General features: G+C 36.3%; 2 protein-coding genes across 3 annotated transcripts; one reads left to right on the top strand and one right to left on the bottom strand.

The window, feature by feature from the left end:
* Window positions 1-770: 770 nt before the first annotated feature.
* Window positions 771-32775, bottom strand: LOC135605181 (mitochondrial Rho GTPase 1-like). Of its 2 annotated transcripts, none has more exons than XM_065094965.1 (14): window positions 32380-32775; window positions 32168-32300; window positions 31915-32061; window positions 30849-31025; window positions 30501-30752; window positions 29805-29873; window positions 28129-28184; window positions 15054-15135; window positions 12839-13050; window positions 12656-12725; window positions 8771-8883; window positions 2769-2919; window positions 2175-2361; window positions 771-1151 (listed from the first exon to the last, which is right to left on the bottom strand). In XM_065094965.1, exons 1-14 carry the CDS (start codon window positions 32601-32603, stop codon window positions 1075-1077), a joined length of 1950 nt encoding a protein of 649 aa, XP_064951037.1. In that variant the 5' UTR covers window positions 32604-32775; the 3' UTR covers window positions 771-1074. The 2 variants fall into 2 exon arrangements, with proteins under 2 accessions (XP_064951037.1, XP_064951038.1); XM_065094966.1 differs by having other exon boundaries at window positions 771-1148; window positions 32380-32774.
* Window positions 32776-46024: 13249 nt separating this feature from the next.
* On the top strand, window positions 46025-47864 carry LOC135605180 (adenylate isopentenyltransferase 5, chloroplastic-like). Its single transcript, XM_065094964.1, has one exon. The coding sequence runs from the start codon at window positions 46562-46564 to the stop codon at window positions 47540-47542; it is 981 nt and encodes a 326-aa protein (XP_064951036.1). The 5' UTR covers window positions 46025-46561; the 3' UTR covers window positions 47543-47864.
* The last annotated feature ends 13411 nt before the right edge of the window (window positions 47865-61275 follow it).

The following is a 61275-nucleotide window of genomic DNA, read 5'->3' as shown; positions in this document are numbered from 1 at the left end:
TAAAACAATTTTGGCATATCTATATTTTATAAACTTAACCTTGGCATACGCTTCCATCAGCACGGAAAAGACAGCATTGAACGAGAAGAGAACTAGGCAAGGCTGGTGCCACTGTATGGAGGGCTCAGAGAGAGTCTAAGACCGGATACACGAGAGAATAGGCCCATGAACCAAAAAAGAATTAGCGATTCCACCACCGGAGATAGAGCTAAACAACTATAAACCAGGGGCCTAGGTACTCCTATAACATTTGGTATGATTTTGCCATGTTGGACTCTACAAAAAGATTAGCCTAATCATAGTTTTGTTCAGAAATAATGCAACTACATCTTTTGAGATTATCAAGTACTGGAACTCGATAGATTCAACACACTTACAAGCATATAACTATATTTTATGTCATAACTAGGTTAAATGCAACGTGGAAATCCACACGCCTACAGTAGTTCTGAAAGAGCAAAGAAAACGATTTATCCTAGACTGCATAGGTTTTAGTTCCTGATAAAGTCCCGTGGCATTGCATAACCCAGGCAGAGACCGCTCACGTCAAGAAAACACCACAAAATTCAAGCATGCTGCAGCAGCTGCAACTCTCCACACAATATCATCAGATGCAACATCTCATGGGATCAAAGTCCATATCCATGGGAGCAGGACCTGGAATCCTACTTCCAGAGGGACCTCAATCTGAAAAAACTGACAACCTAAGCAAAGAATATGAACAGACATTTAATGGCTAAGAATGCTGAGTCATCTGAAGAAACTCAATATACTGTAATCTGAAAGTGGCATTATAATATAGAATGCTGGGGATTAAAGCATCATATCGGGAAACTCGGTTGGGCCTTCATAAAAAAAAACACACACACACACACACTTAAAAAGGCACAAAACTCAGTAGAAAACTACAAGGGAGCACAATAACCATAACTTTTTGCCAAGGCCACCAAGAGTAGCAATGTCCCTGTACAACTAGACCAAAAGGATGGCAAAGAGAAAAGCTCCAGAAGACACCCAAGGCACTACTGCCTTTCTCCATTATTTCCAAGTTTTTTAAAACAATAACCGGTGACCTCAAGCTGATGTGTTCTTTCTTGCTGCATAAATTCGATAAGCACCAAGTCCTACAACTGCTACAGCAGCTCCAACTGCTAGGCAAGAAGCAAGGAGCCTTTAATTAATACTCAATTAAGACAACAGATTGTGTCAGTCAACAACCTATGCTTTTAAGGCTTTAAAAGATACACAAAGTCACTATCGGTAATTCATGTAACTGCAGGCATGCATGTATACATGTAAATCATGAAGATAATCCATGTTGGTATAAATGCTGATGAAGGCAGGCATGAATGTCACTATAACGCAGGCATGCAGATAGTCAGTCAACAACCTAGGGTTATTGGTATTTTGTCTCCAACACAAATTCTGACAGTTTTTTTGTCACCATATCTTCTAATTCTCACAATGTTTTATTTTAAATCCTTACATACCATAATGCCAATCTCGTTAATGTCAGACTTATACCAAATATACATTCTATCTACTTAATAATTTTCTATATTTTCAACTACCACTTAATTTATTGTAACAGATTAGATGAATTATCATTTTAATCATAATAGCATCCAATACTTCTAACAAAATATTCCTATGTTTAGCTATTCTAACCCTATGACCCTTGTTCTACATAGCATCCATGTTAAGATTCCATTGAGCACTACCTATATAGGTTAAGTGAGAATACATTTTATGTTTAATCTGAAAAGTTCTACACTGATAATCAACTAAAGAGAACTCTACTTTTCCTTGGGCATGAACTGACTACAAAAATACATCAACATAGGGTAGCAAAATGGCTCTATAAATAGCAACTGAGTTACAAAACAAATTGATCTGCTTTAGGACAAGATAGGCATACATATTTCAGCAAGATATTCAGTAAATGAACTTTACAAGTGCATTAAAGGAAAGATTGGAATCATTATAAAAAGAACAAGGAGTATCCAACTAATTCATATGGAGAACCAACTCTAACAAGTAAAAGTTCTTGCATGTGATATGTTATTTGAGAAAAATAAAATACAAAAGAGCATGAACAGGCTTATGCCACCGGACATATAAACACAAAATTCCAGAAAATGCAGTTTATTTTATTTAGAGGTTCCAAATAGTACCTGAGACAAACATAAGAGAACGATTAACAAGACGGCGATAATGCTTGCGGCTTTTGCCAGCTTCAGTTTCAGGAATGCTCAGATGGGGCTGTTGTGCAGCACTAACTATCCGGCAGAATACATCATTGTGATCTCTTAATTTCACACTGATGGGTATAGGTGTCTCAATCCCCATATCCTGGCTTACCTGAAGGAACAATGATAGAAAATTAGGGGCATCAGTCATAGCAAGCATATCAAAACAAATTTTAATCAGTTACACAATAGGGTCAAGGAAATAATCAACAAAGAAGATTGACTATAATGTATCTTTTTTTCTTTTTTTGAGAATGTATCAACAGTTGCAGATACATACAAAACAGAAACAGATTCATCATTAACATGGTAGCACTGAAACCTGTATAAACATACAGTAATAACTGGAGGGCCAGGCAACCCTCGCTATTCATGGTAAGATCAGTTCAAATAAAGGTTAAAATATGCAAATTATCATGTAGTAAGTACTACCTAATAATTAAATACTTGAATAATCTAATTAATAAATTAAATTGGAAAATGCAAATGAGTGTCAATAAAGATTATCCACAAAAATACCCTTGTTGAATCTTGTACAGCCAAGGGATATGGATCAAGGTCATCCTTGGCAGAAATAATAAGGCAAGGAACTTCAAAGCCAGTATTTTCCCCATGAGAAGCAACTTGCACAAGCAACTCCTTTGTCCTCTTCCACGATTCTTCATCAGAACTACAACAAAGACAAGGATGATTATGTGTAATTCTAAAACTAAAAAAACCAAAACAGTACAGTCGCATGATGAACTGAAGATAATTGCATAAAATTAAGGAAACCAAAGTTATTCAGTATTTACTAAGCTTGAATCAATATATAAGAACGTCACCGAGGAAACAGGAACAAATTCAAATTTTCAAAGAGTCATTGATGAAGAAGAACAATTAGAAGCTTGTTCCCCACTTGCTTATTTACCAATTGAAAAGTAGAGATCTGATGCATGAAGCAAACGGCAACAGAAATATAAGTCATGGCAGAAAGCAATAAACTAAAAGTTGAATGAAATACTAATAAAAACGAAAAAGATAACAAAGTTTACTCAGCCCATAGATTGCCATGCCAATTGGCACATTTCAGCATGTATTAATAGTAAACTTGCGAGAAAGGAATCTGCAAGTTGGTCCGCTCAATTGATTCCTTAAGTTTGGAGATACAGATATCACTTTCAGTTTATGGAATTCCTCTGCACCCTCTAGAAGTCGGTCTTCATAACACCATGAAACAAGTGAGAATGGACTTACTGGAAAAGATGGTCCATGACCCAGTGTTACTCTAAATTGTATCTACATCCAAATCCGTCATAGACATGCAATGACTGTGCACCAATGTGCACTGGATTGCTGTTAGTGTTGTCATTGTTGTGCCTTGTTGCTACTAATTAATTCAGGAGAGGGGATCATGAGATCTCAATGAAAACTACAAAGTTCACAATTTCATGTACCAGTACTGGTCCAACCCATGTTCTGCTACTGTACCAGTCGTGGCTTGGACCAGTCATGTGCTGATACTGTACCAATGATTGTGCATCAATGTGCACTGGATTGCTGTCGGTGTTGCTATTGTTGTGCCTTGTTGCCACTAATTAGTTCAGGATAGGGGATCATGAGATCTCAATGAGCAAAAAGTCAAAAATTTCGTGTGCAGGCACTGGTCCGAGCCATGTGCTGGTACTGTACCAGTCATGGCTCAGACCAGTACAATAACAGTCTGCTCTGATGTACCGAGTGTTGGTTTGCCGGTACATACCGAATCCCATAAAAGCCTAAAACAGGTTGAAAGAAAAAACAGAAACTGCTCGGTACAGAGCCTGTACCTCTCTGTACCAGGCATACCATAGTACCATAACATATCCATCTTGCAAACCTTGCCACATGTACCTCTAAACCTGAGACAAACCATTATATAAGTTAATGGTTTTGCCAATTTGGTCCAGTTCACTGCCAATTTTGATATAACTTCTTTTTTGACAAAATACCATGCTGAAAAATAATTTTTAATTGAATTTCCTGATTCAGGTTTGCATATAACCAAATTAGTTTCTCCCACAAATTAAATTGAATATGGTGCAAGTTGAACTAAGCATAATTAGACTAAATTTTTAAATATATATCTGTAATAGCCAGTAATTTCAATAGGCGCTTGGGCGAGGCGAGGCAAGGCTCGAGCGCCTCGCTTCATTTCCAGGTGGCGCGCTTGAAAGAGGCCAGGCGTCGGGCACTTTGGGCGAGCGCCCGGGTTAAACCAGGCGACCGAACCAGTGTTTTAGGTCTGGTTCGGTCTCCGGTGCTTTAGTTGGTTCAATCGAACTAACTAAAGCACCGATATCCTTCCTCTTGCGACTTCCCTAACCCTAACCCTCTTGTTTGAGTCCTTCGATTGGTGGATAATAAAAATAAGCCTGTAATGGGATATATTTATGAGGCTATGGATATAGCAAACGAGACGATTAAAAGGTCTTTCAATGAAAACGAAGAAAAATATAAGAAAATTTTTACAATCATTGACGAAAGATGGAATTGTCAACTTCATCGTCCCTTACATGCAACAGGATATTATTTGAACCCTAAATTCTTTTATAAGATTAAATCTATTGAGTTTGATGTAAAAATTTTGGATGGGTTATATCAATGCATTGCAAAATTAGTTTTAAACTTGAGGTGCAAGATAAGATTATTCGTGAATTATCTCTATATAAAAATGTCGAAGGTCTTTTTGGAATTCCAATTACAGTTCGATCTAGGACAACTACATCTCCAGGTATTAATAATTTGATATAATTAATTTCATCTATAGTATGTTACTATGTTATTGCTAATAATAACATAAATTTTGCAACTAAATGATGGAGTCTATTTGGAAATTCCACCCCAAACTTGCAGCAATTTGCTATCAAAGTACTTAGTTTGACATGTAGTGCTTCGGGTTGTGAGCGAAACTGGAGTGCCTTTGAGTATGTAAGGATCACTAAATATTTTTATTTCAATTAATTTATTTATTTAGATATATATTAATATATTTTTAAATTATATGACATAATAAATTCACTCAAAAAGAAGAAATTGGTTAGAACATCAACGATTACACGATCTTGATTACATAAAGTATAACCAAGCTTTGAAGGCTCGTCATGATTTGCAAAATAGAATTGATCCAATCTCATTACAAGATATTGATGATCCAAATAAATGGTTGGTGGGAGAAATGGGTGCCAACTTGCAAGATGTCAAAGACGAGCTTGTATTTGAAAATGATAGATTGACATGGGGAAATATGGCAAGAGCTTCAAGTGCTGGAAAATTATAAACATATACAAGACAGATGACAAAAAGAAAAATGAATCCAAAAGCATCAAGCTTGGCTCCTGCTATGGTTGAAAACATAGAGAATGAAACATATTTTGATGAAGAGGAAGAGGACGAATTCAATGAAGATGATTTGTATAAAAATGACAATAATATTGATTATGATGAATGACTTTGATGTAAAATTTTATTGTTTTGAATTTTGAGACTTTTTGTTAATGTGACATTATGATTTTGTACCTTAGATTTTCTTAATTTAATAGTATATTTTTATTTAAATAATTATATTTATTAATTATATTATATTTTTTATATTTTAGCATCTCGCTTCGCTCGAGTGAGCACCTAGCACCTCAGGCGTTTTGAGACCTTGACGCCTAATGCATTTTAAATCACTGGTAATAGCATATACTTTTAGCAAACTACAGAACTTATTTTTTTTTCCTCTTGTTGAGTTGTCAATTGGATATGCAACACTACTAGAACCACAAATGATAACTTTTATCAAATGATATCAGTTCCTTACTCCCCAATGATGTCAGGTGGTATGGGTCAATATACCGCACAATATTCCGATACAATACGGTCCAATTAGTCACCAAGCATGTGTGAAACCGAGATGATATACATGGTTTGGACATTTTGCAAGCTTTATAATACCAGCTGCCTCATGAAATATCCCGAAAGAATTAAGAAGAATCTTCAAATCTAACTGTTCAAGTCTTACCAACAGTGTTGTTGTTGGCTGTCCTTCCACAATCTAAGTGACTCGATGTACCGATAATAGTGCTACATGGTATCTCACAACTAGTGTCAATGCTAGTAAAAATTATCAATACCTATTCAAGTGTCAATGACTATAGCACTTATTAAACTCTTAATTGTACTATTCTAGTATGAAAGACATTATAATTTAGAATTTGCATCTTTAATGTTTCTAAGTTATTCTACAAACTTAATTTCCATTATTTCATATTTTCATAACATTAAAATAATAAGTACATATTGTTTTCCATTATTCTTCTTTATTGAACAACCGACATGCAATTACATCAGATTCTCATGTTTCTGTCTAATAATAATTAGGACAGAACCAACAATTGAGCATTTACTCAAAATTTTACCATAACATTTGGTATCTAATCTTAAAAACATAAAAAACCAGAACATAAGTTAAAATATTATTATAACAACAACAAAAAATAATATATTTAAGTCACTAACCCTAAAAAGAATTGGTCCTTAATGAGTCCAGTTTAAACCTGTGAAAGTCCGGTTCACGTCTTACCGCCCAATAAGCATTGTACCAAAACAGGATGGTCCAAGCATCAGTTCACAATCTGAATGGTAAATACCAGCTAGTACATACCAGTTTGAGTGAAATGAAGAACATTGGTACTATCTTCTTATTTAGTTAAATATTCATCAACTGTACTCCAACTTTTTTAACTGTTTATTACTTATTATTTAGTTAAAAAATTGAAAGAATTTTTAATTACATCAAGTGGCGTATATGACACTCACACGTGGGCTCGAACCTAATACCTATCACTTGTGCAATAATGCACTAACCAATCCAAATGTCTCAACGGAAACATAGCTTGAATTTTTTACTTTATAATGTTCATATATGTCTTTGGACTTTCTTGTGAGCATCTGCTACTAATGTACAGGTCTTGCGCTTCTTATACATATCACAAGTAATCATAACAGAATTTCTAAATTTTATGAATAATAAAAATATGCTACATCAGGCCCAAGATTATTGAACCTAGCAATGAAATAGAACGATGAATTGCAAATGAGCCCATTACAATGGTCATCATACTATCCAGTGATTAAAAAAGACGCTCAGGCGCTCGCCTAGGCGCTCGGGCGAGGCGAGGCGAGGCCCGAGCGCCTGGGTAAACCAAGGCGACCGAACCAGGATTTTAGGTCTGGTTCGGTCCTGGTTCGGTTGGTTAGTTGGTTCAATCAAACCAACTAAACCGATATAACCCTTACCCAACCCTAACCCGCTGCCGCTACCACTCCCGATCCCGATCTCGCTACTCGCCTCTATCGCTGCTCGCAAACGCTGCCTCTGTCGCCGCTCGTGCCTCCCGCTGCTCGCCACTGTCGCTGCTCGCAAACGCTACCTCTGTCACCGCTCGCGCCTCCAGTTGCTCGCAAACGCTGTCGCTGTCGCCGCTCGCGCCTCCCGCTGCTTGTCGCTCCCGCTCCCTTTCCCACTGCCGCTGCTGCTGCCGTTGCTCGCCGCTGCCGCTGCCGCCGCTGCTTCCTCGTTTCTCAGTCAGCAGGCTCAATATACAGTATACTGTTAATATTAAGTTTCTTTGAAATGATTAATTTTCAATACTGTTAATAGATTTTTCTTAATTTAATAGCATATTTTTATTTAAAATTTTAAATAATTATATTTATTAATTATATTTTATATTTTTATATTTTAGCGCCTCGTTTTGCTCGGGCGAGCGCCTAGCGCCTCGGGCATTTTTGGACCTTAGCGCCTAGCGCTTTTTAAATCACTAATACTATCCTTAAAAATTATGCAAATAGATATGACCATCCACATAGCTCATGTTGGCAGAAAATCAGAAGCTATGAATAGACTGAAGTGCAAAGCATAACTCACATGACAGAACCCTCACATGTATCAGGGAGCTTGCTCACTGATAAGGTAGAAATGTGAAAAAAGGAAATAAAATGTAAAGCCAAGATAATTTGTACGAAAAACAACTATATGCATGATATGAACAAATGGTGGACTTAAATAATCAAGGCAGATTATGACGTTATGTAATGAAATTTTACAATTGATTTTTATTTGCTAGATGTCCAAAAAACACTTGAATTTATGCAACTGAAGATGCAAAAAATGTAGATAAACATTCTACATGTATGTGCAAAATATAAAGTAATGATTGGCTCAATTTATGCAACTGAAGATGCAAAAAATGTAGATAAACATTCTACCAACACGTGCTACAGATACCAAAGAACAAACACTCATTTCATCAATCAGACTGAAACTATCTTTCTAAATCTAAGTGATCAATTATTTTTGAAAAATACAAGGATATTAAGAATTCATCTGCCGAAGTTAAATGAATTCTCAAGTCTTAAGAAGGTTCACTCTGTATAATTCAAAAATTGTTGGAATGCACACTTATAAACAAATGAAAATATAAAAAGTTCATTAACTACAGCCAACAATTTAATACCTGTCATGAACAAATACAGCTATGTCGCAGGCTGCTAAAGACTCCTTATTAGAAAGGAGGTTCTTGACTTCAGTTTCTGGAATCTCTCGCATCACGAGTGTCTTTTTCTCACCCTTCATAAGCACAACACTAGAAATCAGAGATGGAAAAAAGAAACACGGAACTTGTTCTAGAAAACAAACAAGAAAATATACAGTTTCAAGATTCAGTTTGTTTTTTGCAGTTTATGGTTGTTTTTACAACCAAGTGAATTATCAGGTAGTGAAAACTGAAAAGACTATATCACTTCACAAAGAAACTATGGTTTAAAGTTTCAGCAATACTGGTCCGATAGGTGATTGCTACATAAACCAGGCAATCTCACATGGTCTGATCCAAAACAGAGCTTATTGCATGGTAAGCTTACTGTACCAACCTTATCGGGCGATAAGCTGACCAATGCAAAGCTATATTTGGTGAAAAGCCTAACGTTTGATATACTGGAACATTTTGTTTATTTTAATAAGATGTTGACAGCTGTTTCATCTTTTTTCTTTCCCCCTCCATCTGTGTAACCTCCTATTCTCCTCATCTTCTGCCAACTAGTACTAATCTGTACCGATACTCGGTAAGCTATATGGTACTAGTACTCATGGTTCGCCTTACTAGTCCATACCAGTATACCGACCAGCCATCAATATGATATGTACCAAGTCATACCAACGTACCAACACATGGTATGATAGGGTATGCTGATATACCAGCATGTACCACCCATACCAGTCCCCTATCAGACTGGTACATACTGCTCCGTATGATACATACCACCCGTACCAAGTGATATACTGCATTACAGTGAACCTTGCTAGTACTATGCCAGTCCAGCTGCTGACCAACGTTGGCACTGGACGGAAATTTTATTCAATGAGGGCGACACAATAAGCTGTACCAGAATATAATTTAATACAAGCTCATCTAAGGGCACAAATATCATACAAACAATTCTCAATTGATGCACCATATCAGACAACTGGTCGTATTGTGAATGTGAAACAGTCTAGTAGAGAACACAGGTCTAGAAAGATAGGCAAACACATATGAAAGATGCAAACAAAGGAAGAAAATGATGAATTGGCAAGAAACTTGTAATTCTTGAGTCTCGAAAGATGTAATTTTCTAATAGCCAACCTATACAAAAATATAAGCAAAATCTATCAAGTATGAGAGACAAGATATCAAACAATTGCTAAGAATGTGTAGTTAGCAGAGAACACAGGTGTGGAAGATAGGTAAATGCATGCAGAAAATGCAAATAAATGAAAATTAGAAATGTTTTGGCAAGAAACTCTAGAAAATATGCAAATTTTTAACAGCCTACCTATCAAACGATATAGTCAAGATTGTACAAAGTAAAATAAATTTTAGACAGAGATAAGCTAAGTTATTGTTCAGGTCCAAGCTAAAACCTAGACCAAATTCATTTCCAGATGGTTTCTGCTGGATCAGCAGTTCGGCTTTCAGTCTAGTTTCAGCTGAAAAGATCTAGTACTGTCATTTGGTGTAACAACATAATACAACCTCATATGCTACCAATATTTGAAAAATTGCTTGAAGTTATAACTCTACTACACATAAACACACGTCTTGTGTAAACCAGCATAAAAAATGAGCAACAGGCCAACACTAGTCTACATTAAGCCTCATATGCCACACACTAAGATCATGTTGAATCCAGGTTAGCATGAAATATGACGTGTGTCACGCCTTGCACACCACGTGGCAATCACACTCCCGACGATGTGTATGGTTTGGTATATGGGCACATACCTATTCACTGTGCTCTGTTAGAACCGTTTCGACAATAAAATGGGGGGTTGAATTAGTGCTTTTGTAAAAATTACGACGTTCTAGAAAATTTTCGTTCGATAAAGGCCGTATCAGAAAGATGTTTAACTTGAAAACATTCGTAAGAGTAATAAGCATAGTAAGCAAGTAAATCAGTTAGCAATATGAAAAAAAATCATAACAAAAATGCAAACCGATTTATAGTGGCTCGATCGTCTCGACCTACGTCCACTCCCAATTCCTCTTCACTCGAGGCTGCCGGCTTTCACTACCGAGCTACTTTCAACAGGCGAAGATCAACTATCCTCTTGTAACTATTTCTCGTTTTCACAAGTTTAGGAGACAACCTTTACAAGCCTCACACCTCTCTTAGACTAAGCCCAAAACTTAAAGAGGAGGACACTTGGCACTTTTCAAACTTTTTCAACTTAGAATCACAACCCCTTTCTACTCCATTTCTTGCTTACCCAAGCAGGAAAGAGTGGGGTATTTATAGATCCCAAATTGCTTCAAAAATGAAGTCAAAAAAGATCCCATCCCAGGTCCTGATGGTACCATCGCCTGTCAGACTGACACTGGGTGGTACCACCGCCTGACCTGGTGGTACCATCGCCTGGGCCAGCTATGGGTCATTGAATGGGCCTTCCACTTGGCCCAAAATAGTCCCAACTCAGGCCCAATGGGCCCCTAATTGAGTTAGCCTGGTTACACCCGAAACTAACTCAATTAAACCTAAACTACGTCGATCTAGACACAACCGATTGCAAACACAAATCCTATGTTATCTGGCATGTCATTGATTCATTCGGCACTTCATCCGAACCTTCGACACATTGTCCTCTCCTTCGGTGTATTGCCTGATCCTTCGACATGTTAACTCCCGCAACATCCGATCTTGGCGCAATGTCCGATTCTTCCAGCCCGATGCTCGAACTCACGACATGAAGTCCTTCTGCCGGCACATGGACCGATCCTTCGACCCGACGTCCAATCTTCTGATTGGCCCAACATATGATTCTTCTGCTTCAATCGATTTATCTTTCCATGATCGAAGTTAGTCCTCCGTCACTCAAACGTTAATTAGATCATAACTTCATCAATTGATTTCATCATCAAAATCCGAGATTCAACATACTCTGCTAAGTTCTTAATAATAAGCCTAAAACAAACAAAGGATCATTGCAATCTAAAATAGAATCTTGCAAAATAAATTAGAATAAAGTTCTACAATTGCAAAAAGAAAAAAGGTATCTTCCTAATATGCTTATGTTACATTGCATATGCATGGTTTAGTTTTCTTAAGACAACCACATGCATAAATTCAACTTGTATCTTAGTTGTATGTAGTCACTCTTTCATAAACAACAAATTAGAACTTTCTAGACCTAATAAATCACAAAAATAAACTTGATTTATGAAAAAATAATGATTAGGAAAAGAATTCCTAGCTTTCTACATCTGTACATAATTGATAAGTTCTGGGTATAAATGCTATTGGTTAGAATCATCAATCTTCACATATTGAGACCAAGCTAAACATTCAATATTCCATAATGTTTGAGACATGGTCTCGGTAATGTTTTGATATTAGATTGGACTGCTATTTAAGACTAAACCACCTTTAAATTTCTTTAGTATATCTTGACAACCTAGCCAACTTCAAACCAATCTAGAAAATTCTTGTTAATATAGCTAAATTTTTACTGATACCACTATTCTTGATTCATCTTTTAATGTTTCAAAAAGGATAACATGATCCCAGATTGTATTTGACAAATCCAAATTGATCAAGAACCTAAATACTAAAACATACCAAAACCTTGCCTGCAACTACGGAAAGAGGCAAAGAAATTAACATATGGTGCTTAAAAACTTGCGAACAATATAGCAACCAACCAGACCTGGAAACTTCTTATTTTTAATTGGCAATATATAAAATAAACTTCAACTAGAACAATTAAACATACATTACAAAGATTATAAAATCAGAAACAAAGGATTGATGCTTGTACAAGGCTACAAGCAATGAAGAAAATCCATTCTTTGTTAAGTTGCACTTACATTATGAAGTTCAACAACATTTGTGGCAAACCGGTCAGACATTGTGGGAGTATACTTCTCGGAGAATGTTCTGCACAAAAAATGGACAAATAAATTAAAACAAATGCCATACATATCAACTCATGTTCAAAGTGGACTTAGCTGTATGAAAGGACAGATAAGAAAAAATGACAAAAGGCTTACCTTCCAATAAATGAATTTAACAATGTGGTCTTCCCTGCATTTCTAGGACCAAAGACAAGACACTGGAAAACATTTCTCTGGGTTTGCTGCTTTTTGCGATCTAACCTCCTTTTTCTTGTTATATGAAATGCTGATGCAGGATCACCAGTGTATCCAATGTATATCAGATTAGCCAGACTAGCTGCTGGATCTTGAAGCGTCATGAGAGCCCACTGCAATGAAGAATATTCTTCCCATTAATAGAGCATATTAGATAATAGGTGCATCAAGGATTCCCTTTTGACAACCTTTCTGAAGCCAATCAAAAGATTGGGGGAAACATAAGGTCCATCAAGGATTCCCTTTTGACAACCTTATTTTAGTAATACAACGAGAAAGTCTGAAGCCAATCAAAAGATGGGAGGAAACATCATAAAACTTTAGAAACCTTCCACCAAACAGCAGCCGAATAGAACTAATCAGATAACAAGGAAAGGCCAGATTTAGAATATGTCAAAGGCATTTAGTAATCTGCAAAAAGGTTCATCAGCTTAAATACAAAATTATATTTAGCAGTGTTGGACCTCATGAGTCCAGCGGTTGTCAACAGATTAGCAACATCAACTTTGAACACACAGAAAACAGGATCCAGACAAATTAAGAAATAGGTGTTTCAGAAAAGTTATAAAAACACATGTGATTTAATGTCAATCAGATTAGCAACCGAACAGTGGACAGTAGTATGGTTGGACTGGCATTTAAATTTTTGCATGTAAGATCTGTTAAATTTAACAGTCACGATTTAGACAACACATACTATTAAGTTGAATAGAGTCTTCTATTCACATGTTGAGCAAAGCCAAGTTAACTCCCATCTCATAGAAGAAAAAGAAAAGTGGGGGCCTGCAGTCAGCCAGATGAAATCAATCCATTACAGTAAAACCAAATCGAGCATCAACTAAATCCTCATCTCCTCTTCTCTCTTGATCCCTCTTGACTCCTTCCAGTTGGAGAAAAGCTTCTCTTAGTTAAAAAATTCTTGAAAAACTCGATAGCAAAACCAGGATTTTAATTTGATTGCAGGAATTGCTAAACATATCAAACTAACAGAACATGCAAGAAATAGGCACCATGCTTTATATATTACTAAAAGTGTCTTCTTACAAAATAATGACCCAAAAAATTTGCTTGGTTAGTCATAAAAGAACCACCAACTATAAGCAAATATGCAAGTTTCAGTTCCCACATGAAACTTGAGCAGTTAATCTGTGGTTCCTTCATCCCATCAGGTACCTGATGCTTCCTCTGCCTACTTCTTTCCTTCCCCTTTGCAGTGCTCTCAGCAAAGGGTTTCACTGAAAAGATTGGCATCTTTGGTTTATTTTACATGTTAATCATGTTCAAAAGACAACTGGTTTTCCTAGTTGTGGTACAAAGCAGTCGAGTTGATTCACACTTTAAATTATAAATTAATACTGGGCGGTCCATAGACATCTGGTCAAACCAATATGTATTGCCATGAACAGACAGTATCCCACAATTTGGCAATCCTTGATCTTTGTGGATGCACAAATCATACAGATCATTGTTACAAATATATAATATATGTAGATGTACAATAATACATATCACCGTTACACTTATAACACAAGTAAAGAACAAGTGTACTGTATTTCTCACAAGGCTACAAAGCTGATAGAGTGGAATATATTTGTACACATGAATTTATGTAAAAAGAAAAAGTCATGTCCATAAATATGCACAACCCTTAGTTACCAAATTACTATAAAAATATACAAAACATGAGCACATGAGTGGATGTGTTTTTCATACCTAAGCATATATCCATAGGTGTTAAATATGAACAAAAAACTTACTCGATTACCTTCGAGTCAGTGACATATTTAAACGCATTTTCATATGAAATGCCAAATATGCAAAAGTGTGTAAAAAAATGATGCATAATTATTACAGAAGGACAAAGCATTAATTTTGAATCAACAATTCCTACTCTAGCCTTCACTATCTTCTGAAAAATTAATGTCATTATTCTACAGAAAACAACAACAGAGAAAGAGAAATATATCTTTTAACCTAACTAAAAACAGGCAAAAAAATAAGTAATTAAGTACAACTTACACAGAACCTTCAAACAAGTCCATACATATCATAAACTTTCAAGTAAAAGAATCCTTGAAGTGTAGACAAAACATAAAAGTATCATGATTGGAAAGACCTCTGAAAGAAATCCTTCAAGTGACAATCCTCCTAAAACATTCTTCTCGGCAGCATCTTTGTAAGGAGCTTCAGACCAAGGGCTGTAGAAAACAGAACACACTAAAGGGAAGGAACACAAAAATATAAAAAGGAAACAACATTTGGATTAAATATAAAGGAAACAGTAGTTTGCGGCTATAAGAAAAAAAGAAGTGAATGAAGGGAAGTTCAAGCTCATAGGATGATTGTAGCATTAAAGTTTTTTTTTTTCCATCATGCCCTAGTTTCAAACAGCATGGTAGATTTCGTCGAGCAACAACGAAGCAAGAGAGATTCTATAATATTAGTACAGGATTGACTCTGCCACAATGGCTACCTTCTTGATTATCAAGGAAGCCAGATCATATCTTCATGGACAAATAGCTTATTTTTTAAAACCACAAGCACCTGCTAGACCACAATTTATGTGGAATGAGTGGCATGATGAAGCAAAAGCTGGCTTAATGTAGTTTATTTCATTTACCGCTGAAGAAGCAGATGAATCTTGCACGTCATATTTGCTAAATACTTTATCCTATCTTCTCTTTATTCCTCTTTTATTCCCACCCATACTTTCCTTGTTCTACTGTATCTACTGAACAATAAGCTGTTGTTGCTGAAAAATAGGGAGAAATCACATATACGTACAACATTTCTACAGCACATATACATTTGAGTACAAGGCTTCGTGATACAACAGCAAGAACAACAAAAACATAACATCTCAACTATCTACAGTCAGCCACATAAATATTGTCATCACTGTGCTCTGTAAAAAATCATATCCTTAATCAAATTAAGTATTTAAATTTTTATTTATAGTTTCTAGTAAGGGCTTTTAAATTCTTCCTCTACTTGTACTCATACCACTAATTGTAATTCACCAATCTAATTACACATGCAGGTCTTGTTAATCCATGTTCATATCATGATTCTCAAAGCTTCACTTAGATGTTTATGAAAACAAAACATCTTCCATTTTTTTAAAAAACTCCATAGAGACACTTCAACATTCTCATCCCAGCGACACCAACTTTCAACGTAGTGATACCAACTTTCGATATAAGTTATTTTCTAACTGCTCAACACTCAGATCCATAAAGCATCATCGGTCTAAATATCTTATAGATTTTTTCTTCCAATCAAAATGGTTCCCAATGATCTCGTAAAACTCCTAAAAACCATTCTCTACATTAAGTTATTAACTATCCATTTTTTACTTTATGAATAATATATATGTAAATAACATCACCAATGTTGATCCCAGCGAGGATGACAAATGTGACGCAAAGCTACTTACAGCCCAATGTTTATCCAGTTTTTACTTACAACCAGTGTAAAACTACATCAAATCTCATGAACATGAATTTCAACTGATTTCAACACAATGTTGATCCCAAGCGAAGATTAAAAATGTGACGCAAAGCTACTTACATCCCAATGTTGATCCAATTTTTACTTGCATCCACCATAAAACTACATCAGATCTTATGAACATGAATTTTAACTGATTTCAACACAAAGCTAGATTGTCACCGGGAAGTGACGGGAAGCACCTTCACCACCAGGTGTCAGTGGACTAGAAGGTCAGTCAGAAATGGTCCATCACATCGACGCTCGGATGTGGTGCAAAGTAGGCAAGGATTCTCTCATTGCTTTGGACCAATGCGAGTAAAGAAGTTAGTTCAAGAACAAATGATTCAGTTAGCAACTTAGAATATAAGAACACTTTTAGAAAAGGGATTAGAATTATTAGACACTGATCAGAAGAATAATAAATACTATTTGTTTACAAGAGACTAAGAAGGTTGAAGAAAAATCTAGAGAGATTGATAGTATTTGATTTAACATTTAGAGAGATTGTTTACAACGCCAATGCCAATCCCAAGACCGAATAAAAATGATGGAAGGTTACGTTGGGTCATTGACAACCAACATAAAACTATGTCAGATCTCATGAACATTGATCTTAACCAATTTTAATATAGAGCTAGGTCGTCAACAGAAAATGACGCGAGGCACCTTCACAACCTAGATATCCCGAATTACAAACGATGAGCTAGGAGGTCGCCTATAAGCTGCCCATCACATCGACACCCGAATATGGTGCCTAGTAGGCAAGAGTTCTCTTATTGTTTTGGACCAATGGGAGTAAAGAGTTAGTCCAAGAACAAAGGGCTAAGTTAGCAACTTGGAATATAAGAACACTTTGAGGAAAGGGATTAGAAATGACAGACACTATGATCAAAAAAAGAATAAATATTATTTGCTTACAAAAGACTAAGTGGGGAGGGGAAAAATCTAGAGAAATTGATAGTACTAGATTTAAAATTTGGTATACAAAAAAAGTTAAACACAGAAATAGTATAAGAATTGTTGTTGATAAGGATCTTAAGAACAATGTTATAGATGTGAAAAGATTTGAAGATAGAATTATAATTCTAAAATTTATGAAAGGACAAGATGTTTTGAATATCATTAGTGCTTATGCCCCTCAAATTTAGAGCTAGGTCATCAACAGAAAATGACGCGAGGCACCTTCACAACCTAGGTATCCCGAATTACAAACGATGAGCTAGGAGGTTGCCTGTAAGCTACCCATCACATCGACGCCCGAATATGATGCCTAGTAGGCAAGAGTTCTCTTATTGTTTTGGACCACTGGGAGTAAAGAGTTAGTCCAAGAACAAAGGGCTAAGTTAGCAACTTGGAATATAAGAACACTTTGAGGAAAAGGATTAGAAATGACAAACACTATGATCAAAAAAAGAATAAATATTATTTGCTTACAAAAGACTAGGGACTTACGGTTTGGTTGTTGTTGTTGTATTGATAGTATTGGATTTAAGATTTAGTATACAAAAAGTTAAACATATGAATTGTTGTTGATATAGATCTTCAGAACAATGTTGTAGCAAGTGCCAAGGTCCTAAAATGTTTGAGGAGCTAAGCGCTCGCCTAGTCGCTTGACTGAGCAAAGCGAGACACTCTAAAATATCAAAATATAAAAAAATATAATATAATTGATAAATATGATTATATAAATAAAAATATGATCTTAAATTAAAAAGATCTAAAGTACCAAGTCATATTATCCATCTTCTAATAACAAAAATATCAAAAGACTCAAAATAATAAAGTTTTGCATCAAATTCAATCAACATCATCATTCTCAAACGTATCATCATCTTTCTCTTCCTCTCGTCCATCTTCACCAAAATATGTTTACTCCTCTTCGACAATAACAGGAGATAAGCTCGAGACTTTTACACTCATTTTTTCCTTCATCATTTTTCTTGTATATACATATAATTCTCCAACACCAAAGGGGTCTTGCCACATCTCCTTATGTCAAGCTGTCATCTTTAAATGCACGCTGATACTCGGCATCTTGCAAGTTCGCAACCATTTCTCCCTCAACCACTCATTTAAATCATCAATGTCTTGTAATGAAATTGAATTAATATTATTTCGCAAATCATAATGAGTCTTCAATGCTTGATTATACGTTATATAAACAAGATCATGTAATCGTTAATGCTCTAATCAATTTCTTCTCTTTATGTAATTTAAAAAAATTTAATACATATATCCAAAAAAGATTAATTGAAATAAAAATATTATGTTATCCCTACATGCTCAAAGGCACTCCAATTTCACTCATAACACACAGCACTACATGTGAAACTAAAAATTTTAATAGCCAATTGTTATAAGTTCGAAGTGGAATTTCCAAATAGACTTCATTCAATTGCAAAATTTACTTTATTATTAACAATAACATACTATTCATGAAATTAGTTATATAAATTTATTAATACCTAGGGATGTTGTCCTCAAGGTTTGTATCATTATTAGTTATAAAAATTTACTTTATTATTAGTTATATAAATTTATCATATATAAAGATAATTCACGTATAATCTTATCTTGCACCTCAAGGCTTAAAATCAATCTTACAATGCACTAATATAACCCATTTACAACTTCTGCATCAAACTGAATTGAAGTGTTCTTATAAAAGAATTTGGGTTCAAATAACATCCTGCTGCATGTAATAGACGATAAAATTAACAATTTCATCTTTCGTCAATCATTACAAGTATTTTCTTATACTTTTCTTCTCTTTCATCAAAAGACTTTTGAATTCTCCTTTGCTCTAATCATGGTCTCATAAATATATCCTATTGTAGGCTTCTTTTCATTATCTAACAACCGAATGACTCGAACAAGAATGCCAATTACCTTTAATGTATAAACTATAAGATTCCAAAAAGACGACATTAAGATAATATCACCGGCCCTCTTACCTTCCGCTTCTTTTGCCTATTTGTTTGTCACCAATTTCTCCGAGGTAAGCATGTTTCTCAAATTATGTTTTTGACGATGCATGCTCTCTAATGTCAAAAATGAAATAGCAAATCGAGGAAACCATATCTCACCAATTCATTATTGCCGATGAATTCTCTCATCATATTCAAATCCCCAATATGATTATAAAGAAATCCATCGACAAATATTGCTCTTTCTAAGGTCTTTTTAATGTTAGGAATCTTTCTAATATCCTCCAATATTAAATCAATATAATGTTTTGCACATGAAATCCAATATAAGTGTTATTGTTTTTGCTTTAAATAATTTACCTAAGACAAAGGATAACAAAATTGATAAGACTTAGAAGTCACATAGTTCTTTCATTCAAATTGGAGATATAAAGCAATTAAAATATTAAAAAATTCAAAAGAAATCTTACCAACTAACATATAGTTGCTTACATTATTGGTTATAACTTCAACGATATTTTATTCACCAATTTTTTCTATAAACCTGTCAAGCAACTCATATATCTTTTCTCCAGATTTCATAAAAGATAATGCATCTATTGACTTCACAAACATAGTTCTTAAAGAACAATTGATCATAAAATTAATTATATTCCTATATCTCCTATCGATCCAAGCATCTGACATAATAGAGCAACCATGCTTTACCCATGATTTTTTATGGCCCTTTAATAAGTCATTTGTTTAATCCAGCTCTTTTTTCAGTAATAGAACTCCTCTCTCTCCCCATCCCCCTCCCCTCTACCCCTCGCCTTCAACACCCTCACAACTCATAATAACTTGAAGGTTTTAATCTCCCACCATATCTTTCAATATCTTCAATCATCTCTTTAAAAATGTCTAAACGACAAGTACTAAAAGGAAGGCCAACCTGATAGAAGAAGCGAGCAATGTGTTGAATTGTTCTTCCCCTTAGTTCCTTATCATAAGCATCATTTATATTTGTTTGTCTTAATTTTGCTCCTACTTGCCCTTGTTGCTATTGTGATCCTCGATACATATAAAAATCCATCAATCCCTTTTTACCCTTTTTAACAACCATGATTTATTTTTCTTTTTTGTCATATACTCTTTTTCCACTTGGATTGATACTTACAAAATAATCTTCTTCATCATCTCTAATATGTTCAACATTATCTTCGGGTAAAATCTCATCAGATTCATTCTTTTACATCTTTTTTTCAGTCATATAAGCCAGCAGCTCTTCTTTTACATCGAGTGGACACTTCTTGCAAGTGAATACATTCTTGAAATTCCCTACTAGATACTACTTTACACGAAAAATACCACCTCTAATAGTCTTATCACAAAAGATACAAGTACCTGCATTAGTATCTTTAGGATCCTTTAGATAATTGTATTTCCAAACAGGATCCTTTCTTGACATTTTTTAAGAATCTTCTGAATTGCTTTGCACACTTGTCATTAATCCTGAAACCCTAATAATAGTTCTACATAAATATAGATTAGCAATGTTAAAATCTAAATAGAGATTGCTTTGTACAGTAGTTAACAATCTATTGTTAACAATATATTATTTACTATTAACAATAGTTCGAGGGGAAGAAAAAAGTCACCAACAATGGAAAGTGAGGAAAGAGAGGGCAATGATGATAGAGAAACTTCCAGACAACGACAGTGATGATGGAGGAAGCTACGAACGACAGCAGCAACGACGAAGGAAGTTTCAAATGACAGAAGCGGTGGTGGAGGAACCGACGTACGACAGCAGCAAAAGCTACAGACGACGTCGTGGGAGGAGGAAGCTTCAGCGATGTTTGTCGATGGCGGAGAAAGCTGCAGTCCTCTTCCCTTGATGGTGGAAGGAGTTGCACATGAAAGCATCGACAATGGAAGGAACTGTGCACGAAGGCTAAGTTGTCGGACCCGTCCATCGACGATAAAGGAAGCCTCGATCCTCTACGTCGACAATGGAGGTAGTGATAGAGGAAACATCAACGACGGAAGCAGAAGCAAAAGCTGCACTAGGGTTTATGGTTATAGGTCCCATGGAGGTGCGAGGAGTGGGTTTTGTAAGTATAGTAAAAAAAAGTAGCTAGTTGGTTCAATCGAACCAACTAGCTATTGTTTAATCGAACCAGATTTAAAAGTCTACTTCGGTTGCTTCGTTTGAATCAGGCTCTCGCCCAAGGTGCCCGGCACCTGGGTTCAGGCGAGCTCCCAGGTGGTGCTTCACTAAAACGCATCGCCGAGTCGAAACTTGAGGCGCTCAAGCCTCACCTCGCCTCACCCGAGTGCCTAAGCAAGCGCCTAAGCGCCTATTTAAACCACCATACTGTAGATGTGAAAAGATTTAAAGACAGAATTATAATTCTAAAATTTATCTTAGGAAAAGATGCTTTGCATGTCATAAGTACTTATGTCTCTCAAGTTGGACTAAATAATCAAATCAAAAGAGAATTTTAGGAAAATATGATATCATTCAAGTAATCTCTATAACAAGAAAACTTATAATTGTAGGAGATTTAAATTGTTATGTAGGAATAGCATACGATGAATTTAAAGGGGTGAATGGGAGCTTTGGTTATAGAGAGAAAAACGAAGAGAGTGGTGTAATTTTGGATTTTGTCGCTTCATAAGATCTCATAATTATAAATCCTCACTTTGAAGAGAATGAACATTTGATTACTTATAAATAAGAGTGGTCACAACTAGGGTCAAATAGACTTTTTCTCACAAAAAAGGTTATTAAAGTTATATGTAAAAATTATAAAGTTATACATGGCAAATGCTTGACGAATCAATATAGGTTGATGGTATCAGATATCTGTTATTGAAAATGAAAAGAAAAAGATAGTAAAAAAATTTATTAGGATTAGATACTACAATTTTAAAGAAGATAATGTGAGGTTTTATAAGAATAGGGTAGAAAGAGAGGCACCTTGGAACTTAGACGACGATAATATTATTTGGACTATGATGGTCAATAAGATTAAAAGCTTAACAAAAAAATATCCTTAGTAAAACTAAAGATATAGGTGTTGCCTTAAAGAGAGAGTTGACCGTGGTGTGAAAAAGTATAAAAAGCACTTATTACTAAATTTCATATTTTAAAGATTAAAAAAATAAAAATGAAGAGAAATTTAAAAGACAAAAAATACTAAAAAATAGTTTAAAAGAGCTAGTAGTATGATGAGATATAAAACTTAGGATAATTTTTACAACAAATTAGGTACTAAGATGGAAAAAAAGATATATATCAAATTGCATAAGCTAAAGAAATAAAGTATAATGATTTAGATAATATTAGATGCATTAAAGATTTAGATCAAAGAATGCTTGTTAATGATAGCAAAATTAAGAAAAGATGAAAAAATAATTTTATAAATTATTTAATGAACATTCCATAAATGACTTTGCTTTAATGTTAGAGGCATATTTAATAATCATAGATTTGTCTATAAATTAGAGCTAGTGAAATAGAAGGCACCTTAAAAAAATAAAAATATCTAAGAATATGGACCTGATAATATCCCTGTTGAGGTTTGAAAAAGTTTAGGAGTCTAGGGAGTACCTTAATTAATTCGCTTATTTAACAAAACTATGAGATTCAGAAAGATATCTGATGAATGAAGAAATAACTTCTTAGTGTCAATTTACAAAAATAACGATGACATATAAACAAAACTAGTCTAGTTAAAGTAATAAAAATCATCAATCATACTATAAATTTAACACACCGATTGGTCCCACATTAAAAGTGGGCAATACCAAGATTGACTTATAAGAATTTGATGAGTATACTACTATCAACTTTAACTTAAGCATTTTAACTAGTGGTTTAAGTCAAAAAAAAGTTGATGGGTCAGTTAGCCTATCAAGCTCAAGTCGTGACATTTGGTATCAGAGCTGACCTAGTATTTAAGCATGGTGAAAGAGACTCGAGTAGGAAAAGACTACCCATGGATGGAGTCAAAAGACTCATCATGATGTGGAGCCACCATTGAGCTATACCTCACATGCTAGGGTTTAATCTGAGCTATGGTGGGCCTTGACGAGGACATCAAGCCCTTGAGTAGGGAAAATTATAACACCCCGATTAGTCCCACATCGGAAGTGGGCAAGACTAAGATTGGCTTTTAAAGGACTGATGAATGTACTACTATCAACTTCAACTTAAGCATTTTGACCAGTGGTTTAGGTCAAACGAAATTGATGGGTCCTATCAAGCCCAGCTTGTGACAATGAAACCTTTAGAAAAAAAGTTATTGAAAGTAGGATAAGAGTTTAAATAAATGTCTCTGAAGATCAAATATCTCTGAAGATCACTAATAGATGTTATCTATTTATTAAGGTAATTAATTAAAAAGTATAAGGAGAAAAAGAAAAGTTTACATATTATTTTTATTGATTTAGAGGAAGCCTATAATAAAGTTCCTAGAGATTTATTATGGTGGAATTTAGAAAAGAATAGTGTATCAACTAATTGTATTGATGTTATCAAGGATATGCATGATAAAGTAGTGACTAGTGTTAGAACTAATAAGTAGTATGATTCAATGATTTAAAAAGGCACTCGGGCACTCGCCTAGGCGCTCGGGCGAGAGGCGAGGCGAGGCCCGAGCACCTCGCTTCATTTCCACGTGACGCACTTTAAATAGGCACCGCCTGGGCGCTGGCCCGAGCCCAGGCGTTCGGCGCTTCGGGCGAGCGCCTGGGTTAAAACCAGGCGACAGAACCAACGTTTTAGGTCTGGTTCGATCTCCGATGCTTTAGTTGGTTCGATCGAACCAACTAAAGTACCGATATAAGCGCGACTTCCTCAACCCTAAACTTGCTCGTCGTTCACGCTAGCGTTGTTGCTGCTCGCTGTCGTTGTCGCCGCTCACGCTGCCGCTGCCACTGTCGCCGCTCCCGCTGCCACTGTCGTCGCTCGCCGTTGCCGCTGCCACTATCGCTTTTCTCAGTCAGCACCCTCGATCTTCCCTTACACTCTTCTCTTCTCTTTCGCTTCTCCTCTTTCGAAAGTATATTGTTAACAGTATACAGTATACTATTAACTATATACTAGTAACAAAATTTGTATTTATTAGATTAATAATATATTATTTTGATTTTAATACTATTAATTTTTATTTATTTGAAATTATTATTAAGTTTCAGAATAAATGACAAGTGTACAAAGCAACTCAATAGAGTCTCCAATGGCATCAAAAAAAGATCCTGCATGGAAGTATAGTTATCTAAAGGATCCGAAAGATCCTAATGCAGTGACTTGCATGTTCTGCGATAAGACTACTATAGGTTGTATATTTCATGCAAAATAACATCTGGTAGAAAATTTCAAGAATGCAGCAGCTTGCAAAAAGTGTCCACCTGAGTTAAAAGAAGAGTTGCTGAGTTATATGAATGAAAAGAAGACGTAAATGAATGAATCTTACGGGAATTTACTAGAAGACAATGTTAAACATCTCAGGGATGAAGAAGAAAATTATTCTATAAGTATTAACCCAAGTGGGAAAAAAGTATACAACAGAAAAAAAAAAAAAAAAAAAGTTACGAGTACTAAGAAGGGTAAAAAAAGACCGATGGATCTATATATGTTTCAAGGATCATAGAAGCAATAAGGGCAAGCAGAAGGCTCAAAATTTAGACAAACAAATATAAATGATACTTGTGATAAAAAAAAAAGATGAAGAACAATTCAGCACATTGCTCGCTTCTTCTATCAGGCTGGTCTTCCCCTTAGTACAACTCGTTTAGACAGTTTTAAGAAAATGATTGAAGCTATTGGAATATATGGTGCAGGATTAAAACCTCCAAATTATTATGAGATGCGAGTTCCATTGTTGTAAAAAGAGTTGAATTATACAAATGACATACTAAAGGGTCATAAAGAATCATGGGCAATACATGGTTGCTCTATTATGTCAGATGTTTGGACTGACAGGAGGCGCAGAAGTATAATTCATTTTATAGTTAACTTTTCTTTAGAGACTATATTTGTGAAGTCAATAGATGTTTCATCTTTTGTAAAATCTGGAGACAAGATATATGATTTACTTGACAAGTTCGTGGAAGAAATTGGAGAACAAAATGTAGTTCAAATCATAACCGAAAATGGAAACAACTATGTATTAGCTAGTAATATTCATCTTTTGATTTTTTTAATTATTTTATCTTCAATTAAATGTATTAAACTCCTAAGTCTTATCATTTTTGTTATTATTTATCTCAGGTAAATTGCTTGAATCAAAAAGACAACACTTATATTGGACTCTATGTGCGGCACATTGTTTTGATTTAATGTTGGAGGATATTGGAAAGATCTTAGATATCAAGAAAACCTTAGAAAGGGTAATTTTTGTTATTGGATTTTTTTATAATCATATTGGGGCTTTGAATATGTTGAGAGAATTCACAAGGAACAAAGAATTAGTGAGATATGGTGTCACCCGATTTGCTACTTCATTCCTAACATTACAGAGCGTGCATCGTTAAAAACATAATCTGAGAAACATGTTTACCTCTAAGAAATGAGTGACAAGCAAATGGGCAAAAGAAGCAAAAGGCATGAGGGCTACTAATATCATCTTAATGTCATCCTTTTGGAATCATGTAGTTTATATATTAAAGGTAATGGGCCCTCTTATTCGAGTCCTTCGGTTGGTGGATAATGAAAATAAGCCTGCAATGGGATATATTTATGAGGCTATGGGTAGAGTAAAGGAAACAATTAAAAGGTCTTTTAATGAAAATAAAGAAAAATATGAAGAAAAAAAATTACAATTATTGACGAAAGATAGAATTGTCAACTTCATCGTCCCTTACATGCAGCAGGATATTATTTGAAGCATGAATTCTTTTATAAGATTAAATCGATTGGGTTTGATACAGAAGTTTTGGATGGGTTATATCAATGCGTTGCAAGATTAGTTTCAAGCCTTGAGGTGCAAGATAAGATTATTCGTGAATTATCTTTATATAAAAATACCGAATGTCTTTTTGGAATTCCAATAGTCGTTCAAACCAGGACAACTACGTCTCCAGGTATTAATAATTTGATATAATTAATTTCATTTATAGTATGCCACTATGTTATTGCTAATAATAACATAAATTTTGCAGCTGAATGGTGGAGTCTATTTGAAAATTCCACCGCAAACTTACAGTAATTTGCTATCAAAGTACTTAGTTTGACATGTAGTGCTTCGGGTTGTGAGCGAAACTAGAGTGTCTTTGAGCATGTAAGGATCACTAAATATTTTTGTTTTAATTAATTTATTTATTTAGATAGATGTATTAATATATTTTCAAATTATATGACATGACAGATTCACTCAAAGAGAAGAAATCGGGTGGAACATCAACGATTACACGATCTTATTTACATAAAGTATAATCGAGCTTTGAAAGCTCGTCATAAATTGCAAAATAGAATTAATTCAATCTCATTGCAAGATATTAATGATTCAAATGAGTGGTTGGTGGGAGAAATAGGTGCTAACTTGCAAGATGCCAAAGACGAGCTTGTATTTGAAGATGATAAATTGATATGGGGAGATGTGGCAAGAGCTTCAGGTGCGAGAGAATTATAAACATATACAAGACATATGATAAAAAGAAAAATGAGTGTCAAAGCATCAAGCTCGGCTCCTGCTATTGTTGAAGACATAAACAATGAAACATATTTTGATGAAGAGGAAAGAGTCGAAGGACAAGAAAAAGAGGACGAATTCAATAAAGATGATTTGTGTGAAAATGACGATAATATTAATTATGATAAATGACTTTGATGTAAAATTTTATTGTTTTGAATTTTAAAACTTTTTGTTAATGTGACATTATGATTTTGTATCTTAGATTTTTTTAATTTAATAGCATATTTTTATTTAAAATTTTAAATATTTATATTTATTAATTATATTATATATTTTTATATTTTAGCGCCTCACTTCGTTTGGACGAGCGCCTAGCGCCTCGGGCATTTTTGGACCGTGGCACCTGTTGGCGCCTAGCGCTTTTTAAATCACTGGTATGTTTAGTGAATTTTTTCGATCTATATAGGATTAACATAAGGGTTCACATTAAGTCCCTACCTTTTCACATTGATTGTAGATAAATATAATAGTTATTTATCGATGATATTATCTTATTTGACGGGAAGTTAAATAAAATTAATTATAAACTTGAGTTATGGAGTTAACACTTAGAAATTAAAGGTTTTAGATTAAATAGAACTAAGACTCAACATATGAGATGCAATTTTAGTATACTAGAAATAGACATAAGGATATAGTTAAGTTAGATGGATAAGAAGTTCCATTGGGTAAAAGCTTTAAGTATGTTGAATCAATTATTCAATACAATGAAGAGATTGATAAAGATATTATTAATAAAATAAAAACAATGTGATTAAAATGACAAGGACCATTAGGAGCCTATTTGATAATCGAGTACCTTTGAGATTAAAAGAAAAAATTTATAAAACAATTATTACACTAACAATACTTTATGACTACGAGTGTTGGAAAGTTACAAAAAAACATATATATAAAAAGTTTACATTGTTGGGATGAGAATATTGAGATGGATGTGTGGAGTTATTGGGAAAAATAGAAATAATTATTTTTATTCATGAACAAAAATATGTACATACCGTTGGCAATGTAGGTAGCTACTACTAGACAGAAAGAGGCTTGTGCCAATAAGGAAATGAGTAAAAAATTATCCACTTTTAGAAAAGAATACCTTTCAGGTGCAGTCGAAAAAAGATCATCAAGTTCAGCAGGTCGTAGAGCTCCATCCTAGTAACAAAAAATATACATGATGTTAGGCTTCGTAAAGAAACATCACATCTGGTTCTCTCATCACTCCAACCATGACAAGCTAATGTTAGTGAATTGAATCAATCATATTCAACAATCAAAGGCATAAGAAAGAAGAATCACAAAGGGCTCGTTCAACAAACCCCAATAATTTCATTTAGGAATCTAATTTAAGACCAATATATGGAACATTTGAAACTTTTAAAATTATGTTACTAGTTTTTAGATATTTGTGGAAACAAAATTTGCTAAGACATTTGTGTATTAGCACATCAACTGCATGCAAAACAAATGGTACGATTGACATATTACCTAGAACATAGATGAACATAGATAACTACCATCTAAAATAATGACCACTCCAATGTAAAGTATCTTGAATTCATGAGATGCCATGGAATCAATGTTTTAACAATGGGAAAAGGCAGCAGATCCGCTGATTTTTCTACAAGTTAAAAGACAAAAATACAAGTATTTCCAACAAAAGGACTATATCGGATAAGAATTTTGAGAAGAAAACAATGATAAGACTTAGCCAAGCCTTCTTTGTGATACCTATCAAAATAAGTAAATAAGAAGAGGATCAAAGTCTAATTTCTATTAACATTGTTGGTGTTAATAGAAAGGCCATAGCCCCATGTCTTAGAAATATGCAAAATTATTTGGTGAGTGATAAAAGTGGCACCTGGTAATCAGAAGTTCCTGAATAAAATTCTAAAAGAATAAGGTAGGCTAGCAACCAGTTGAGTTTGACAAAAACAGTTAAAGAACTCAAAGAGAGGAATGATATACATATCATAATTATTTTCAACAGGTTGCTGCTTTGCCACCTGGATGAACAGGGTTCAAATCACGGAAACAACCTCTCTCTATATTTAAAGTAAGATTGCATAGATTAGCCCTCCCAAAACCCCACATATTTTCAACAGGTTGAAATGGAACTAATTTATATCATATTTGCCTCCTTGAAAATATTATCTTATTCCTGTTAGCATAAGCCTAGTCTTGAATTAATTTAACTTTACGAATTGTTGTAAATTATCATAAGGTAAACAAGAGTTCCAAAATCTTCATACTTCAGTAACAAAATTCTTAGCCTAACCCCAGCTCCTCACAAATTAGCATGACACTATAAGACCTCTAACAGTATACTGACAATAACAGTAGCTCATGATCTCAGATTTCTTTTTTTTCTGAAGTGCCTAAAATTAAAGTTTATTCAATAAAAAAATGCTTGAAGAAAATGTAATAAAGTAAATTAATCAGATAAAGAGACAGAACCATGGGTATCTTATCTATATTCTAAGAAGGCAAGCCAAGAGCAGAATTACAAGGAAACTTTCTACTATTGAATAAATCCGTTGAAACTTATGACAGATACAACTGACCAACAAGAGAGCCACAAATACCACTGTTTAGAACAAAATTACTGAAGGTAGAAATCTAGAGACAAAAGGATAAACTTAAATATCATGTAATTATGTGATAAAAAGCAAGAACAAATATATACATATATGTTATATTGTGTATACCACTTTGGCAAAAATTAAATTAACAACAAAACTTAATACCAAATAGAAGTGTGTAAGTGATTCGTACACTGTCAATGTCAAACATGAGGAAGACTCCCTTCAAAAAGTCCACAGATTCATTTGTCAGCTCTACAGTCTAAAAAAAGGGAGGGTGAATTAACAATTAGATAATTTATAATGAAACCCATGCAAACTTTACTAGAAGTGTGAACTTGGTATTGGAAAATCATCCATTTCTGCACAAATTTAATTCCAAGAATATTACAACTAGTTACAGTTAGTGGGCTGCTTAATCGATAACAGGTTGGTCAGCTTGGAACCTACTGACAAAGAAAAAATATACAAAATATCTAGCTTGATCTTGTCCATTATATAGCATGATATTTCCAAATGTCATTAACAAGAAAATCTTTCTGATAAATGCAATAACTATAACATATATGATGTAGCAGTAAAATTCATAAACAATGAAGCATGATCAAAACATAAGATAGCTCCCGAGGCTAGTATATTTCAGCAGTTGTGAACTCAGTTCAATTAAATAATGACTCACTATTATTTTGGTTTCAGTAACTTCAAGATTGGCTGCACTTTCACTGTGATATTGTAAGCGAGTTTGAAATACAAATTAAAGCATGCACATAAAACAGAATAGGGTCAGCACCTTCAATTCTAATCTGAGGGGTTAGAAAGTGAACATAAAATGCATGTTTTAAGTTCAAGTTTTGATAAAATTTGACAGTGCCACAAAAGTCAAGAGTACCTGATCTGAAGCACGCTTAAAAGTTGTTGGAAGAAGATCATCTCTGAGTTTAATATCATTATCATAACCAAATTTCCTTAACACCGTCCAAGTTGTTTCTAGACGACCTTTTTCTATAAATAGAGCATGTAGAAAAAGGAATCCAGTTAATGTAAGCCCATGGTCATTAACACCTTCAGGCAACTTCTCTTGGACAACCTTCTTGACACCTGCAATCTCAGTTTGCTGGAGAGGAGCATTAAAGCATCTAACCTGACAACATTCACATTAAGTTAAGACCATTTCTCCCCTACTTAAGGTATTTGAAATACATGATTTGTCTTACAAACAAGAAACTAAATAAAGGACCTGGAAATCATTCAACTCAGAATCGCTGAGAGAACCATCTCTATCATGGTCGCATAGGATAAAGATCCGTTTCAAGGCCCTAACACAACGAGGCTTCAATGATTGTGTCTCCTGATCAAAGAGCGGGGCAGTTGGATGAAGCACAGCTTTCTGAGCATAATAAAATACTTCTTGGACCTGGAAAAAAAAAACATTCTCAAACTCCATGACATGATTTCCCAACAATATCACAAAGCCACCTCATTTATTTAAACAGCAAGTAGAGATCATCAAAAGAGTGTCAAAGACTTGGGGTAGAGCAGTGTTCGAAAAAATTGGCCTTCGCATCTGCATCTGCAGTCATGTGAGGACATCATAGAATTCCCATGCAACTAATATGTGGCTTTATCACATGATTGCATGTTTGTTTATAATTCTTTTTATTACTGTTACTTCCGCTCTGAAACATGATCAACGATAATCTTAACCACAAACATTCATCGATCTTTTACAACTCAACATTTATAAGTTTCCTAAATGAGTATAAATATCATTCCAACAGTCACTGATTTAGAAGCATTACATATATTGACCAACTTACTAGTTAAATTTTCATATATACATATACATGTACGTTCATTTGTAATTAATTATATAGTATGCTGAATTTTTCCTAGCAACTCAAATGTGCTGCAATATGCAGCTGCGCACATCCAGCTGCATGCCTTATATGTACAATGTGGTACTTTAAGCACCCTCATACTTAAATCATCTTTAAGAACCTAGGAAGTTCACCAAGCAAACAGCGAGGCATTCCACTGTCAAGCTCTCTAAAGCTGAAGAATGATGCTCAACTTATCAGATGCAGCAGCAGCTGATCTATCAGAAGCTATCAAGAGGCATACACAGATAACACAAATAGCACATTCATGAAATACTGGTACGGCACGATGTGATATGCGATAGACAAACCCCTAGAAGCAAGGCTTGCACTGATCACAAAAAAGAAACTCCTTAGCTCATCAACCCATCTTCTGTCACAAAGAAGTATTAACATATAAGTGAATAAACTAGCCCGAAATAACACCTGGATCTGCCTGAGGGCAGAACATTCGATACAAGTCTCAATCTCCCGATACTGCTGCATGATGGGCGACATCACCTGCTCCAAGCTCACCTGCTGCTCGTCCCGCAGATCCAGCTTGCACCCCACTACGATGACCGGCACCTTCACCTGCCCAGCCCAAAATACAAAGGAAAAACAGAGAAATCACTTACTGCTACAACTCAAGACCGATCAAAGCTTATGAGCTACAGAAGGAGGGTAAATATGAGAGAACCTCCAATCGGCGTAACTCAGGAAGCCAATAGGTGCTGAGTCGGTCAAGGGTGGACGGGCGGTCACAAGCGTACGTCAAGACGATGGCGTCCGCAGCCTTGCACTCGGCAATCAGTTTCGCCTTATTCTCCGGCCTGAGTCAGATCAACGTCGCAAGATCAAGAAAAGATCAAAACAACAACGAAAGATAAGATTAAGAAGGAACACAAGTACCTGGAGGAGGTGTCGATGATGGTGAGGGGGACGCGATCGGGGTAGTAGTCGGCAGGGAGGCGGGTGGGGGGTATGACATGAGGGACGTTCTCCGGGAAGGACTCGGTGGCTACGGCAACGATGAGGCTGGACTTGCCCGTGCCCCCCTCCCCCATCACCGCCACCCGCACGCTCGTCCGGCCAAGGAAGCTCCCTCCTGCTGCTACCGCCGCGCTACCCGCCATTATGATTTTGCCACCACCGGCTTCTTCCTCTCTTCCTTCCTCACTCTTCCTCTTTCTCTTCTATCTACTTCTTGTTCTCCGCAGCGAAAGGAGGGAAGCGGCGGAGGAAAGAGGACGAGCGTATATAAACGGCCGAAGTGGGTGGATGCCCTAATTAACCAGGCGAAGACGCCTGGAAGGGAAGCATGGCAAGCCAAAGCGGACAGACGAAATGGCACCGGACCGTATTCCAATCGGATTCGGATCTGTTGGAAAATCCAGATCCGCGCAGTTATTCAATTTAGCGAAGGAGATTAGCATAATAAGTTTACTATTTAGAGTTCTTTTTTTACTGTTCACAATCTCTTACTATCTGTAACCTCTTAAAAAATATTTTACTATTTATAATCTTTTTAATTTTACTTTTTATCTTTTTTTATATAGGTAAGGCGGTCTGTTAGGAGTGAGAAAATATTAAAATTAAGTTATAAATTGAGAATATATATATATATTTATAAAAGATAACTTATTAATATTTAAAATTATTAACATGAGATTGATTATAAATATCAATAAAAAAAGGGGTTGTACGTATTAATCTTCTTATCAGAATCCAACACGAAGACGATCGATGAAAATTGACTTGAAGACCCTTTAAAATAAATAACAAAAAATATTTATATGGTAATTTAAGTAATATGAACGATACAAAATTCACACTGATATTTTAAATATATAATAATTGATCCATTAAATGGATTTAACCGGCTAATGATCTTACTGATTTGATTTGTGTTTGATAACTATGAAAAATAATCTCATTTTTTATAATTTAATTTTATTAGGGAAAGCTTTGAAGCTATTCATGGAAAAAAGATTTTAGCTGCTTTTTTATAATTAAACAATCAAATTACAATATTTATTTACAATATGGGCTAATGTACAATTATAATACGACTATGTAATATTTATAAAACACAACTTAAATCATATCAATTAAGTTTGTTCAACTAAACATTATCTATATATGCTATACTAAAAATAAATAAATTTAAAACAAAGGACTATTTATAAGAAAATTTCCAAGTATTAATGATCAAATTTGAGACCAGATTTCCTTTTATCGTAACCAAAGACTATAAATTCTTGATAATCTAATCTGATCCAATTTAATCAAACTTTATCTTGTTTATCGTAATTGATAGTACCGTTTCGTTAGGACGATGTTGGACAAATAACATCAGATTTATCAGTCTTATTTCTTCTACATGTTATTTTTTTAATATCCATGACAAACAAGTATTATTAAAAAATAATGGATCTTCTACATCTTGCACTCAAATCGAGAACCTCAAATTGACATTGTGATAAACTTAAAAAGAGATCGCTCGCTGTCTTCAGATTTTATTTTTTGTTTTCTCGAATGGTTCTTGACCTATATCACCAAGTGACCATTAAGATATTATTTATGGGTAGTCAGTCAATGGATCAGGTCAAAGGCTAAAGATCCAATTGTATATCTTTGAAAATATCAACTAGTTTAGTCGATAAAATCTTTGTCCCCTCCCTCCTCTTCTCATCTATTTTTAACTCTTTATTGTTGTTTTTATGTGTACGCGATTTGGGTGGATCACCGTCGTTGTGGCCGTCTCTAATCCGCCTTTCCAAAATTTATAGATTGTTTCGCTATACTTATTTAGGACTCTCTCTCCCCTCTTTCCTTATCTTAAATCTAAACCCATTTAGGTCATTTTCTCGAAGAACGGAACAAGAAATAACATGTCATGCAGTTTTGGATTGCTGACCATATTTAGGGCACTTCCTTATCAATTTGGTGTTGTCAATTCCAAAATAATGTTGGATAAGATGTTACTATTATTATTTGTATTGTATTTTATTTTATTTATTTTCAATTAAAACAGAAGGAAAAAATAATAATGAAAAATGACAATTTATTCTGAACAAGAATCTAATATTATAATAGTACGTTTCCATTGAGTATGTTTGATGGGTTTGCTTACCTGATCACTGGAATCATTGATGCCACATCAGGAAGACTACTACTGCTTGAAACCAAAGCAAAACAAAACAAAAGAGTTGAAGATATGTGCAGCCCAAAGGCTTGTGGGCAATACAGCGAAGCTATGGATCCATATGGGCATATCGTTGGATCGGATGCAGCATGCCCTTCTCAAGCAAACTGGCCCCCTTATTTGCTTTGACTTGAAGATGATCCTTCTTTTGTTGATTATATATATAATAATAATAACAACAATCTTCCTCATACATTCTTTATAATATTTCTGCATTCTTTTCAGCATTGGAAAAGTAAATGAATGATCCGACACAAGAAATTGTTCCATTCGGACTCTTTTATTGCTCTCTAGCAGTATAATCCATCTTCCGTTCCGATTATATATTATGTTGACTAATCCTAGCACCATATCTCATATATCATTCCGTTATATGTTATTGGAGGGACAGAAATACCTTGAAAATAATATATATATATATATATATATATATATATGCACACATTAAATATTAATAAAATAAAAAAATATATTAAAAATTGATATAAGATGCTTATTGTTTATGTCCATTCAAAAACTAATTTTTTTACTATTATATATATATATATATATATATATCTTTGGTGTTAACCTAAATCGAAGCTCTGAATTCCTTTCATATTCTCTTACATGGACGGTGAGAGACTCCTCTTTCAACGAGTATCTTTTTATACATCTTAATTTATTATTATTATTAATTATTAATTATATATATATATATAATATATTATAGTGATGATACGATGGTCGGAGATGATATGAAGCTGACAGCCAATGATTCTCAATCATTGTAGGCGTCATTTCTTGGGACCATTTGCTCTCCACTGATGAGAACAAAATATATCTTTGAGCCACATGCATAATAATAATAATAATATTATTATTATTATTATTATTATTATTATGATATCTCCTATTCAATTCCTAGAGGAGTTATTTTTTATAATTATAAAAATCACACCGATCAATCGATCACGTAGATCGAAAAGATTGACTGTCATGAAAGGTACGAAATGCTTTCTAAAGACATTTCGATCATCTTAATCATGAAGATCAAACAGAATAAAATTTGTTTATGTGTATTATTATATATTTTTTAATATAAAATATGATTTACTATTCGATCAATTGACTCGTCGATTCAATCAACAGCCAAGTGACTTGAGACTTGATTGGACCATTTGATTTTGATAATTATATCCTTTTTGATTTATTCAAAAATTGATCAATGATATTAAATTATTCTTATCTTACCCGAATACAAGTAATCCTATTTGCACAAAAAGTAGCACCTTCATAATTTAAGGGGGAAAAATTACCTATATGAAAAATCCGAAATTGATTTCTTGTGGGGGCGGTATGAACACTAGAAAAATCCAAATTTCAAAATCTTAAAAAAAATTTTTAAGTTTCTTCAATAAGTATTACATTCAACAACATACAAGATACTCGTACATGAACTCAAAATTAAGATATATTAGCCACGTAACAATGCACCGGAATGCAGAAATCTACTTATATGAGCTTTTCTAAATTGGCTTTTCTCTTTAAGAACACAAAAATACTAGAAAATCCAAATTTTATTTTTTTTTCATAATTTCCTTCCATAAGTATAGCATTCGACTCAAAACTAAGATCTATTAATTGCAAGATAATACGCTAATCAAACGGATGTTTCGATGGAGACCGAACACTATGAACTTTACCTTTGATCGGAATCGAACCAAGAACATATGCACCGGCTTGGAATATTTCAATGGTCAATGAGCTCAGTCTATGATGGAATAATTCATGTGACTATCAATTTGGAATCGTTTATAAATCGAAACCAGCTGCAAGATGCAATTGACTTTGTCAAAAAGGTTTGACTAGATTGAATGCAACGAGCAAACAATGAAAGGCAAAGGCATCTGATACAAAAGCTTGCCTCATCCAAATAGAATATTCTGAAAACAACGTTGACCCAAGCCATATGCAAAGTGAAACCATACCAATCTATGATAAGAATATATATCTTGATCCTATACTTTTGAACATACACAAAGAGACTTTGTAGACAATGAGAATTCTAGAATTCTTCTCCATGGAATCATTGGCTACTTTCTGTGAAGGCCAAGTTTAGGCCTGACCATGATTCTATTGTAGTTTTCGACTACTAGTGTGCTTTAGGAGGTCTCCGAGAAGAGTATCAACCATCTAACCTAATTGACTCTTTGCATGTGTTATAAGTCACCTACAACAGTTCAATTTGACACCACGGTTATCACGATTTGATTTAGCATATGTACGAGCTTGAATCATCTCTAAGGTCTATCGAAAAATATGCCATAGAGGATTGCATCAATTCGCAAAAGGAAATTATGCGGGCCAAGCATTTGAGCACATTCGAGAATTTTTCTTTTTTTAATTAGGAAGAGAAGAGTCAATGAATAGACTGAATCTTGTGTAGATAATCCAATATACAAGGCTCCTATCAATGTCAGTGAAGCAAAAGACAAAACTGAACAAAATTCAAAATGAAGGATATAAAGAAAGAGGTAGGCAAGAAGGATAAATATTAGGTTGTTAATATGGTTAATGCTATGGGGAGAAGCAATATATATATATATATATATATATATATATATATATATATATATATATATATATATATATATATATATATATATATATATATATATATATATGCATATGGTTTGCAACAATTTTATAACTCTTAATTTGATCAGTAGTGTTTTACATTATAGAACTCAGCTATTCTAGAAAATCCATGAGATCAATTAAAAAAAACTTGGATATCCTTTTTTTGTTGTGGAAATTGTTTTAATATATATAATCTAAACTATCACTTTATGTATAAATTACAACTTGACACACGGTTGAGCTTATTTTTTTTATTTTCTAATAGTAAAGGTCAAAGTGACTAGGCATAAGATTTTAATAAATACATATGACTTTGTTCATGTCAAATTTTTGGTTGTTTGTATGACTCACAATTTGGATTCTTCTAACCTAGTTTTCTTAAGTCTTTTGAAGTGAAGGATACCCTTATTATGGTTTTAAAAAGACTTATGCGAAAGAATTCTCATGAGAATACTAATGACAAGATTTAGGTGATACTATATACATTGTTACAACAAGTAAATAATATAGATTTAACGGGATTCGATATACACAATCTTATTCCTAAGAATAAAGATGATTTTCGTAGCTCAAATCCTAATATTTTCTTATACAAAATGAAACTTTTAACAACTACTTCAGCCCAGATTATATATATATATATATATATATGTACTTCAGGAGACTTTGCATGCTGTTCTCGGATGGACCCATAAAGAAAAAGTGAGAGGGATAATTGAAATGAACGATGCCCTTATTAGGGTTCTAAAAACACATGTGAAAGAATTCTCACGAGATTATTATGGACGAGATTTAGTTGATATCATGTATATTTTTACGAAAAAATAAATAATACAGATTTAAAAAGAATCAATATATGCAATCTTATTTATAAGAATAGAGAAAATTTGATAGCTCAAATACTAATATTTTCTTATACAAAGTGAAACTTTTATCCACTGCTTCAGCTAATAGAGAAAGAGGAGGAGAAAGAGGCTTTCCATGTTATTCTCATACGAGTCGATAGAGAGAGACCGAGACTTTGCATGTCATTATTCTGAGATAGAACAGTGAGAGAGACTTAGCATGTTATTCTGGGATGGGCCCATAAAGAAAAAGTGAGAGTTGGACAGGGATAAGTGCAGTAATATAATAGAGGGCTGCGATATGATACTCGAATGATTGGACATGGAATCATGCAGGTGCTGTTGACCTACTGCTCATGATTAATTGCCGATGAGGCGATGGTACGTACATCTGCAGCAGTACTCGGTCGTCTAACCATCTCATGACGACTCTCCATAATAGACAGACCATTTCTATCCTCATATCGTCAACAGTTGGAAGACCGCACCATCTTTCCCTATTCATGAACTGATGCACACACTAAAATGGCTTTATTTTTCGTGTGATTGATCCCCATGCAGAGGTGTCACATCAGTCCCAAAAAAGCTGATGGAATTGTTTAACTTGGCGTGCAATGCAGTGCTTCCAATAATTACATGAAGAATTACTTGTTGAGTCCCTCAACCATTACCTATGTATGCAGTAGCATTGTGAGGATGTTCAAGTTTGAGTTGTCATCGATTTGTCTTATACAATTATAGGTCTCATATCTGAATTTATAAATATCTTTAATACCTATTAATGTAATAAAATTTTCTTTTATTTTTTTTTCTTTAAAAAACGACATGCATTTTGAAATGACCAGTGACGAAAACAGCAAGCACTCGCTACGGTACCTACAAGAGACGCTAAGGAGTAGCATTTAGTTCCCAAGTGCCAAAACCGACAAAGAAAGAAGAAATGCAAGAAGAAGAAATGTGGAAATTATAAGTTTAGAAAACTCGTGACGTTATTGTACCTCGTTAGAGTTTAATCATAAGTTGTTCCCTTCATATTAATTTAAATTTTTGAAATAAGTGATATGATTCTACCACAATTTTATCTATCGTATGATATCGGGGCAGATTATGAGTTTCACAAGAATATATATATATATATATATATATATATATATATATATATATATATATATTTGAATTGCATCATTGTCTTTATACTTGATTATAAGTGTCAAGTGTGTTAATCATGCGTCTGATCGGTTTTAACATAGGTTGATCCGTTTTCTATTAGCTTAACTATTTTGGAAAAAAAATGATAACCTGACTAAAATCCTACACTTTCATCTACTATCTTATTGTTTCTAATATTATTTTCTTTATTGCCTTATATCATACATTGAGCCCAATAAATTAAGACAACATTCTTATTGAGTTGAGTTTGATAAATTGGTTTTGATTAGAATAGGAAAATTAATGAGTGCTAGTGGTACAAGAAAAAAATTATAGAGAAACCTAAGAAGATCTTATAAAAGTAATTAAAAGATATCTGAATGCTTAAAAAATAATTATAGATATTGTCTTATAAAAAAAAAATTCAGCTTGCTGGTGTTGATGGTATTGTTGGTTGCTACTTAGAAAAGATGGCATGAAATTGATGATCAAAGATCTCGCACCAAGAACTGTACTAACTTAAAAAGTCTCTTTGGATCTATCGATGTGTCCAAAAACAAATACTATTTTAAACTATCTTGTAGCTTTCTATTGATTGATGGATGGACGAGCATGCTCGAAACACATATTTCTTTAAAGAGAATTAATATCTTTTGATGTGGACACAGCATTAATGTCTTCTATCATTGACTACCCTCGTAGCATTAGCTATTTTTGCTACTATATATCATTTCCCCACCTCTAAAGTGGCTCCGTAGTCATCATAATCATTTCCTTTTAGTTACCTCAAACGAGTATGGATGATAGCATATGCTTGCTTTGTCAATTTGCTACTTGTGGTAGATCCCTTTTGCAAAACAAGATATAAAATGTTGTTGATTTGCAATATGTGTTCTCCTTCATGGTGGTTTGGTTAATCCCATTTGTGATCTACTTGTTGTAGATTACGAATGGTGGGCTACTATTAAAGAGACTAACAATTTTTGTGTTGCAAATAGGTCTATTAATTATGTATTTTTACTTAAAACTAGATTAGCTACCTTATCATGTGGCTTATTTGGATATCCCTCAAATTACCTTTTTTCATATTAATATCCGAGCAAGAATATTTATGTAAAAATTTGGATTAGTTGAGGATCATTAGATAAATAGTATATAATAGTTATCCAATGTTTTTGTCCTTAGCATTTATAATAGTTGTGAAGGCATTCTTTTTGTTTGTGTTAATCGCATTGTCTCCATTCTCTACGCTCATTGTCTATATTGTCCACCATAGTGAGTATATGGTGAAAGAGCAAGTGAGTATGATGGTGATCTTATGGTTATTGTCATGTTGAAGCAGGAAGCAATAGCAAACGTGACTTATAGCATATATAGAATAATCGATATTAAGGTAGTATAGGGACAGAGCGAATAACTTCAATATTATTATTATTAGTATATATATATATATATATATATATATCATTGATGTAAAAATTAATGTGATTTAACATTTCTCATTAATTATAAAATTATTGTTATTTTTACTTAAACATAATCTCTTTGTACACTTTTTAACTTAAACTCTCGAGAATTTATATTATTTATCTTATCTTTTCTAAAAATTTAGAGATATATACAGAGTTTTATATCTTTTTCCGTCTCCACCAAGACTCGAGAAGAACCAAATTTCAACTAATAATGTGATTCGGGATTTCTTATTTATGCATGAAGGCATCAATTATAAAATTATTGAATTATTATCACTTAAATATAATCTCCTTGTGTACTTTTTTTACATAAACTGCATAGAATTTATATCATTTATCTTACCCTTTCTAAAAAATTAGAGACATCTTTCTCTCTTTCCATCAAGATCTAGAGTTATGATATTAGCATCCAAAATATTATTGATACCTTTCTCTCCGTCCATCAAGATATAGAGTTATAATATATATAAAAGAACCAAACTCTAATTATTAGAATTAACTTTCATTCATGTGAGCCTTATGGGATTCGAGTTTGAAGATTCATTAGCTTGATATTATCTTTTGGATAAAACTTTAGCGACGGAGAGATCTATCTCTAGGAAATAAGTGCAAAATAAAAAAAAAATATTTATTACTTGTAAAACTGAAGTACTAACAATAAGACTTAAAGTAAAGAAATTGAAAATGTAATAGAAGACTTGTTGTCTTTTGATAATAAGTAAATTATGCTCTCGACAAATTATATATCACTACATGTTTCGGTCTTCTCCTATCTCAGTAATATAAATTACTTTCTGAGGTTTGGATAATAAGCTGTATAAGCATTGGGGCCTTCTCATAGTAGTTACGTGGAGCTTGATGTAGAGCTTTAGCATCGAACGAATTAGATCTTAAGTGACGAGGAACTTTCTTCCATCATTCTAGAATTGATACTACTGGTATCAATAAAAGTTAGGCTCCCAAGGATGACTCGACATATATCAAGTGGAACCACCTCACATGACACCTTGTCGATGAATTCCTTTGTGATGGCGATGTGTATCTTACATTATTAATCGATCTTTATTTTTTTATTATCATGAAGCCATCCAAGAGGATACGAGCTTGGATGCGATATTATCTCTAAGCCGAGTTTCTTGACTAAGCTCACCAAGATATTCTCTTGGCACAGTTATTGAAGATTGTATCAACAACTTCTTGCTTTACTTGGATCTTTTTGTTGAAGAGCTCTTTTTAAACCTTTGGACCAAGAGTCAGATTCAAGTTTATAACCATTAGTCTAACTATCAATAATAGACTTAGATCCTTATAAGGAACTAGTGAAAGTTTGATGGTGTCATCGCCTGTGGTCATGATTATGGCTTATCAACTTTAATTATTCTTCAACCACTTCTTTGGAAGAGTTTCGGTTAACCTTTCAACACTTCTCTTATGTAAGACATAATTTTATAATTATCATAGAATAAATATTTTTATTTTAAGGAAGAAAAAGTTTTATCATCCTTGATATTCTCTTAGGCCTTCGAGTGGCTCCTTTTGATTTTGCTAGTCATATGTGCCCTACAAGCCAATTACGTGAGTGATGACACGTGTGACATAATATGCACTCTTTTTTCTTATTATTATTATGAGATTTTCTCACTTTATATTTCTTATTATATAAATATATTATGATGTCCATGGATCTGTGCAATGGTAATCGGATCGTGATGAGAATACGATAATAAGATTAACTCACCTTTAAATACAGACTCTAAATAATCCTAGTCATAAGTTACTCGAGAGGGACATCGAGATAACTAGACAGATTAGTATGTTGTATACCCGTCTATATGATGAAGGTGGCTGGTTTCATAGCTGCTCATATGGAGACACTATGGGTACAATATAGGTGCTTATTAGAGAATGAGTTCACTGATTGATCCACTTACAGAATGTTGAATGATCGATGATATCTCATTGTCAGATAATGATTTCGTTATCTTGGTGGTGTACTTGGTCTTTAGATTTGAGATACTAAGAATACCCTATATGAGTACTCCACTCTTTGATACCAGACTTATAGGTTTGAAAGTTTCAGATATAGCACAATTGGTCATCAGGGATGACAGCTAACCTTACGAGAGCTATTGAGTATTGATAGAGGATCATCTGCTCTTGGTATCATAAGAGGAATATCTCATATATTCTTACTTAGACAAATCCTTAGCCAATGTCATTCAGATTGAGAGAGAAAGAGTTCTCCGAGAGACTCCGATCAAAGCGAGACTCAAGAAGAAACTGTATGGGCCTGACAGTACCATACCCAATATACAATCTCCACGATATTAGATAAATGAGGGACTATAGGTACATGGTAACTGAGGATAGATAATCGAAATGATTGGATTTTCTTGTATCGTTTAGGGACTGCGACGTAGTGATCTAGTACGTTCATAGTCGATGTGTCAAGCGAATTATTATGAAGATAATAATTCACTAAGCCAAAAGGAGTTCTGACAAATATGACTCACGGCCAACTCAGTATTGGGCCTAGAGAGTCACATACATATGATAGGTATTACGATGAGTAGAGGTTCAGATGTGAGATATCTACCGGAGCCCTTATTTTATTAGATATCCAATAAGCCCCTGAATTATTGGATCATATGGATAAGATTCAATAAGAGCCAATGTGAGACTATTGGATAAAGATCCACTAATCTAAGAGGCTTAGGTACTTGGATGAAGATCCAATATCCAATAAGACAAGATCCATTAGAGTTAAGTTGATAGGGAGCCTCTATAAATAGGAGAGAACTGAAGGGTTATAAGCTAGACTTCTTGGTTACCATATCCTATTCTGCAATCTTTTTATCTTCCTTAAATAGTAGGTGTGGATATTTGAGTATCGATTATAAGAGTGTTTTTGTAACCTCTGCCATGTGGATCACCGCTAAAAAGAAGGATACTTGACCTCCTTTATCCTCTCACATAGATCTGCAGAAATTCAATGATATATGATCTTCCTAGATAACACAACTATCTCACACGTGATTTTTAGTTTTGTGAGATTTTGTGCACCAATCTATGTATGACGATGAACACCTTTTGGTAAATTTGGGATTTTGTTTTATGTTCTTCCGCTACGTATGTGATGTCGCCATTGAATTTCCCAACAGGCCTTCTCTATGAGATTCTCGATGTATGCATGATTCTTTCTCTCGATCAAAATTATCATGTTGCTAGTAATCGAAATATCATGTACTTTGAAAAGGCTCATCTCTATATCAATTTGTTCCTAGAGGTCAACAGTACATTTTATCATCAAATGATCATTGAGTGAGATTCCGAGTGCCACAGCTTATCGTTGAAACTTAATAGTATATTCTTGCATAAATTGGTCTATTCCTTAAGATATAACTACTCTTATATGTGTATTTTGAATCATATCCATGATATATCTTCATAATTATTGGTTCAAGCACTTATTTAGTCCAACTTGAGTCACACAAACATTATCATATCCTTGCTACTATAGTCATATGGATCAAAATAAGTGTTGAGTTAATCTATCTATGAGTTCAATATCTCAGCATTAATTGAGCCATCGTAGGAAGATACGTTGATGCGAGCAAAGGCTCAAGTCCTTGTTGCAATGTTTGTTCAGCAGTGTCTTCTTCACAGTAGCACACTCAAATATAGATGACTCTCTCTTTCTTTTGCTTTGTCATCCTTGTATGATTGGTTTGGGCTTGCATCTAGTCCATTATGATCTTCATCTGTTCGATTAATATTGTCATCTTGATAATAAAGTTAGCCAAGGCTATTAGGGTATTAGCCACCATCCCATTGATGGTTCTTCTACCATATAAGAGCGACTTAAACTCTGATTCATATTGCTTCTTTCTAGAGTCTTTGTATCATTGTCTTATGGTCACTATCCCAAGATCGTTGTTTTAATATTGATTTCTATTGGGTTTAGGTTTGATGATATGTCATCTCGATACCGCATTTCGAATGAAAGTTTTAGGAGGGGAGAGAACTATCACTGGGAAATAAGCATAAATCTAAAATAAAATAATCTTTATTACTAGTAAAGCTAAAGTGATAACTATAAAACTTAAAGTAATAGAATTAAAAGTATGATAGAAGACTTATAGATACGTAAGAATATGTTATCTTTATATAACACTTGGTATTCTTGGTAAATTGTATATCGTTGTCCGTTATAGTCTCCTCATTTTCTCTCATTACTGGAATCTCTTCATAAGATTTAGGCTGCAACAAGTGTTGGGGGTTTCTCACAATAGTTGAGTGAAGCTTGATATAGAGCTTTGGCTATTGTAACTTACTGGAAGAAGGGGCTATGGCTAGAGGGCAAAACCATAATTTGAACTCTTCTTCTAGTTCTTGGTGCAAGTTAAAAAACTAAAGTCCACTGTGAGACTTCTTGGTTGCCTTTTGGTTCTATTTCTTCTTATTATTGTTGCTAAATATATCTTTATAAGCTATTAAGGTTGGCAGTAAACTAAAAATACAAATATTTTTCTTTCTTTCTCTTCTCTCCTCTCAGCCTACGATCGACTAGCTTCTCAAGAGAGGTATAACTTGGATGTTTTATATAAGTCTCTTATTCTCTTTTTATAAGAGATAAAGTCCCAATTAATTTAGAACTTGAAGAGTCTTAATATCTTTGAGTCTCGGAGAGTCTGAATACCTGTAGGATTGGAGATTTTTAATCCCTTTCCAATTTGTTATAGGGCTAGTATATGGAAGTCTCGTATTCCTATTAGGAGTTAATGCTATCCTTTCTTTTTGGGTGTCCATATTTGGGTGAAGGTTATTATAATCCTAGTCCTAGTAGTAGGATTAGAACTGAATCATATAAGCTTTTTTTAACCAATAAAAATTTGAAGGCTTCAAGAGACTCTTTAATAAGAGTTAATTAATCTTATTTAGTGTTATTGAAATTATCTCTCTAAGGTTACCATTCTAATAATTATTTTTATTCTGTAACTCAAAAAATTTTAAAATACTTCAAGATGATAAATAATTTGATATTATATGATTTATTTAACTCGCTTGTCTCTGATACCATATCAAATTTTTTTATTTGACTGGTGCCAAATAAAATGGCTGGTCACAAATTAAAGTCAAACCGCCCACCGCTTTCCTTGAAAACAACTCCTGCACACCTTATCGCCGTATCAAATCGTTTTTTCCCCAAAAAGCAATCACCCATCTAATGAACAAAACAAAACTAGTTCAACATTCATCAAGTACTCCTCAGTGAGCCCTAAATAAAGTGAATAAACCGAGGTTGATTGTTGACTTCTCGGTGGACCGTCGATTTCTTTCTCTTTTCATCTTATCTACTACATTCTCTATCATCTTCAACTATTCTTCTTTCTTCTGTGCTTAGTGTCTGTACGTATTAGATTCCCGCAATATATCTCAGGCTTTTACGACTGATGTAACCGAGATGCCAAAAGCAGGAACCTCCCGCGCTATATAAAGGACAAGGTTGCGGTCTCCCCGCTGTGCCCAAGTCAAGTCCGGTCTTCCTCTTCTCGCCTCCTCCTTCTGCTATCCTCCTTCCCGCACGAAGCCTCGGTGGGAAGACGATGATGTACACCGTTGTCTTTGTTTAACTCTCCTCTTTCACCTGTGAGTACAGATAAGGGACGTCATTTTGCTTTAGTTGTTGATCCTTCGTGCGCCGAAAGTAGTACGCGTGAGACTGTGGCAGTGGTCGTGTCGTCGTCTGTGTTGTTGACCGTAACAGGCGGTGATCGACGAGTGCAGCTGATTTCGTCATGGGATCCTTCAAGAGCCGTGGTGGGAAGGACAAGGTGGTGTTCGTGATGGGCGCCACGGGCACCGGCAAGTCCAGGCTCGCTGTCGACGTGGCCATCCATTTCGGCGGCGAGATCGTCAACTCCGACAAAATGCAGGTGTACGATGGCCTTGACGTCGTCACCAACAAAGTCACCGATGAGGAACGTATGGGGGTGCCCCACCACCTGCTCGGTGGGTTGCCTCCTGACGCGGACTTCAGCGCGTCGGACTTCCGCCGGGCGGCGACGCTGCAGGTGGAGTCGATCGCGCGGCGGGGGCGGCTCCCCATCGTGGCGGGGGGGTCGAACTCGTACATCGAGGAGCTGGTCGAGGGGGCGGGTAGGGAGTTCTGGCGGCGGTACGAGTGCTGCTTCCTGTGGGTGGACGTGCAGCTGCCGGTGCTGCACAAGTTCGTGGCGGAGCGGGTCGACCGCATGGTGGAGCGGGGACTGGTGGAGGAGGTGCGGGGGCTGTTCGACCCGGACGTGGCAGACTACTCCCGGGGAGTGCGCCGCGCGATCGGGGTGCCGGAGATGGACCGCTACCTCCGCGCGGAGGCGGCGGAGGCCGACGAGGCCACCAAGGCGAGGCTGCTGGAGGCGGCGATCGACGAGATCAAGGCCAACACGTGCAAGCTGACCTGCTGCCAGCTGCAGAAGATCCACCGGCTCTGCACGCTGTCGGGGTGGAACGTGCACAGGGTGGACGCCACCGACGTGTTCCGGAGGGCCGGGAAGGAGGTGGACGAGGCGTGGGCGTCTCTGGTGGCGGGCCCCAGCGTGGAGATCGTGGCAGAGTTCTTGCACCATGCGCCGGCAGCGGAACCGAAGGCGGCGGCGCGCGAGGCGCAGCAGTTCGCCGCGGTCAACAACAAGAAGGGGGCTTCCTTGATGAATGGAGCAGTGGGCAGGGACATGGTGGTCAAGGTCGCCTCCTCCCTTGTGGGGGCCACGGTCTGAGTGCTGGGTCCCACCGCCGAGAATAAAAATGTCTCAATAATAAGATGCCACACCCATTTCCGGCTTGTGGGGACGTGAGGAGCTGTGACTGCTTTCTCGCTCCTGCGTCGTGTTTTGTAAGATCAGAGAATGGAGAATAGATAGATATATGTCGAGAGAGAGAGAGAGAGAGAGAGAGAGAGAGAGAGAGAGAGAGAGAGATAAATGAGGGGGAGGTGGTGGGTTCCGTCACACTTTATTCTAACTTCATAAAACTATGATATGTGTCTTATCTCACATCCAATAAAAGTCCTATGGAATCAATGTGTGCAACGCACGCGAATGCGAAGAGTCTATCATTCATCCATCTTAGAATCATTTCAACTATTTATCTGAATGAAGTATAGATAAAATAAGCATATTTTGGACATAATTGATTCGACCAAATCGGTTAGACGATGTTGTAGGATTGTTTATATATTTTTTCTATGTACGATTTCCTGCATAGAATTTGCATTCCTTGAAATACGAACGAAGAATGCCGATCATTTATGGACTTCGATGATCCTTTTTAGCCTACTATAGAATTACTCCTATCGGAAGAATTTTCGTTCTCTCTCATCTAATCCTCCAAATATTACAAAAAGAAAAAAAGACACCTCACTTGATAACATTAATAAAGTATATGTTTATTTGCTTTTAATAAATTAGCTAAATAGTGAGACTTTACAGTGATAAATATTAAAGGTGCATTACATATATATTTATATATAGAGAGAGAAAATCACGTAATCATGCACATAAAAAAGGAAAGGAAAATGCTGTCAATTACAGTAGGCTAGCATATCATTATGAATTATTATTGATGCGAAGCAAGATAATTAATTGATAGAACTTTCCATTGATATGTTTCTCTTTTTATTCTCGTGATCTTTTTTAGATTCACATGACATATTTAACATAAACAATAAATATGCATTAAAGAGAGAGAGAGAGAGAGAGAGAGAGAGAGAGAGAGAGAGAGAGAGAGGTTTTGGTGAAATAAATTCTCTCCCTGTGAATCTATTTTTTTTTGTTTTCTGTGGTTTATTTTCTGAGTCAAACCATTTTCACCTAAATTCAACTCTCTCTTTTTTTTTTTTATCAATCTCAGCTTTCATACTATGTTGAAAATTTTATTAGATTTTACTATGCATGTTAAAGGATTTTTCAAAGAATTAGCTTCATCAAAAGTCTCTGATGGACTCGGAGACCTTAGTGGAAACTTTTTGATAGGACATCAAGGAGGCTTTCAAATGTTAAACAGCTGGAGTTTTTGTTGTAGTTGGAACAAGGAAACAAAATCAAATCAATCTGGATTCTAATATCAAATTTTCCCAAAATTATATGTTAGGCATAACTTAAAAAGTTCGATGGTATATATTCTCATTGGTTTCTGTAAATAATTTTTTTCTTCCGTAAATATAGTTTTCTTGCAAAAGTAAAATAAAAAAAAATGTAGTTTTCTTCTGTAAATAATGGTTGGTTTTCATATTTGTGTGTGTGTGTGTATATATATATATATATATGTTTGGCCAGTTGGATAATAAAAATTTGAGCTCTGATCTCTCCCGTCAAACCTCATCCTCAACAAGTTTTTGGTTTCAGTACGCTTAAGTACCCTAATAAGATGAGTCTAAGGTTTTACTCACTCATAGCAATCGACCCCAATACAACTCAAATGCTTAAGCTATTAAGTACGACTGTATATGTATTTTTATTCTTCAACTCTTAAAAATGAAAGGTTTTTTTTTTTCATAAGTTTTAAATTTCGTACGAATATTTTCTTAATATTTTAACTTCTTCATTAGTGTGCAGATCACCTCCATCTTCTTCTTAGCCAAGATAAGTTAAATTATGTATGACATCTCCAACTGTGCTTATGGAAGAGGAAGAACCTACAAGACGCCAAAGACCAAACCATGTTTCGATCATACCACCGTGAGCTGAAACTTGATTCCTAACCAATACAAATAAAAAAGGAATTAGAAGCCTACAAGATCAATGGCCAGTATGATATCATGTATATTCGTAGTCATCACGCAAGCATCTATTACAGGAAGATTAGGAAATCAAAGAAGAGCTTTATTTCCTGTACATATATCATGAACATCTGCATCCCTACATGGGGCCTGTGATGAGAACTGCGACTCATCTCAGTGTTGCTACAGCATAGTAGGGTATATGCATGCTATAGCCTTGACGATCCAAGTACTTCCTCTTCTTACTCTCGGGGACGTCGGTCTTCTTGAGATCGTCGATGCACTTTGCGTCCGCGAGGCATGCGAAAGACTTCGACTCGCCGGAGAAGTATCTCGATAAGCCTTTCCTCCTTGACAACAACAAGAAAATGATATGTCAGAGACACTACGTAAGACCCATATGGATGAAGCTGCAAGTAAAGAGTGGAACACTTTGGGGGTAGATGCGTCTTCAAAGAACCCATGTCGAAGGTATGATGAAGAACGCCCAAGTCTTGGGTGGCGGTGGTTGACATGGAAACGAGAAGGGGGATAGCTTCACTTCCTGAATCTGTTGTCTGTTGTTGATGCTATCATGTAGATATATAGATCGTAAGGTAGATGAAGAGAGAGAGAGAGAGAGAGAGAGAGAGAGAGAGAGAGAGAGAGAGATAATGGTCAAGAATTGGATCTAATAATAGGATAAGAACATAAGACGTGGATGGATTTACGCGAGCAATGGGCGATTAATATGCGCTTCGTTTCAGCCTCAGAACCAGCAACTACTGAAGTACATGTCCTTGCGGACAACCTCCGCATTATTACTTGTATTATATGAGATAAAAGAGGACGGATAAGAAACTCAAGCAAAGAGCTTCCCAGTCACATTAATGCCCCTTGAATTGTTAAAAGATTTTTGAACCATTCATTATTCACAAGTATTTTTTTTTATTATTTTGCTGAGTGATGCTCTGAATAATTACTTTTGGGGATGGTTTTTTCATATGAGCATTACTCTTGCAAATAGCATACTACTTGCATGATGGCTCATAGTAATCTTATTTTATGGAATCAAATATATATGAAATATAATTAAAGATCAATAAGACAAAAAGAATTTATCATCTGAACTAGAATTTCTTTTATAGGGAGTCATGGTTGAATTAGAGTGTTTGACCAGCTCAACAGGTCCGGTCGCACATGTATAAGTCCCATTGAATCTGTCCACTGTGCCTGAGAATATTTGAGAATCTTTAGGTGTCTAATATAGATTCCTATCTTCACTGAGACCAATGTGGGATAGGGTTCTCCATATGATTTCTTGGATGCTCAGGTTAGATTTTCAAAACAAAATGAATCGAGTATGTGATGGTGAGAAATGTTTGACCTCAGTAATTGCACCTTGATAGACTTCTCAACGTGATTCCTTCAACACTCAAGTCAAATTCTCAAATTAAAGTGGATTAGGTATATGTGACTGTGAGAAAGATTAGACCTCAATAACTACACCTCGATTTATATTTTATAGTTAGTCCCCTCACCCTTCCCCTCGAGATGCAAGCTCTTCTCAACGTTCCCAAATTCCAAATCTCCCTCCCATCGGATATATGGGTCTCTCAACGAAATGGATTAAAAGTTGGAAGACATCCATAAGGTAATAAGACAAGGGAAGCAATCAAAAATTGAATTGTATTTCTTGTCCCACTCTATAAAAGGCATAAATGAGGAGCCTATCCCTATAAATGGAAAGTCAAACCTCTTAGAGCACATAGCGGCATTCACCTCATAGATGATACTTATATGTTGAACTTTCCCTGTGACTCTAAGAGGCACAACACAGTAGTGGTTTGCTAAGTCTCCTCCTTAGTCCATCTCCTCGTTTGGTTAGTTAGTAAGGGAATTCGAGCTTAATCTTGTTAATTACAAGTTTTTTTTAAGAAGCCTATAACTTTTCTCCAAGTCATACATAAGGTAAAAAAGAGAATCATTGGAGAGCTACACAAAAATATTTAATGAGGTTAGGATGATTACTAATCCAACATCGTCTATCTATATCAATGCATATATTAGTGGCTTTTAGCGTTCAAGGTTCTTTTATAAAGTCATCACTCAATCCCCTGTGGCCTTCTCGAAGTTGTTACAATAAGCTAATCACTATATTGTGGTTGAATATATAATTCTTAGGAAGAGAAATACTAAGCTAAAGAAGCTAGCAAACGAGGAAAGAGTTATGTTGAATCTCAGATTTTGATAATGAAACCAATTGATAAATTACTTGATCAAATATATATATTGAGAAAATTGTGTAAGATTAACTAGGATAGCAATCAAGGCATAAAGCAAAACGAAGTGTCGTAGTCAAGATCAAGATTTCGTTAGAAGTTCAAGAGTTTGTCGGAAGTCCAAACGTTCATCAGAAGTTCTGTCGGAATTGACCGATAAGTCCAAGAGCTTGCCAAAAAAACTATTCAGAACTCGTCAAGAAGATTGTCATGAAGTCTAGGAGCTTGCCGGAAGTCTGTTGGAACATTACCGAGAGATCGTCGGAAGTTTGCCGGAAGATCACCGGAAGCTCGTCGGAAGAAACCTAGACTAATCGAACTTGATTTGCTTAGTGTATGTCTTAAGAATCATAGTTAGTACGTAATTAGGATTAGATTTAGGAGGTAATCCAACTAATTCTGTTAGGGGCTAACTGGGTCCGTAATTAGACTGGTTTGAATCATAATCAAGGCCCAACTAGATTGCTGAACCCTGTCTAGCAGTGGCACCGCCAGAGTGGAGCGGTGGAACCACCTAGGGAGCAGTCTTCTAGATGGTCTGGGTGATGGTACCATCGGCAGTTATTAACTGTCATGTAGTGGTAATATTTGTCAGGTAGTAGTACCACTAGAGCTCAGTCTCTAAGAGCTCTGTCAGGCGGTGGTACTGCCCAATACTGGCGGTGGTACCGCTAGTACCCAAGAAATCTGGGATGAGACATTTTTTTGCTCTAATTTTGAAGCCATTGGAGCCTATAAATACCCCACCCTTTTCTGCATGAAAAGGTAACAAAAGTACAATCAAAGTATGAAAAAATTCAAAGTGTTGGGGTGTTAAAAGTATTGTAAAAGTGAGAAGAGTCATCCTTCTCCCTCTCTTTAGCTTTATGATCATCCAAGAAGAGGTGTGAGGCTTGTAAGGGTTATCTCTTAAACCTGTGAAAAGGAGAAAGCACCGTAAAGAGGTGGTTGATTTTCACATATTGAAAGAAGACCATTAGTGGATGCTGGTGACATCGACGGAGGAGGAATCAGAAGTAGATATAGGTCACAACAACCAAACTACTATAAATTCTGGTGTACTAATTTCCATTCTGCTTTTCATTACTGCCATTACTTTCTAAGTTAATTGCTAGTTCATTTACTCTAAAGTCAAGTACTTTCCGAGATTGGTTTTCAACGAATGAAAAATTTACAAAACTGATGATTTTTTCCATCGCACTAATTCACCCCCCCTCCTAGTGCCGCTCTTGATCCTAATAATTAATATCAGAGCAAGGTCACTCTCGGTTTGGTTTAAAACCTAAGAGTGATAACATTTACTGGCAACCAAGAGGGTCACTCAATTATACGTTGATAAGACCCTAAAGGTCTTATCGTCGCTCTGATACCAAATGATAAGACCCTAAAGTCTTATCGTAGGCTCTGATACCAAATGATAAGACTCTAAAGTCTTATTGTAGGCTCTGATACCAAATGATAAGACCCTAAAGTCTTATCGTGGAAGAAAGGGGAGAAATGAGGATGATAATGATCGCTTCGAGGGGATCGACCTCCTTGATTGCTTCGAGGGGATCGGCCCTCCTTGATCGCTTCGAGGGGATCGGCCCTCCTTGATCACTTCGAGGGGATCGACCTCCTAGGGTTTGTCCAAAGACAATAGTATTTTTCATAGATTACCCAAAAGAAGTAGTTACATCCCTATTTATAGAGTTCCATCCAGAGTCCATCAGGACTTGAACTCTAATAAAAAATAAATATTAAATAAACCTCTACTTGACTCTAACTGAACCAAACCGACTCAATAAACAACTGGACTAAACAGACTCAATAAACATTATTCAAAAGCTTAGAAAAAGGGTCCTAACAGTTCCTCCCTCTTCAAATCAGTCTTGTCCTCAAGGCTGAGCAGCATCAATCTCGGGGAGCTTCTCTTTCAGCACTAGCCATAGACTATCTGCAACGCATCACAACCCGTTGATCAAGTAAGTATGATCTCCACTTTTTGACAGTGTAAGCAATAGGTTGATCTTTCAGTGTAGTAATCGTTGTAAGAAATTCCTGGCTTTTGCTATCATAAGTTAAGATCCGTCCATCAGCTTCGAATATATCACAGCCTTCAATGTGGTGGGCTAATTGGGCTGCAACTTTCCTGTCCATAAAATTATTAGTGCTATCTGTATCAATCAAAATAGTGACAGGTTGATGCTTCAAAGTTCCTCCGATTTTTATAGTTTGTGGGTTAGCATAGCCAGCCAATGCATGCACTATATGTGTGATGACTTCAATATCTTCATCAGTTTCCATACCTTCATAATCGGAGTCCAACTCTTCTGCTTTCGGTTCCTCTCTAATTGGCTCAATCATCAGATGTTGCCCTTGTTTACATTGGTGCTCCATACTCCATTTTTCATCATAGTACAAACCCCTTACTGATCTTTCCTTGCTAATTTTTTTCTCATGTAGATTTGCAAATGAGATCGCAGCTATCATAGTACGGGGTTGACGAGCCTTAACTTCACACCGGATCTCTGGAATAAGCCCTTCAATAAATGTATCCAGAAGTTGTCGGTCTGACCAATATCTAGCTTGATTTGATAATCTTTCAAACATACTCTGATATTCTAACACTGTAGAAGTCTGACGAATTTTGGCGAGCTGGCAATCAACATTCTCATATTCAGATGGGCCAAAGCGAACAAGAAGCCCTCTTTTGAACTGCTCTCACGAAGGAACTCCGTGGAAAGTTTCATACCAATCGTACCACTGGAGTGCATCTCCCTCGAGTTGGATTGAGGCTACTTCAACCTTAGATTCTTCTGGGGTTCTGTAAAGATGAAAAAACTTTTCTGCCTTAGAGATCCAATTGGTCGGATCTCCATCTTTCCATCTCGGAAATTCCATCTTCATATGTGAGTAATTTGTGTCATAATCTTGTGGCCCTTTTCCTGTATTTTCAGATCTGTGCAACATAGTACTTGAGCTCCCACTTTGTTGAAATTTACTAAGGCTCCCTAGTAAGTCCTTTTTGAAATCATTAAGTACTTCTTGTAACCGGTTCTCAATTCTAATTTCTAATGCTTCCATTTGTGCTTTCATTGAGTTATCGGTGGCCATTGCGTAAGACTGCAAATCTGTCATCTCAACTCCTGTTTTTGGTGTCGGACAAGGGCATCAACACTGTAGATGCGAAGTTACCGAGGAGGTGGACGCCAAGGGCAGTGCTGTGGTCACTGTGTTGGAGGAAGAGTAACTGCCCTGTTTCTATCACTGCGTGGGGTGAGAGCGCCGGGGTTGGAAGGCGACTGCGTTGATGTGGTTGCAGTTGCTGCGACCCACGGGAGATCGCCGAGCAACGGGGTTGAGGCAAGGCAGCGTACTTGCTGCGGTTACTGCATTCGCTGTTGGAGGGATGCTGCTGTAGAACGAGGGGTTGGTCGTTGGCCGGGAGCGACGACGGTGGTTACAATCGGTGGCTGCGGCAGCCGAGGGTGCCACTATTTTTGTTGCTGCGTACTCTGTTTTTGTCGCACCACCGAAGGAGTTGGCCGGAAGGATCACGAGCAGTTGAGGAGAAGGCTGCGGTGACTGGCAGCAGCGGTGGTCGCTGGCCGGAGCGCAGCGTTGGCGGTGGAGAAGGAGGCAGTGAGGGTCGCGGCCGGGATCGAAGGGGGCTGCAGCAACAGAGGAAGCTCTGTTTCTGCAACCGTTGCAACGAGGGCTGCGGCAACCGGCGGCTGCGGCTGCGACCCAAGGGGGGGGCACGGCGACAGTTGCGGCTGGGAGGCGGGCGGCGGTGATAGAGAGATCGAGAAGCAGCGGCGGCGGTGGAGAAAAAGGCAGCGAGCGTCGTCGCTGGCCGGGAAGTTGTGATGCTGGAGATGGGAAACAGGGTGCTCTGTTTCTATCGCACCACAGCCGGAGCCGCTGGCGATGCTGGCAACGGCGGTGCGGCGGTGATCGTGCGGCCGAGAAGCAGCAGCAGCGGTGGAGAAGGAGGAGTCGGCGGCTGGAGAGGCGACCGACGCCTGCGGCAGCAGAGGGACTGGCGGCTGCTCTGTTTCTATCGCACCACAGAAACAGCGACGCCGACAGATCGCACGGCCGAAGCTGCAACCAAGGGAAGCCAGCGATGGCGGTGCGGCTAGGGCAGCGTTGCCGACGGTATAAGCGGCGATGGGTGGTCCGCTGGCTGGGAATCGGCGGCGGCGGCCCTTCTCGCTCGAGCGAGATGCGGGCAGCGAGGAGGCGAGGTGAGAAGGTTGCTGGCCGGGGCACAGTGGCAGCGGTGGGCGCTGACCGGGGAGCAGCGGCGGCGGTGGTCGCCGACCAGGAAGCAGCGCCGGCGGTGGAGGAGAAGGGAAGCAGGGGTGGTCGGCGCCGGGAAGCAAATGTTCCTTCTTGGTTGAGAAGGAACAGCGTGCGTGGCTGCTGGCTTCGCACTCACTTTTTTTTTTTTTTTTTTGATCGAGATGGGGCAGCGAGGAGTTCGAGCGGTGGTCGAAGGTTGTTGGCCGAGGAGAAGCAGCGACAACGGTGAAGAAAGAGTTGCCTTGTAGTGGTGGTGGGGAAGAAGGGAAGCAAGGCTGCGGCGGGCTGCGCTAAGGATCGTGGCTCTGATACCAAATGATAAGACCCTAAAGTCTTATCGTTGTTCTGATACAAATTGATAAGACCCCTTATCGTTGTTCTGATACAAATTGATAAGACCCTAAAGGTCTTATCGTAGGCTTTGATACCAAATGATAAGACCCTAAAGTCTTATCGTAGGCTCTGATCGCTTCGAGGGGATCGGCCCTCCTTGATCACTTCGAGGGGATCTCACTTCGAGGGGATCGGCCTCCTAAGGTTTGTCCAAAGACAATAGTATTTTTTATAGATTATCCAAAAGAAGTAGTTACATCCCTATTTATAGAGTTCCACCTAGAGTTCATCAGGACTTGAACTCTAATAATAAATAAATATTAAATAAACCTCTACTTGACTCTAACTGAATCAAACCGACTCAATAAACAACTGGACTAAACAGACTCAATAAACATTATTCAAAAGCTTAGAAAAATGGTCCTAACATACGTCCACCCATGTTCAATAGGATGAATTACATATATTTGAAGACTAGAATGATGAATTTTCTAATTTCTATAGATTTTGAGTTATAGAACATCGTAGAAAATGGCTTTCAAAAGTCTTCTCTTCCAATAAACGATTGAAATGAGTTGGAGAAGAAGACTTTCGCTTTAAATACCAAGGTTATAAATGCCTTGTTTTGCGCTTTAGATAAAAACAAGTTCAATCGAGTATCTATTTGTGAAACGACTTTTGATATTTGACACACACTCGAAATCACTCACGAAGGCACTAGTAGAGTAAAGGAGTTCAAAATTAATCTTTTAGTCTATACTTATGAGTTGTTTCGGATGAAACCAAGTGAGACCATTGGAGACATGTACACCTGGTTTACAGATGTCGTTAATGGTCTAAAAGAACTTGGTAAACGTTTTTCTAATTTCGAACTTGTTATCAAAATATTGAGATCCTTTCCAAAGAGTTGAGACTCTAAAGTAACGGTCATTCAAGAGGCCAAGGACTTGAATAATTTTCCTCTCGAAGAACTTATCGAGTCATTAATGACCTGTGAGATGACTTGCAATGCTCATAAAGAGCTTGAGAACAACCTTCCAAAGAATAAGAAGGATATGACACTAAGAACTCATAAAGACCACTGGAAAGAAAATTCAAGGGATAATGACTATGATGATGACTTGACACTCTTAACAAGAAAGTTCAAAAAATTCATAAAAAAACCTAAAAATGATACTAAAAATAAAATTGAACCTAAGAAAGAACAAATTATAAGCTACGAATGCAAGAAGCTGGGACATTTCAAAAGCGAATGTCCCTAAGTAAAGAATAAGCAACCAAAGAAGAAGAAGACGCTCAAAGTAACGTAGGATGACTCGAGCAATTCTGAAGGCGAAGAACAAAGCAATAAGGAGATCGCCAACTATGTATTAATGGCTATCGAAGATGAGATAAGTAGTTCATTAGATGTAAATTTATCTTTCGATGGGCTTTTAAGTGCTTTTCATGAATTATTTGATGAATGTAAATTAGTTAGTAAAAAGTATAAACTATTTAAAAAGAAGTATGCTTCTCTTGTTAGTGATTTTGATAGATTAAAAATTGAACATGATGATAGTTTAGCTTCTTGCACAAAATGTGATGAATTAGAAATGCTTAAAAAGAAGAATTTGCAACTACATGAAATCTTAGAAAAATTTGAAATAGGTAGCAAATTGTTAGGACTCTAGCTTGGAGAGTCCTAATTGAGAGGGACATTCATGTAAAACTGTTAGGACTCTAGCTAGGAGAGTCCTAATTGAGAGGGACATTATGTTAGGACTCTAGCTAGGAGAGTCCTAATTGAGAGGGGCATTCATGTAGGAGGTTTTTCTTAGAGAAGAATTAGGAGTTGTAAGGGAATAGGAGTCTTGAGTAGGAGTCCTATTAGGAGTTGGTTAGAAGTAAGAGTCTTAAGTAGGAGTCCTATTAGGAGTTAGGGTTTAGAAGCCCTATAAATAGCCATGTATTCCATCTCTTTTCATAAGCAATAGATGAATCTTTTCTGCAGCCTTTGAGCAGCAACTTGGAGGGAGGAACCCCTATAGAGTTCCAAGGAGGCCGATCCCCTAAAGAGATCTACCCCAAGTTTAGAATCTGCAAGGGTTCTAACACCTGGTATCAGAGCAGCGTTCTTGGCGTCTCGCTGCCCTTCCATAGCCATCCATCAACCCTCTACAACCATCCAAAGCAATTCCCACAATTGCTTAAAAGATCGTCACCGAATTCTACCATCATCTCCACCACCGCGGATCATCCTTTGATCTCTCCGTGAATTGCAACAGGTTCTGGTTTCCTACCTTACTGCTGCTGCAATTTAGTTATCCTTATTCGAAAATCAAAAAAAAAAAAATCGTTCCTATATTGCTGCATAAACTTTTCGTCACAAAGTTTTCATCTCTACGACGAAAGATACATTGCAGAATTCCAGCCGCATAGCACCATCTGTTTGATCTTGCTACTGTGCTTTTTCTATCCAAATTTCTACGAAATTTTTATGACATCTTTGACACTTCTTAACAGTGGATTTCCCTTTGGTTTCATAAAAAAATTCTCAATATAAACTACTGATCTTTTATGTCCAATCTGCTGCACTTGAATTGCAGAATTCAAGCCGCATAGCACCATCTGTTTGATCTTGCTACTGTGCTTTTTCTATCCAAATTTCTACAAAATTTTTATGACATCTTTGACACTTCCTAACAGTAGATTTCCCTTTGGTTTCATCGAAAAATTCTCAATATAAACTACTGATCTTTTATGTCCAATCTGCTGCACTTGAAAATCTATGCTACAGAAAATTTCAGCTGCATACCGTTGCCTTAACCTATCTATTTGCAATCTTTTTTGAATGAAATTTCTTATACACTTCATAGATCATCTTGGCTTCCATCTAAGATTGATCTATTAAGAAATTCATCTCTAAAAACGATTTTATGTTGCTGCAAATTTTCATCGTAACCCGCTGAAATTTTTCGACGATAATTCTGCAATTGCAACTTGCACCAATTTCCTTGCTGTTATACTGCCGAAATTTTCTTGATTAAATTAGATATCCTTGCTGTCATATAAACTGTGATTTTTCTATCAATTCCCTCCTCAATTCTCTCAAGTTTTTGGTGGAAATTACATCAAGAAACCATTGTTTCTTCGACGACAATTCTACTCTTACAAGACAGCACATACTTGCTGCAACTTCCACGGATTTCTGTCAAACCTTTGCTGCCATCTACCACAGATCCAAAACTTTCATCCACAGCCCTAAAACTCCACTAAATCACACCCTCAAACTGCACCCAAAACTGCCACAAAACAAGCCTAAATCGTAGCCTACATCCACCGATCCACCAACTCTTTCGACCATCACTTCTCTCAACCTATACATGCCTTTAACCTAACAACAAAAGAGAGATCTTAACATCATAGATTTGGAGGCATATACTATGGCATCTAAGGAGGCAATCAATGCTAAATTCGAAGCCTTGGAGGCACGAATGGAGGATAAGATTCGGACGCTCTTTACCGAACTCAGATTGGGCCGCCGACTAAGCCCGAAGAAATCATATCAAGGAGAGAGCTTTGCCCAATCACACCAAGCCCAAAGATATGACTTCCAAGAGAGGGGAGGCTCTATGACTGACCCCAACTATCCATGCATGAGAGTGGACTTCCCTAGATGGGAAGAAGGAGACCCGATTGGTTGGATCTCACGCGCGGAGCGATATTTTCGGTACCACAAAATCGCAGATGCATCTATGGTGAAAATTGCAGCTATACATCTTGAAGGGGATGCTATACAATGGTTTGACTGGTTTGAACATACTTATGGAGTCCTTTCATGGTGACAATTCAAAGAAGGACTGCTGATCCGCTTCAGACCAACCGATTACGAGAATATTGACGAACAACTGGCAAAGATCCGACAAACCTCCACCATTCAGGAGTACCAAACCAGGTTTGAAAGGTTATCTAATCAAAATCATGATTGGTCTCAAAAACAGCTATTGAGGACATTCATTGAGGGTTTGAAGCCGGAGATCCGAGGAGAAGTTAAAGCACGACAACCGTACACGCTTATGGCAGCTATCTCTTTCGCACGACATCAAGAGGAGCAATTGAACCATGAAGCTCGGAGGACTAGGGTCGCTCCTCAACCAGTAATATTGAAGCCCTCAGCCCCCCCTACCATCGGCCAAGTCCCTGCACCAAAGAGGTTAATAGGAGAAGAGCTTCGGGAGCGATATGCGAAGGGGTTATGTTGGCATTGTGACGAGCCGTGGAGCCGTGAGCATCGCTGTAGTAAAGGAGGACTTCTTATGATTGAACCGATAGAAGAAGAGGTCATTGAACATTCAGAAGAGAGCCTTGAACATGAAGAAAAAGATGCAGAAGAAGAGCCACAACCGACTGACGTTACAGTACACGCACTAGCCAACTACTCAAACCCGCAAACGATAAAAGTTGGAGGCCTTCTCAAACAACAACCGATCACTATTCTCATCGACATGGGCAGTACTACTAACTTCCTAAATAGTAAGCTTGTTGTTCGAATAGCATTACCTATCGAGAATCGCTGCAGGTTTGATGTTAAGGTCATCGACGGACGGATTTTGAATTGTGATCGTAGGCGCCCGCAGGAGAAACTATTGCTGAAGGACCAAGAGATAATTGCAGATTTCTTCATTCTCACTCTTAACAATCATGAGGCCATGCTCAGAATTAAATGGTTGATGACATTAGGTGATATTTTCTGGAATTTTATGAAACTAATTATGAAATTTTATAGTAAGGAGAAACAAGTGACATTGCACTGGAAACGTGGGGGCGACATAACAACGATTTGTACACAACAAATGGAGAATGTTTTGCA

Source organism: Musa acuminata, chromosome BXJ2-2 (genome assembly GCF_036884655.1).
Source record: "Musa acuminata AAA Group cultivar baxijiao chromosome BXJ2-2, Cavendish_Baxijiao_AAA, whole genome shotgun sequence".
In the NCBI taxonomy this organism is placed as follows: domain Eukaryota; kingdom Viridiplantae; phylum Streptophyta; class Magnoliopsida; order Zingiberales; family Musaceae; genus Musa; species Musa acuminata.
The sequence above is the reverse complement of the archived record's forward strand: the minus strand, read 5'-3'. Positions and strand labels throughout refer to the sequence as shown.

Coding starts and splice junctions, on each gene's coding strand:
- LOC135605181 (XM_065094965.1), bottom strand. CDS start 32,603: ATGGCGGGTAGCGCGGCGGTAGCAGCAGGAGGGAGCTTCCTTGGCCGG. Junction 8,884..12,655: donor ATGTTGTTGAACTTCATAAT/GTAAGTGCAACT, acceptor GTGCTTATGAAG/GGTGAGAAAAAGACACTCGT. Junction 2,920..8,770: donor GCTGTATTTGTTCATGACAG/GTATTAAATTGT, acceptor TCTTTGTTGTAG/TTCTGATGAAGAATCGTGGA.
- LOC135605180 (XM_065094964.1), top strand. CDS start 46,562: ATGGGATCCTTCAAGAGCCGTGGTGGGAAGGACAAGGTGGTGTTCGTG.